This window comes from Equus caballus, chromosome 10 (genome assembly GCF_041296265.1).
Source record: "Equus caballus isolate H_3958 breed thoroughbred chromosome 10, TB-T2T, whole genome shotgun sequence".
Lineage (NCBI taxonomy): Eukaryota > Metazoa > Chordata > Mammalia > Perissodactyla > Equidae > Equus > Equus caballus.
This window is the reverse complement of record NC_091693.1, coordinates 76,748,136-76,820,224: the sequence shown is the minus strand read 5'-3', so window position 1 is coordinate 76,820,224 and position 72,089 is coordinate 76,748,136. Positions and strand designations below refer to the sequence as shown.

At 38.5% G+C, this 72,089-nt stretch overlaps 2 long non-coding RNA genes across 4 annotated transcripts; both read right to left on the bottom strand.

Annotated features, from left to right (window-relative positions):
- Positions 1-17,989: 17,989 nt before the first annotated feature.
- Positions 17,990-54,172, bottom strand: LOC106782327 (uncharacterized). Of its 3 annotated transcripts, XR_011422159.1 has the most exons (7): positions 53,837-54,172; positions 47,905-48,108; positions 42,871-43,007; positions 42,170-42,276; positions 32,806-32,855; positions 20,375-21,213; positions 17,990-19,838 (listed from the first exon to the last, which is right to left on the bottom strand). It is a non-coding gene; the product is annotated as an uncharacterized lncRNA (long non-coding RNA). The 3 variants fall into 3 exon arrangements; XR_011422160.1 differs by lacking the exon at positions 47,905-48,108 and having other exon boundaries at positions 53,837-54,164; XR_011422161.1 differs by lacking the exons at positions 17,990-19,838; positions 20,375-21,213; positions 32,806-32,855 and having other exon boundaries at positions 41,304-42,276; positions 42,871-43,002; positions 53,837-54,161.
- A 14,560-nt stretch (positions 54,173-68,732) lies between these two features.
- LOC138915831 (uncharacterized) lies at positions 68,733-69,266 on the bottom strand. Its single transcript, XR_011422163.1, has 2 exons — positions 69,128-69,266; positions 68,733-68,933 (listed from the first exon to the last, which is right to left on the bottom strand). It is a non-coding gene; the product is annotated as an uncharacterized lncRNA (long non-coding RNA).
- Between the last annotated feature and the right edge of the window lie 2,823 nt (positions 69,267-72,089).

The window sequence follows — 72,089 nt, the reverse complement described above, 5'->3', positions numbered from 1 at the left end:
TTAAATTATAGCCTTTTCTCCCTAGAAGATACATTTCTACTCACAAAAATGCTCAACTATCTTTATTATCGACTATCTTTATTATCAACACTGGTTACCCATAGGGCATTTAAGGTGCTAGGATTTTGACCATAGACCCTGCTCTCCTGTGTTAAGCAAGTAAGTGGGGAAGTAGCCATATATGTTCTAACTTGCTGCAGCCTTACCAATCCCCTTTCTTCCCACAGATTTTGTTAAAGGTTCTTTGTACAAAGGTTCCCTTCTCCAGTCTGCTGTTGCCTCAGGGTGCTTCAGCATTCACTCTATTTGGCAGAATGTTAATCAGCCCTTTTGGACACGGTACCTGCTCTCCTTCTACTCCCACAGACTTGAAAGTTTCAGAGTTCTAGCTTCCTGAGACTGATGAGCCTAAGACATGAATTCTGATTCCCTTTGTCCTGCACCTGCATTCATGGGCCAGCCTCTTACTTTCCTGCATCTGGCTTCAACTCTATGACTCCAGTACTGAGATGGACCCTTGCATTTGTGAGGATAAAAGACTAAACTTAAGACTCAATAAAAAAGAACAGTTGATGACATAACAAGACCCTGCATGATTTGACCTCCTAAATGGTCTCACTGCCTTCACTCTCATGCATTCAAGCACATACAGATTATGTCAGAACCCTGCTAAAAAAACTTCGGTAATTCCCTATTACCTGTAGAATTTGAAGTCTAGCTTCCTTACTTGACCTTAACTCACATTCCTTCCTCATTATTTCCTTTTATATGCTTTGTTTTGTTGATCCACACCCCCCTTGCCTACCCGTTCTCATTTTTTTTCCATGTGTTCCCACTCTCCAACCTCTGCATGTCTAAATCCTTTCTAACAGACCTGAAGTTCCACTTCACCCACGTGTCTTCTTTTAATTCCTCCCATCAAGAAATTAATTTCTTCATTGTCTGTGCTGTCGTAACATTTTACCGTGTCACTTTACCCCTTGCTTCTTTGGGTTGTAGACAGCTGCATCCTTGTCTTGTCTCCCCTTCTCGCCTGAACACTCCTTCACATGTAAAGAAGGAGCACATCTGATTCATCAGTTGTTTCAAAACAACCAGCAGTGTCAGGAACCTTGGTTGGCACTCACTCAATAAATATTTGTGCAATGCATGACTGTCTTCAACCACCAGAAATCAATCTCTCTGAGAATCTACAAAACCAAATTACTACTGACTTCTTTTGTCTACTGCTGCTTAAGTGGAGAGTGCCAAACAGTCCTAGAATAAACGAATTACGTTCCAAAAGATGAAGAAGCACAAAGCAGAGAGAATAAGAGGGAGGTGATCACACCATGTGCTGATTGTTTTGCCCAGAAGACTTCCAGGCCTTTAATTAAACAGTTTAACCATGGGAGGCAAAAGTTGGAATGTGTTCCTAATTAATGCTTTAAACTCATTATGCTTCCAGGCCAGGAAATATAATAAGTGCATAAGAATTTGGAAATTGTTTCCGCAGAGGTCGTGGCAGGTTTTTTTGATAAATCTCAGTCACTGTGCTTCAGAGAAGCCTGCGCTATTAGCAGAATTAATAACATGGACCAAAATGGGGCAGGACTTAAAGACGAGAGTTTGATTTACATGTGTTTAGATGAAAAACATCACCACACTCCAATCTTTTGTTACCCCACTCTGTCTTAAAATCTCATAAAAATAGTGCATGATGTAGTTGCAATATATTTAGTGATTAGATTCTGAAGATATTTATAGGGGAAGGATTGTATATGTCAAAATTAACCTTGAAAGTCCTTTCAATTGTACATGAAGTAGACGAAACATGTTTGGGTATCATTCCATCTCTAAAGAAGTTCATTACTGTAAATCATTTTTTCCTAGAGGAAGAACAGATTACTGTTTCTTTGAGCATCAGAGGAAGTAATTTGTTTATAGCTAAGGGGCTTGTTCTGTGAAAACCACTTTTCTTCTTTTTTTCCCTTAATTTACAAAGTTCAATTTATAAATTTAAATGTACATAGATTGGAATATGACTGTAGGTCTCCAACTTACTCCAAATTCACTTGTTCTTGGGAATTTTAGTATCTTTCCACAAAAATTCAGTTGAACTCCATTATTATAACTGTAAGCAATCTAAGGATTAATACAAATTATTTTCTCTGGTTAAATTACTAATTCTATAATATTTTCTTAAAAGTGATTTTAAATTTAAAATTTGAATTAAAAGAAAATCTTTAATTTTACTGATTTTTCTCCAATTAAGTTATTTAAATGCATTAGACTATTTTTATCCTTTTTGTCCTTTCTCCTTACTTCATCTTTGAAAATTCAGATGGGTAGAGTATTTGAAATTTGGCCACAAATTCCAGAAATCTTATTTTCTTGATTCTACTTTATAATGTTCAAGAGGATTTTGATAAAGCAGAAAATATTAGGCAATTAAAATCTGCCAGTATTATATCTTATTATGAGTCTTCACAAGGGTAGTGTACCACTTTTAATTCAATGCTGCGATTTCTTCTGTTGATTAGTTAATAAAAGGTACACTAAGAAATATTTTCTATTTTTATGGGCCTACTCATCACATTTCATATGGAAACCTTGCTCCCTACACCAAATGGAACATTTTCAGAGCAATACAATTCAATAAGTACTATTTTTGAGTAGATATTATATAGAAGACAATAATTTGAGTTCCGCAGGGGACAGAGATAATCAATATGTTATTCTTGAGCTTAAGTTTTTACAGTTTTTAAGACAGTTTGGTAGCCTTGTATCAATGATCAGTGATCCTCACCTTCCTGTATTCCCACCTTTGTATTTGTCACTTCCCACATTTGGGACTGGCCAATAGAATACTATGGAAATGATGATGTGTAGCTTTCTCAGCCAGATCAAAAAGCCATCTCAGCTTCTGTTTTGGCCTGTTGGATCATTTGCTCTGGAGGAAGCCAGCTGCCTGTCAAGAACTATGCATGATCTTAGATTTTACCCTACCTGCAAGGTAGCAAGTTACCCTGCCACAGCTTCATGGATGGTAGTAGAAGACATGAGACTCCTGGATCATGCTCAAAAAACAGTTTATTACTCAAAACAATAGAAGTAGCCAGAGTATCAGCACTGTGCAAGTTCTTTAAGCCCCAATTCCCATAAGCCAGTGCAAAGTGGGCCAAATGATGCCTATCCATGCAGTGGGTTGTGTTAAAGGAGATGAACCCCAAGTTTAGGAAACCCAATTTTTTATAACGAGCAATAAATCTGCCTGATCTTTGCCTTAAGGAGACATTACCTTCACAATACAGAAGAAGAAAAATAAACTGCCCTCTGTTCTGGAGGGAGACTATCTCTATCTACCATGGCTGTGTGCTGTACAAACACCCTTGAAAGGATGACTCAGAGCATGAATTTTCTGTTCCTCCGCTCACAAGATGTGAGAGACCATGGAGAATTGTCTCCCAATATTGGAAAGCCACGAGACACTCAGGCAGCCCTATCAAGAGATCCACGTGGTGATGAACTGAGGCCTCTCCCAGCAACCAGCACCACTCCACCAGCCCAGCGACTGAACCACCTGGAAAGAGGATCCTCCCATCCCAGGGGAATCTTCAGATGACTGCTTTCCCAGCTGAAAGATAGAAAATGGAATTTTATGAAAGACCTCAAGCCAGAGCTATCCAGAAAGTTGTTCCCAAATTCCCGATCCACAGAAATTATGAAGGAGAATAATATTGTTGTTGTAATCCATTAAGTTTTGAGGTAATTTGTTACACAGTAACACACAACCAGTACAAATTTTTGTGCTTGGCCGTGGTGTGTTATCACAACAAATATCTGAAAATATAGCAGTGACTTTGGGATGAGGTAGTAGGAAGAATCCGGAGGCACCCAAGAAAGTGTTAGATGAAAAATAAGAGGCCTTGAAGAACTTTCAGCGAAGACTGCCCACCTTTGAAGAGGCTGTTGGGAGCACTAAAGAAAAGTGAGGGAATCTCGTGGGTTACTGGAAGACAGAGATCTTTGCTATGTAGTGGCAGAAGGTTAACAACACAGTTGTCCATAGTAACATGGAAAGTGGAAAATGTACCTAAGGAACTGGGTGATCTAGCTAAGATTTCCAGGTTGAAGGTTCCATCTGGCTTTCTTCTTGCTGCTTAGAGTAGGCAATTTTTTTCCTCATGAGATAGAAAGCCTTTTTGATGATCCTTGAAGGATATATAACATGTTATACTACAGGTTACATAAATTTTATAAATAATTCACCATTTGTGCATCTCACATTTTCAGAGGGTAGATCATTGTTTTCTATTTTAGCATTATGAACAAATGTCTTCTAAGAAAAATTAAACTAGTTATAGAGAAAGGGAATGTAAGAACTTTTGATTTAGCTGACTTTTATTAAGAGACTTTAAAAGTGAACTTAAAAGAAAAATGTAATCAGAAGTAACAGTTTCCTGGGGAGTTAAATTACCCTACGCTATAGCTCTGGAAGTCAATCATTGTGAGACAGAGTAAGAGGGGCAAGTTTCCAGGAAGATAAGCGTTGAGGCATAGCTGCATATTCACCAGAATGCAAGAGAAACATGAGGTATCAAAATGGAACAATCTTCTTAGAGGAACAGTGCTAGAAACTTATTTTCACAGGCAAGTACTTCTCCAGCTTCAGTAATTATTCTTTCTTACTTTGCAAAATTCTAAACAACAAAACCCTTGGTTAGAAAGATTCAATAAGGTCTCAAGATGCCAACTTTCATTTGGCAGCAATGCTAAGCTGGTCTGTGAAAGCTGAACACTTTGGACTGATTCAAATGATGACTAATTTGGAGGCCCATGCAAAACAGTTTCTGAACCCTTTCTGAATCACCTGCTGCTACAGTCAATAATTACCAACCTTTCAAAGTCTGCTGAACATGCTCTGCTTTAAATCCTGTAATTTTATTTTGAACAAATAAAGTCAAACAAAGCAGTCATAAAGTAAATCTTGTTTAGAACATAAAAATTACACTTGGAATATTTGATATAATGAACACTTCTAAAATTTTCCTTCTTCACTTATGATTCAAACACTTAAAAATACTCCAACTTAGTTTGTATGCACACACACACACAGAGAAACGAAATCGAAAAAAGAGGTCACTGAAAAAGCCATCACAGCAATTCTCTTTCTTATTTTGGTTTTGTAGGAATATTTGTCTTCAGAAAGATATTGTCAACTTCTAGCAGAGACTCATCAAAATGATAAAATCCCTGGGGAAAATAATTTCATTTCTTTCTAAGGAATTGAGCTTCTGGTTCTGTTCAAAAGAGAGTAGAATATTCCTTTCACTCTATGCTTATTTAAAGTGAGCTGTCAGGTGTTTCTAGGCTCAGAGAAGACACCGCCACTATTTCCTAAGGAAACTTGTTTAGACATTCTACTGTGGTCTCCTCAGCTCCAACAAAGGTACTTCTCTCTTTGAATTCTAGATGTCAGAGACACTGATATGAAATGGAGACAAGTGTATCACCCCAGAAACTATGTGAAATGTGTTGTGATGGAATGTGCATAGGCCTGGGGGTCGGGAAAACTGAGTCTTGACCAGGCTTTGCTCATAACTTACTGTGTAGTGACTTGGTGTCATTGAACTTAAGCTTGCTCATTCATAAAGTAATATAGTTATCTTGAGTTCGAAGGGACTCAAGTTCAAAGGGTTCGAAGTTCCCTTACAACTCAACTCGTCTGTGATTCTGAAAGTTCCTGCCTTTCACATGGCTATAGCCCAATATCAAATTATGAAGTCTGGCTTTACTGAGCAGTATCGTTTGTAGGCAATTTTTTTCCTCATGATATATTTTCCCTTGAAGTTAATGTCCAATTATTTTGAAAGTTAAACACTGTTTGAAATGCACCATCAGTCATTATAATTTAATGACATTGTCTGAGAGCAGTTAAAACCTCATGACCTTGATATTGTTGTAAAGGTCTTGGTTGTGAGTTATTTTACATATGCGATGAGTTGTTTGACATCCTTGTCACTAAAATATAAACTTGTACAACTTTACGTGAAGCTATTCTTCAGGATAGTTGATCTCTGTCACTGAACATATGTTCTTTCACCAGATACCTGCTTTAATGGATTCAATCACAAGGCATGATAACAGCTGGCATGACAAAGGGTATCTGTTTTGTATTCAGAAGATTATTTCTTTAAATAAAAATGTAAACTATATTTTGTGTCAGATGGTTTTCTGCTCCAAAGACAGCAAGGAGCAAGACAGCCATGAGGCTGGCTTCTGGCCTTTTCTTAAGACCAAACACATTTAGTCACTGGGTAACTTCACAACGCAGTGATGCAAATGAACACTTCTAGATTCCCTGGGTTAAGTGAGGTTTTAGTTTCAAACATTTCAAGCACATGCAGCATTTTGGGGTGGGGGGGGTCAAAACTACTGCACATGAAGAAAACTATTTTTATATTGAAGAAAGTTTTATGTGTGTGTGTTTCCATCAAAAGACATGCTTTCTTTTGAAAATTTCAGATTAGCCGTCTTCTCCAACTCCACAGATCCTTTTGTTGGTTGTCTTGCTTTTTAAATAACTTTTTAAAAATGTTTCTCCAAAAGAAAACAAAAGTGAGCAAGTTTTCTGAAGTGGAACATTTCAACAGTTTTATACTACTATTTTTATAGTCTTCTCCTTTTTTATCCTTAACTTACAGAAAAATCATACTTTAAAAAGCCCCACCAAGTAAACAAAATTGCCTAAGAAATCTAAGACATTTGAACAGGAGCCAGACATGTAGGTAAAATTCGTCTTAAACCATTTGATTCACACGTGTTCTTTCTCTGACAGGACAAGACAAGCCAAACAGCATCGAACAGCATTCCTCCATTTTTCCTTTTGTTGTTTGCCAGTTAATTTTTATTCACTGGAAATGCCAATTTTCCACATGCTAGTCAATGTGGTGTGCTTGTTTGAAAAGAAGCAAAGAAAAAGGACTTTCTGAAGATGCCGAGGACTTAACTCATTCCTTTCTTCCATTCCCTCCTCCTCCCTGACAAGTCCGCTTTCTTCGGGGCTTAGTGAGAAACAAAAGCAGACTCATTCAACTTCAAAAACTTGAAGCCCCGCCAGGTGGACTATTTCAGCGAGGCTCATCCCCGCTCAGTCCTGCTGCATAGGTGGGCCTGCTTAAGCAGTTTGTGTTGGCTACTTTGTTTATTATGACTTTATAGTCACACCCTCAGTGCCAAAGTGCAGCTCAGCAGAGTGTGTGTGTGGGTGGGGGTATGTGTGTGCTTTGTTTCAGAAGTAGAGCTAAAGAAAGTATGTAGTTTCAGAAATGGGGGAAACTCATTATTTCAGAATACATTTGCTCTTCAATGAACGCTTACTAACATTTGATCTTTACCACATACACCCAAGAGTCAGCAGCTTTACCCTCCCTTGTTTTTTTCCTAATTAGGTAAACTGGGGAAAAGAAAGCGCTCAGTCACTTGCTTCAGTACAGGTTAGAAAGTCAGGATAAAAAACAGGAGAGCGAAACAAAACTTTCATCTTGAATTCTTTCGCCTGCATCACCAGACAAGTCTCTGCCTGAGGGAACATGGCAAAGAAATGCAAATACTGCAATCCAAAAATTCTTCCAGGAGGTGCAGCATCTCTCTAGAGTGACTTAACCCACCGGGAAGGATTGCTTTACTCAGACTTGGCACGGAGTAGGAGCAGTTATCAGAATGCATTAAACAAACACTACTCAGTGCATTTGCTAACGAAAGGAGCCTAAATAAAACTGGAGTCCAAACCTTCTTGTAGGTTGGAGATGATTAGTAGCAGATGAAATCCACACATATTGGGATAAAACATGTTCTACAGATTTTTAGTGCTGTTACGTTAATAGCAACAACTTAATGCTTAGTTTTTACCATCACACACTCTGTAGCATTTTAGAACTGGAATAGGTCTTCAAAATCAGCTGGTTCAACTCCCTCATTTTACAGATGAAGAAACTGAGACCCAGCAAGGGGTTGGCCATTGGCTTAGTGGTTAAGTTTTAGGGCTCTACTTCAGCAGACCAGGGGTTCACAGGTTCAGATCCTGGGTGCAGACCCACACACCGCTTATCAAGCCATGTTGAGGCAGCATCCCACATACAAAATAGAGGAAGATTGGACAGATGTTAGCTCAGGGCCAATCTTCCTCACACACACACAGAAAAAAAAATCACATGGCTAGTTAACAGCAAGAGTGGATTTTAACATGTTTCTCTTGACCGTCAATTCAACTCACTAAACTTTGGGGCCTACCTTTGATATGAAAAGAACTTTTCTTACAGATGCAACAGATGAGAAGATACATAAGTCACAATCCCTACCTTTAAAGACAGAATAATGAAGGAATAACACAAGTATAAAGCTAACTGTAACACGGAAGCAAATGAAGATGTAAACCTCTATGGGTTCAAAGGATGGAAAAGAGAAATTTTCCACAATTTCTTGCTGCTCTACACAGTAATGATTTTTTTTTCACAGATATAATAGAACAGTGACCTGAAAAGAACCCCAGAAAATCCACTGAATTCATCGGGTGGTTATCCAAATTAAGGGTGGCAAACTTATGCCTTAGGATATGTAGCTAGCTTTTCAGAGTATAAAATACACTCTTTGAAGCAAGAGGGTAAAATTGATGTTACAATGAAATAGTATTCCATCTTTTTTTTCTTTTTTTGAGGAAGATTAGCCCTGATCTAACTACTGCCAGTCCTCCTCTTTTTTGCTGAAGAAACCTGGCCCTGAGCTAACATCCGTGCCCATCTTCCTCTACTTTATCTGTGGGACGCCTACCACAGCACGGTGTGCCAAGCGCTGCGGTGTCCGCACCTGGGATCCGAACTGGCGAACCCCGGGCCGCCGAGAAACAGAATGTGAGAACTTAACCGCTGCGCCACCGGGCCAGCCCCAAGTACTCCATCTTAAAGTAATATGTATTTCCTTAAAAATCCCAAATTAGATCAATATAAAGAAATATTACTACTTTCAAAACAAGTAATAAGTTTTTTTCTCTTAGCCATAAAAAATTCTACATGATATAACTCTGTTGATTCTGCACTCCATTATTTACTATACTGGTCGGCTTTGGACAAAACCTCACGACTTATGACCTTAAAAAATATCTTACATTCTAGAACATAACAAAATCCATTAGATTCTTATAGGGTCATTTTGTAAAGAATTAAGGCCAGTTTATATCTACCTATTTTTGTTACTTGTGTAAATTTAGAATTCTCTACAAATTTCATAAACAAATTCCAAACTCTATAATTCAAGTCATCAACAGAAATGGCTAATGGAAACCATCTTTATAGGAGAGTATCCTTTCCTATGAAGAACATCATCAATGGATCCCACATAACTTACTTCTGGATAGCTCATCTTTAGACAAGATACTTGGTTTAATCATTTACCCAAATAAAAGGATCATAGTTAAGAGCACTTTTCCTAACTTGGTTTTAAAAGCATGTCTTACTTACCAATTATAAATTGAATATTCATTGAAGATCTAGCACTCCAAGCACTAGAAAGTATATAGAATAATTGAGAAGGAAAACACTAATGTTACCCTTGAGAAATTTATCATCTAATGGAGAAGATAATACAACCGATGTATAATTAATATGAGTTGTGTACAAGAGTTGACCCAAACATTGTTAGAAAGTAGACAATACCCTGGAAGAAGTTGATCAGGGTTCACCAGATACATTAAGGACCGTTGAAAGCCAAAGAAACCAGTTTCAAGGGGAAGGAAAAATCTACTCGTATTAACACAAATGTGAAATGAACTTTAATAAGCATCAATAGAAACATTCACAAAATTAATTAGTTGGTAGAGGTATATACTACACAATATTGTACATTAAATAATGCTCATCAGTGGCTTCATCTTTTTGTGTTTAATATTCTTTTTTGGGAAGTGTCATGGCATTGTGAACAACTCGGACTCCTAACAAAAAATGACTTCTCACAAAAGGGGCTTAAAACGCACCTGCCACCACTGAGGTGAGAGAAGCAGACCACCCAAGAGAGAATGCAGCCACCAAAGGGAATGTGTCAAAAGGGCACAGGCGATATTGTGCAAAGCACATTAGAGGGAAGAAGTTTCTTCAAGGAATCAAATGACAAAGATGCCATCCTCAAAGATTGTATGTTGAAGAAAAATCTACAAAGAAGTAGGAATTCAGTAATAAATGCCAGAGGCAGAATTTGGACATCTCAGTATGGACTGGTCAATAAATAATATACAGAGCACATTCACAGAATCCATGCTAGACTCTGTGACACTATTTTTGGCCATACTGATACTGGTTAATTAAAACTTTTCATTAAATTCTTAGAAAAGGGGAACAGATATTGAAATTATGGTGCTCACCACATAGTTAATGTAACTAACATAATGAAATTCCAGTTGGCTCATAACGTGTCACATTTTTCTCCAAGACTTAGTATCATTTGACCATGGTGGCCTACTCAGGTGGAAAAAAGTAAAGCATCTCTTTAAGATAGCATTAGTTAAGGTTTTTAGAAAAATGTACCGTTAAAAAGAGGCTAGTTCCATTACTTGTGAAATGATTAAGTTTTGAGAATTTGACACATGTGCCTCATGGGAAATTTTCCCACTCCCAGGGTTGAACCCTGGTTGGTGTAAGGGTGGGCATGTGACCTAAAAAGTTGCAGTCTGGGTGAATCTCAGAACTCTTGCTTCAAATGCTGGGGTAGAAGCCCCTTCTCTCCCTCTGGACCTTGTGGTGTATACACAGGAGTCCAAGGACAGTGACATTTATTTTGCCTCCATGGGGCATTTTCATAGCTTGAAATTGGACCCAACACACAGAGGAAGCAAACTTCAGAAAATCACTGGGAGGTCCTGGATTGAGCTAACCCCTAAGCCAACCCTATGCAGACTTACAGTTACAAGCCAGTACATTTCCTTATTTCTAAGCCATTTGCCATGTTCTGACGTTCTGATCCTTATAACCAACAGCATTCTAAATGATATAGCACTATAACTTTCTGTATGAAGTGTCAACTTTGTAGCCTTATTCCTGGCTTTATGATCTGGTTCTTGCCTACTTCTCATGCTTTAAAACTAGTCACCTTCCCATATTCACCCTTTTCTCCAGTAAAAAATACCATTGGTGGTTTTCTGAACACATGATGCTATTTCAAATCTTTGTAGGTGTTTGTCCCTCTCTTAGGAATGTTCTTGCCCATTTTCTTGGTCTATCTAATTCCATTTGTTCTAAAACTTTTCTCCTTTGTCACGTCCCTAGGAAGATTTTCTGGACCATCTCCCATCTGACTTAGATGCCTCTCCTATGTGTGTCCACGACTTACTGTTACTTATCTCACATTGTCTCACATTATTCTTCCCGACTGGACTAGACATTCCCCAAAACGATGATTCACGTATTATTTTTTCTTTTAATTACCGGTAACTAAACTAACATTTGTTGATGTTCAAGTGTTGGCTGAATTAATGAATGTGTCTGATAATGAAAGAAAAACAACAAACCTAATTCCGCCTTAGGACAATGTTTGGCTTCATTTTTGTTTGGTTTGGTTTAGATTTTTAGGTAAGAGCCAGCAAACCTAATGGATTTTAATTACTTAGAATGTGTTTCTACTCTTTGGGAAGTTTTTTAACCCATTAGTAGATAGGTAACCAGATAGGAAACCTAATGGCAGATGAGTTACCTTCTCTGACTATTCACCATTAGTCCCCAGAGAGAAATAAGCAAGTGAAATTGAATGGATCAGTAAAAGTCTACCATCACTACTTGAAAATTCTCAAAGCACATGATTTACATGATGATGTCATGTTTGTTTAGACCGAGTATACAGACGTAAAATGGGAAGAGGAGGGGTTAGAAAGATAATTATGGTAACTAGTTCTGTATTAGTGGTATGGTAAACGGTTGTGTTTTAGTAGACCTTTTTAAGGCTCCTAGAAGAGATCATTTTCACTAAATGCTTCCAAAGCATTACTCTAGATCCCAGACTTTCCATGACTTGGACATTTAGCATCCTTCATGGAAAATGTCAGTATCATTTCAGAAATGATTGGAGCTTAAAACCTTTGTTCTCTTAGATGTCTTTTTCAGAAAAGATACACACTAGAGGAAAATTCTCAGTGAACTTAATTTTTTTTTTTTTTTACAATGAAGCTTGCCAAATTTGCCTCTGCATACTCTAAAGTTGATTTTGGCATGTTTGTTATCAGTCATCTAAGTGTCAGTCAGGGTTCTTCCTCGCAGGAAACAGATGGCCCATTCATATCAAAGTAGCTTAAGGAAGGTTTATTTATGAAGGGGCAAACGACCAAGGTGTGAATGGAGTTTAGGAAACAACTGAATTATGCAGGGACCCAGGATAAACCACAATAGACCTCTTATTGCCCTCTACCACATATCCAGAGAGATGAGAAGGGGACTCACCAGGAAAGAGATGGGAACAGAAGGCCATCTGCGGAGGAGCAGGGGCTTCCCATGGAGGGCACAGCCAGTCCTAGGTAATTTCACCAAAAGGGAAGCAAGGGAGTAAATTCCATGACATCACTCTCTTCCCTACTTCCTACCTTCTGCTAGGCTTCCCCTTGACTTGAAATCAGAGGATATCGAGGGCTTTTTGTTGTAGAAAAAGAAGAGTCAGCCTATTTTGCCTTCAGCACCTAATATTTTCTTTGTCCTGATGGAAAGCCTGTGTCTGCAATCAGAGAGAACACAGTCTTGTCAGCCATCATATCATCATGGGGTAACATCAATTCAGTTATATTCCTTCCTGAAGTCTAAAATGTTAGCTATGACTGCTATTTTTCAAATAAGAAACTAATGGTAGAAAGGGAAGAAAAAAATAGTGGGGTACCATAAGACACAACTTCTAAATTCTCCCTCTGTAGCCAATCACTAGCATAAATTGAGTATCATAACTGCCTACTTCCACCATCCAATTCTGTATTCCCTTAGCCTCTGCAAGCACTTCTGCTGGATTAGGACTTTTTTAACTGGGGAGGTTACTTGAAACTTTTTTCCTCTTTTTTTGAATAGTCCTTGTACCTTCAGTCCAGGTTATGCTGTGTTCTAACTCTCATTATGGGCCCACTATTGGATAAGAGTCAATATTTGCTTGTAAAGCAAGGGAATTTGGAAATCTAGAGTTCTTAATTTCATCTATATCAATATGTCCCACCAATGAGCCAGGGTTCCATTGTTTCCTGATAGTTGCCTTTCTCTTAGCATGAGGGATCTGGAAGGCCCCGTTTATAATTAGTGCTGTGACTCTGCAACCCTTACAATCATAATGCGAGCTTGGTTGTCAGCTATATCTTTCAGGTGACTATAGGAGAGAGGGGCTCCTTCAGAGTTACTTAGGAGACCTTGTGATTCTGTGCACATTTGTAATTACATGTTCATAGTTTTAATTCTCTTTTTCCCTGTCTGTATTCTCTAGGAGTGTAAGAAGGTAAGTAAATCTAAAATCTTTTTTTTTTTTTTTTTTTAGGAAGAGTAGCCCTGAGCTAACTACTGCCAATCCTCCTCTTATTGCTGAGGAAGACTGGCCCTGAGCTAACATCTGTGCCCATCTTCCTCCACCTTATACGTGGGACGCCTACCACAGCATGGCTTTTGCCAAGCGGTGGCATGTCCGCACCCAGGGTCCGAACTGGCAAACCCTGGGCCGCCGAGAAGCAGAATATGCGCACTTAACCGCTGCTCCGCTGGGCTGGCCCTGAATCTAAAATCTTAACTGTTGGAGCAGCTAAGTGCCACAGCCACTTGATCTCTGCTAGCTCATCATCCCATGCAACCATAGTGATAACCTGAATATTGATGATGCTATAGTATGCCAATGATTACAGCTATCTGATTCCTCACACCCCCAGCAAAAAGGTCATCCCTGCACTCCTCATGTATACGATGTACCAATCCCAGAATCTCTTTTCAGTGAGTCTGTCTCCTGGGGCCACCACTGGTATCAACTAATGCATCAGCCAAGATCCCCACAGAAGAGAGATCATTAGATGAGTATGTATTTACAAAGTGACATATTATAAAAGTTTGAGTGGAGTGGAAGTGCATTACCATAGATAGGGCAGGAATAGGGGCCAGCAACAATGAGGCGTTATCACTCTTAATCCCAAAGGGCAGAGGAAAGGAGGAAACTAGCAGAACTTGGAAGAAATAAAGTCCCCAACTCATTCAGAAGCCAGAGAACATCAGGGTCCTGTTGATGTAGTTGACACAGGCCCATTATTAAAGCAGAGAGTAGATGAAAAACGAGGGAGTGGCTCTGGAAGGTCACATAGCGGTATGTGACACGTGGTATTTCTTTGCTTCCTCTCTGCCAAATCACCTTCCTATCCTTCTAAACTATGCAATCTCACCTTTTCCTTGCACTATCTGATTTACTTAATCTATTGTCTCCAGTTTCCCATTTATGTGCACATTCCCGTAACAGTGTATTAAAATCTATCCTTATTCTCGTGTTTCCTAAAATGTGCTCTGATATTTACATGTATATTCTAATACTCTTACACAAGTACACACAAAGATACACATTCACTTATTTCTCCCATTTGGATATAACCAGTGACTATGTCTCGCATATCATTTGGATCACATCATAGATGTGCACAATTGATATTGTACAAGTATTAATGGCTTCTTGAGTTTAAAAGGTGAGAATTGATAACTGTACTTGGAATTAAGTATAGGTCTAAGGATTACATCTTTTCCTCCCCCTTACTCCCCTCAGCACAAGCATTCTTTCTTTGACTTAAAACATTGAGTTTTCAATTTACTTCATCATCTGGGAGAAGTGCTGTCTTTGAAAATACAATTTATGAAAATATAGCTTTCAAAAAGTGGAAAGAGATATTTTTAGTTTTATGAGGAGTCCATGCATTTTGTTTTGTTTCAGTGATAAATTCTGATTTTCTCAATAGGAATTAGAGTTGTTTATAAAAATCCCTTTTAATTATCTCAAATTTTCTTTTGAAAAAGAGCAGCCTTATCTAAATAATTCTCCAAAGAGAGATCATAACAGACCACAAACAAGTTAGTTGAAAAGCCAGGGATATATATTTACCATTTTAATGTCTAGTTCCAGATAATTTCAACTCTAAACATTTTAAGTGTTACAGTAATAAACTAGAAGGCAAACACCATGAAACATCATTTTGAAAAGATCATTTTATATCTGTAAAATGTTACTGATGTACAGACATAGGGAATAAATTCCCAGTAATGGCATTCTAAGTCCATTCTCATTTATAACAACTTAAAACTCAGATGATAATGATATTATCATGGTTTCCAGACTCATAAATCACCATTGGGCATTTCCATCATTGTTTAATGTTTGTTTTCCAAAGATCTCAAGTTGATCCATAGATAGACCATTATTATTTAGGATATAGAGTATCTATATCATTTTACAATGTGAAAAACAAAATAAAAACACATTCTTGAATTCGAGACAATTTACCTCAAATCATATCCCATGTCTATGAAAAAGAAAGAAATAGAAACTTAGAAATTGTGGTTCTGATTCTCTACTGTGGCCATTTAGGCTCCTATAGTTCTATTTCATGCTTCAGTGGGATAACTTTACTGCTTCTACTCAGCCCTCTTTACCGGTTCAGTGGTTACGGCAGACTTGCCTTTTGTGTACTAGTTAGGTTTTGTGGAGCATGGTTCAAATAATGGCGGTTCCAAATCTACATACGTTTGTAGGATAACAGGCTTCTGCCACTCTCCAGAAGCCAAGATAAAAATCAAGGAATATGTGAAAACTTAAGTTCACTCCTCCTTCCAGTTTTGAGAGACTGAGGGCAGATGAGTAGATTGACTTTATTTTCCCTGATTAAAAAAAGAAAAGGAAAGCAAAACCTTACTGTTAGCATGTCAGTACCTAAATAATCAATGTGGGACCCAACTCAAGAACCAAATATTTTTCTTTCTTGCCAAAAATATGATTGACATGAGCCTCAGTAGACACAAAGATAGTTTTCAAGCTCTCTACATAAAGCTTGGCTTAAGATAATTTTAAATAGTAAGAACATTTCTGATGTTAAAACAGTATTAAATATGAGTCAGAATTTGTTAGTGACAAAGGGCATTTTAGTGATGGATCTGGGTAGGAAATGATCACTTAAAATGTAATCCTGTGTTTCTTGGAGAAGGAGAACAGATTAGTGGTTACCAGATGGGAAGGGGTTAGGGGCAGGGGTAGGGTGAGGGTTAAAAGGGCACATATGTGCGGTGTCTGATAAAAACTAGACTATTGGGGGTGAGCACAATGCAGTCTATACAGAAACTGGTATATAATAATGTACACCTGAACTTACACAGTGTTATAGGCCAACGTGACCTGGGTAAAATAATTAAATAAAAAATATAATCATGTGTTTCTAATTGTAATGTAGTAATACACTGGATGCTGAAAGGCAATGTGACCAACTAAAGGAGATTGAGAAATAAAGGGATGGAAAAAGAATTAATAACAGACAGGACAGTTTGGAACTTTTTTGAGGACTTTTAGGAGAAAACATTTCTTAATCTGCTTTTGTACTCTTAACATGGAAGAACAGTGATAGAAATTCAGTGAAGGAAAAATGTGGCCGAGACGGTTTCAGAAGTGATAAAGAGTCAGGATACGAGAGGATGGCATTGCCCGCCACGCTGGCCAAAAGGTAGGTCCAGAAAAGAGGCCTCACATTCCTAAGGTCCTCCGTGGACTCCCAGGCTCACGCTTTTCCCAGTGCACCATGCACGTCCAGGAAGGGTTGCCTAAGAAAACATTGAGTAAAAGGCCAATTTGGATTAGAAATTGGTTTGTCTGAATCTGGAGTTCACAGTTTTTACCACATCATTCTCCTGCTCAAGAATCCTTCTGTGGCCTTCCTTTCAAATGTGCTGTGTTAACAAAGTACATCATTCTCTTGGCATTCCACTTAGACTTGCTGGGTCTTGCCAGTTCCATCTCCCACTGCTTCCCTGCAGGAAGGTTCTGCTGTATCCAAATCAGTCCATCGCTCAGGCTTTGCACGCTCCTACCTCTACACGTGATGGCTTGGGCTCTTCCTCCATCTGGAACTCCCCCTTCTGCCCTCTGTTTATTTCAATCCTACCCCAAATCCAACGCTGCTGTCAAAAACGCACCTCTTTGTAGCTGTTCTCTGAAGAACAGTTCTTGTTTCCCTAGTTCTTGTTTCCCTCTCTGAACACCCACAGTACACTCTCTTAAGACCACTTATTTGATCTTTATCAGATTCTCCTTAGTGTGGTCTGCCGTCTTTTCTGGAAAGCCTTGACAATGTTACAAAACCTCAGCTCACACCACAGAGCCTCCATTGTGAGGGATTAAATAAATAAGCTCTCACACGACATTATGCGTACCATACGCACTGTACTGCTGATAGGGGCTTTTCACGTATTTTATCTTCTATCTCACGGCAAAGTTTAAATAAACAAGCTCTCATCCTCTCAGACTACAGTTTGCAGATGACTTTCACATATAATATGTTATTTCACAACACCCTTGGAGGAAGGCCTGACACATGATGATCATCTTACAGTTGAGGAAGCTGAACCCGGGACTCATGAGTGATTGCCTGAGCTTGCACTGACTAAAGGGCAGCACTGGGCTTAAGACCCGTCTTTTCTCATTTGCTAAAGCTTATTGGGCTTGATAGTTTTTTTCTCTACCTGATTATTTCAATTTTGTAGTTCTAAACATTGTGATTTAGAGTTTGGATAAATCGTTAAAATGGTAGAGAAAACAATGACTTGATACTAAGAAATCACAGCGATACAAAGCTAATCAATATAATAAAGGTATGTGATTAGTGCTTTAAATGACTTGGCAATTGATGTAAAATAGGAAGGAGCACTCTTAATATTGAATTAAATCATGAATACTGAGCAAGTATGGCATAAAGAACAAGGAGTCGAAAGTCTAGGAACAATGGTTTTTAACTACGTATATTTGAAGTTTTTTCCTGAATTTTAAATCATTTATTACAAGATAAAAAGGAACATTGTGCAAAATTCATTGAAAAATAGAAAAGAATATATTTACAAGTTGTGGATTCTATCGACCAATAACCTGTTCTAGTGTTGAATTGCTAACTTTTCTTGAATGGAAACCACGATTCAGGCAGAGGCCTGAGTACTTTTCCTCCATCATTCATTCACTGTCTTTCACAACAGCACTCAGAGGTGTTATTACCCCAACTTTTCAGAGGAGCTGAGATAAAGAACAGGTGTTGACACAGGTGAGATCTTCAATATATGCTGCTTAACTCCTAAACCCTGGCTAAGCTGTGTATAATCACCCTTGTGATCAAGAAAATCTGAATCCAACCTTTCTAGTGCATTTTAAGCTAAAGTAAATATGTTTACGCTGCCTTGTGTTTCTTAATAACTGTCCATTTGTTTAAAAAATTTATTAAAACCTCTTGTGCTCTTGCTAGAACTGCATAAAACTTCAACGAGTTAACGTTTCCTGAGAGAACTTAAATGTCACGTCTGGGACAAAATTGTCTACAGGACGAGCTCCTCTGAGCTTTGCAGTGTCTGCACATTCGTCTGCCGCCACATATGTAAGAAATAAATCCATGTGGCTCGCCTAGGATTGCCAAATGTCCCCGATTGTAAAAGGTGACATTGGCTTTAGGAGGACGTCTAGGTCTCAGTGGTCTCCAGCCTTGTGGAGTTTAACCATAAATACATAGATTAACAATTTTCAGGGAACGTAACCCGATTTTTTCCCCCTTAAAAAGGTGGTTATTACCCCTGTGGGTGATCCATTTTCAGGTACGCTTGTGTTTGTGAGCTCCCTTTCAGTATTGACAACAAATCCTAAGAGCTAACAATGGCTGTTGGAATTAGAGAGATCTGGTGCGAATCTCAGTCTTTCCTTTACTGTGTGGTATGGGGTACCAAACTTCTGTGAACTTTAGTTTCTTCATCTGTAAAATATACTACTTAATTCACAGGATTTGGGTGAGGATAAAATATAGTAATAAGTAGAAAATCTAGGGATCATGGCTAACACATGGTCCATAAATATTAACAAATAACTGCCAAGAAAACTGAGTACATATATAGAAAATGGATTTTTCTAGACAGATGAATACATCAATATAGTCATAGGAGAATATAAAATCATGAGTTCTTTCTTTTTCCTTTTTTATTCTACTTTTGTGTATCTTCCAGAATTTTCATTAAAAAATAAGATAGGATTTTGCTACAGTCAGTGGCTAAGGAAAGACACCATGTTACTGGCAGTAGCAAGAGATCTCAGCACACAGAAGTTGACATTGGTATCCATCTCACTTCCATCCACTTGGAAGAAATCAGACAGGGTCACTTAAGATTTTATGTTGAACTCATTTTAGCAATCAATTTTGTTTTCTCCAATTACTTTTGGGAACATATTTCCAATGGTCCAACTACTGACAATCTCTTTAGACTCATGTTTCAGGTGTAAAGATGTTGAGTATTTTAGTGAAAAAGAGTAGCTAAGTATAAAGGACACGAGAGGTTAAGTTGGCGCGCTGAAAACACTGAATTTGGAAAAGATGCTTCTAGCACAGTCCAAGGAAATTCTGAGGCTGTGATATTAAACAGGCTGTCCAAGCCCTTTGGCAAGCAGTGGTCTGGAATGAAGAAGATTATTTCACCTGGCAACACCCACGTGCAGGAGTCGTCAGTCTAGCTGGCCACACTTGCTTTCCTTGGAATTGATAATCTTCTTTTGGAGGAATCTGGCTCTTCAGCAGGAAATCCACTCACGACACCTGCCGTAGCACTCTGTGAATATACCAGCAATTCCTGGCATGAGTTTCACCGTAATACGATTAAAATAACCCTTACGTAGATGGGTCTTTTCTGAATGGAGGTACCTAGTAATGAACTGGAAAAAATGAACACAAGTACAGTTCCCAGCCAGGTGAGCCGTCTCAGGAAAATAATTATGAAATGGGACACTCTGAACCGTATTTAGGCATTCCCTTTTGCAACCAACCCAGTGCAATTTATCAAACATAAGTGGGTGCTTAAAATTTTTTTCAGTGGTGGAGTCATTGATTCTGGTATAACCCAGGCATATGTGAGTTATGCTCATGTGAGTCATTTCTTCCCCCTGAATCCTAAAGAGATGACAACTGAAGTTATAGATGTTTAAAACTAAGACTCAAAGAGATAAGAGGCTTAGCAACTGTGCTAAGCTTGCAGTGAATCCGCAAAAAAAGTGCATGCTAGATTGCTCTAAATTGAATGATAAAACATGAGTCATCTGTTTTTTACATTTTTCCCCTTGCCCCTTAAATTCTAAATCTACCACTTACAAACTTTGTGACCCAGCAGACAGCTTGGAGCTGAAGTTTTGAGATTGATGCTTTCAATGGCAATTCCTGTTAGCAACAGATGCAACTCCAGGCAGCTCTCCTTCTACTGCTGCTCACACTTCGCTCTGCTGTCTGTGATTTTTATGGTTTCCAGTGATTTCTCTCCTGGTAGCAGCTCCTGTGACAGTCATCTCTCACTAGAGCTTTCTGTATGTCTGGTGTCCTCTAAAGTCCTCAGTGTGGCCCAGGGTCCCTCTGAGCCTGGAACGCTCAGTGCGATCATTTCTATGGGATAGTTTATAACACTTTTTATGTTCTCTTGTCATTCATTGAACACCTACAATGTCGTGAGCACTACAGATACAGTAGTGGATATTCCAGATGGATCTCTGTGACAGGAAGCATACAGAGGGGTAAGGAGAGGCACTTCCCCTTGAAGTTCTCTAAGCAACCATATTCAGCACTCCTCCTAGTAGCATCGGGAATTTGATCCGTGCATCATGTTTTCTTCAGAGCTTTTCAAGCAGATTACGTGGCCCTGGACTCCACTTTTCCTTAGCGTGGGCTCCCATGACTACTGATGAGGCCAGAGTCTCAGGCCTCATGATGGCTTATGCAAAGTCACTCATTCTGTGCTAGGTAGCCCCAAACTCAGGTCACCAGAGGAAGTGCTGATACTTCTTCATGTGCCTCAGGATATGTGATGCATACAGGAAAGAAATGCTGAAGTAGCTTTGCTTTTCCTTTGGTTTCCAAAAACGGTTATGCAAAATGAACTGATGGCCTTTAAAAAATGGTGAGCACTTAACCTATGTTTCAATCTTCTCCTTGAGTCTTACCTAATGGAACCAAAAATAAATTGTGAAAGAGGTAATGTATTAATTTTTTTCTCTATTGCTTGGAAATTAACATTTTGAGTAGACAAAGGCGAACAAAGTGGAGAGGGAATGTTATCCAGCTCCGATTGGTTTACTTCAACTTCAATGGTTTACTGTAGATTCTATCGGTTAACCTGGACTTTTTGGGTCAAAGTAGTGCTATTGCCAGTTGTCTCCATATAAACAAAATTAACACACTATAATTGTGTTGTCAAGCCCTTGTCTTCCTCTAAACCTTTTATAATTTATAAAAGTAATTTGCATATTCAGGAGCAAGCATATAAATTCAAATATAATGTATTTCATAAGAGTTCTTTATAGAGTACCAAAATAATTTCCTTCATACTACGTTGTACATCACTACTTATAACGCTAGTTTTATTTGTTTGCAATATATAACTCTGTTGTTTTACATACATTTCTTATTTTACAGAGGTGATAGATAGATGATAGACAATTTAGATAGATAGATAGACAGATAGATAGAAAGAAAGAAAGAACTATTGGCACACATATCAGGCTACATTCTGCAGAACATTTTTATGTATCACTTTCTAGAGTTATAATTCCAAGAAAAACATCCAGACTAAGTATGGGAGCCTACATTATGCTAACATAAAAAAGCAATAAAATAAAACTTTCCAAAGCTGAAAGCTTTGGAACTCTGAATGCGGTCAACTAAAAATGATTTCCTGTTTCCAAAAAGTTTTTTTTCAGCTAGAAAATCCTCTCTCTGGAAGTATCAGATGTCCTCATAGTTATTTGATATTACTGCCCAGAAGAATCTGGAGAGAAAAAAAGAAGAAAGAAAGTGGGAAAGGCCAACAGAGCACAGGAAACCCCTCGTGGAATTTCAAAGGCAGTGACATGTGGAATAAGTTAACTATGCCAAGATATTTTATGTAGAAAGCCTAAAGAACTGAGTAAAGAAAAGAAGCATTCATATGAAGAACCATATAGACATTTTACACGTAGCTTCATGTTATGCAAATTAAACTGAAAAAAGAGAAGAGAAAAGAATTAAATCTTCTTACAAGGGATGATTAGGAAATATTTAGCACAAATAAACGGATGAATAATTAAAATGACAGGGAACTATGGAGTAGCCACTCAAACATGTTCCTAAAATGCCACAGCTGTTACTGCTGCTGCTTTTCTTGATTTTTTTTATACCAAAGGTAGTTGTATTAGGGTTTGCCAGAGAAAAAGAAACAAAAGCAGGAGATTTATTATGAGGAACTGGTTCACACGACTACGGAAGAGAGAAGTCGCACAATCTACTATTTGCAAGCTAGAGACGCAGGAAAGCCAGTGATGGAATTCAGTCCAAGTCTAAAGACCTGAGACCCAGAGGAGTCAATGGAGTAAATCCCAGTCAGAGGGCAAGAGAAGATGAGATGAGATGTCCTAGCTCAATGAGTGATGCAGAAAAAAATAAAAGAGAGTGAATTCCTCCTTCTTCCACCTTTGGTTCTATTCAAGCCCTCAATGGACTGGATGATGTCCACACACACTGGGGAAGGCCATCTATTTTACTGACTCCCCTGATTCAAATGCTAATCTGACCCAGACACACTCAGAAATAATGTTTAATGTGGGCCCCTCATGGTCAGTCAAGTTGACAGATAACCTTAACCACCATAGTAGTTAATGTTGTTAATATTTACCATGTTTTGTGCCAAAAAACAGCAGATAGTTTTAGGGAATGAAATCTTTTATGACATTGCCAATGTGTGTTATCTCTTGTCATGTCATTCTTCACTGCTGTTATAAAGGAGGATGAGAGGAAACTCCCCAGGCAAATATCTACAGAATCATGACAACCTCATAGCCCATAGCAGAGGAAAGGAAAATGTGCTACCTTATTTTTGGCCAGCAATGGACATTTTGATTAGCACATTTGCAATCTTGCTGAAAATGAAAGATATATTAGAATTCTTTTTCTTTTCAAACTAATAATTAATTATAAGAAAGAGTGGCTAGTGATTTGGAAAGAAAAAATAGTAAATATAGGTAAATTTTAAATAGATACATTATTATTTTCTGGATGCCTTATATTCCAGCTAAGAAGAAAACATGAGTTGAGACGTTGCCTAAGCAAGAAGAGTTAGCCAAAACTAGCACATATGTCAATGCAAAGCACTTTGTAGGGTATGTGGCACATTGTAGTTGCTCAATATGGCTTTTCGGGTTTTAGTAGACTCGGTTTCAACTCTGTCTAAAGACTATTCAACACAGTTTGGTATAGTTTGAAAGGTGCTAGGAGAGTGGATCTTAAAAGTTCTCATCACAAAGAAAAAAAATTGTAACTATGTGTGGTAATGGATAGCAAACAAAATTATTGTGCTAATCATTTTGCAATACATACACATATCAAATCATTATGTTGTCCACGTAAGACTCATACAGTGTTATATGTCAATTACATCTCAATAAAACTGGAAAAAAATAAAATCTTTGTGGAATGGGAAAAAAAGACTATTCAATGCTTTACTAAGAGTTTACACATAATTCATATATTTACTTACTATTTTTGAACATATTTGCTTTCCTTAAGAATTTTATTTTGGAAAAGAAATGTGAAAAAGAATAATGAGGGTACCCTTACTGTAGTATACCTTAAAATATACTCTAAAATTTTAATATTTTAAAAATTCAGTAACTAGTACTAAAATAGAGATAAATTAATGTAACATTCCAGAAGATCTAGAAACAACCAAGTATATATAAGAGTCTAATATATGACAGAGGTACCATTTCAAATGATTAAGAAAAGAAAATTTGTTTAGTCAATAAGCTAGCCAACCACTTGAGAAAAGAATTACATCCCTACCTTACGCCATGCAGCAAAATAAATGAAAAATGTACTAAAATTTAAACGTAAAAAGTTAAAGCCCTGAAATACTAGAAGAAACATAATGGTTGAATAATTTTGAGGTGAGAGATAGTACTTTAAATCATAAGTAATATATTTAAAAAATTAACTGTACTTTCCAAAACAAACACAAATTTAGTGAGAAGAGTAGCATTGTCTTATGTTCTTGCAAATCTCTTTAATATCTGGCTTAATAGAAAACGTCTGAATTCTCATATCTGCTTCTGCATTCATCTGTGGTGATACGATATGTCATGTAGCTTCTGGGAAACTCCACTGTAAACTTATGAAAGAATAAAAGTGAAAAAGGCAGATATATCCTAGTATTCTGAAAATAGTTTTGGCTATTTAGGCCTCTGGAAAGGATCTCTGGGACATCAAGGGGACTCCGAATCATACTTTGAGAACCACTTTATGGGGTAATGTTACTCTTTAAGTCAATTCTATCTCTAAGTGACAATTTCATTTCTGTTGCTCTGGAAAAGATTCATCTGCATTACCTGTAGCTTCCCATAAGTTATCAGTTTCCTATCCCTGTGGAGTTGCAAAATAGCCTCAGCAATCAAAGATACACACTCTTAAAGACTTGGATCACCCCCTAAAGGGTCCAAAAGGACACCTATAATCTCTTCTGCGCATTTCTCAATCTATCCTTCCCATAACCACCTTGTATCACTAGGCTCCACCACATTAAAGACATCCATATGCAAAATTCATGATTTGGACAAATTTCTGGATGGTGATAAAATGAGAAGTAAGGAAAATTGGAACTCCTTCTGATGTAGTTAATGTAGTCACTCCTTTATACTACCACACTTAGATCCCCACAAAATTTCCTTCTTCCTAACCTCCCTCTTTTTTCAGAATCGTGTTTCCCTAAAGAAATCCTTCATCTTTCTATTTGAGTTATTTATTCGTTGGGTGGGAAATCTTACCACTTTCCGCGGCAGGCAGAAATTTCTCTTTTTGGTCTATTTTATGTCTGGAAATTTTAATGGCACTTCTGACTTTGGTCAAATGTTTATGAGGATCTCTGCTGTTCAGGAGATGGAGATGTATTCTAATTACATGATTAAAAGTAAATATAATTGTTTCAATACAGGTTCAGTATGTACTCCAGAGGAAAGCATCATGACTTCTTTTCACACTAGGTCATCGGGTAGGTAATGCTCATCAAGGTGGACACTAAGATTTCAAAACCAAATCTCAAATTCAAAATACATGCATGCACACATAAACACATGTGTGTGTGTGAAAACAAAAGGCTATTTTTTATCTTTTAGCCTTACTTTGGCCTGTTCTTTTCAGATCAATACCCTCTGCCATTAATATTCTAAGAAGCATTTGACCCTTCCATGCCCAACTGAGTCTGATATCATTATAAAAGACATCATACTAAGTACAAGTGCCTTAGCCTTAGTTTCCCTTCTTGAGAAGTTCCAATTGAATTCTTTATGATTTTTCCTTCTAAAAGTCTGTGTTTGAATGTAGCTGGGGAGAGCTCCAGTTTATATATAATATGTGCATGAGAACTTACACCAACAACATGGACACAAACAAGATTGAGCAGCTCAGATATCTGAAAATTTACCAACATTGCACTGCCTTATTTTATGATTTTTCTTATGGCGTGAAGGGCAAGTCAGTGAGTATTTTCTCCTCTCATAATCCTAGGAAGTTATTAGTCCTAAATCTGACCTTGGGACTGTAGCAGCTAGTACTTCCTTGGCAGTACAATATTCACAATACAAAACTAGAGTCATGGAAAGGTCCAAGTGTGATTCTAGAGACAGAAAATGAGCTAACTTTGACCACGAGGAGTAGACTTTAGTGAGCTATAGCATAAAATACCTTCCTTCTCTCCTTCTGCCTCTTCCTCCTCCTCCTTCTCTTCATGAATAGAGGCAGAAATGGCAGCAATCTAAGGTTTTCAGTCTACATAAGTATTGGCAAAGTCTGACTCATTGATCAAATCTGACTTTCTGCCTGTTTTTGTACAGCCCATGAGCTAAGAATGTTTTTAATGTTTTTAAATGGTTGAGATTAACTAAAAAGAATAATAATGCTTTGTGACACGTTAAAATCATATGAAATTCAAATTTCAGCATTTATAAATGAAATAATTTTGGAACACAGCCCCACTCATTTGTTTATGTGTTATACATCATTGCTTTCATGCGATATGGGCAAAGTTAAGTAGTCACAACAGAGACCATATGGGACACTCTCATCATTTCATCTCCTGCTCAGTACACTACAAATCACAGTGATGTAATTATAACTCAACAGCTTTTCCAATGTCACGCATATTGCTGCACCACAACATGATCTTTATAAATTACCAGTGCATACCTATCACGTCAACACAAGGAAAGAAGAGAAAATTAGACTTTGAAAGTTGTGCTTTTAAGGCACAGTGGATTATGGGTTATTTTATTATCAAATTAGATGATGAAGGATAGTGTTTACTATGTAGTGACAACATAGCTATGCTAAAACAATGCAACATACATCTACATTACCAGACTAAGCGTTCTACACAATACCTCCAACCCAAAGAAAAGCAACGGTCAGAAAAATTAGAAAATTTAATGTGGAATATTTCATCACAGCATAATTTCTTCACAAAAATACAAAGCTGCAACCAAAGTAAGTATCCAGATTGCTCATTTGTTAGCCAAACAAAGAAAGCTATTTACAAATGGTGAATTAATTAGATTGTATTTGATTGCGGCAGTTGAGGAAACCTATGGAGAGAAAATGAATTTGTTTAAGCCTTTTAGTTTTAGAAGGCTTACTACAGCTTTTAGCTATAAGCCTTGTAGTGGGAACATTTGTTCAAACAGTTGAGGAGATAGTGGGCAACTTCAATAGTCAAATAAAAAATGAAATAAATTATTTTTAGTGGTTTTCCTTGGTTCTTGATAAATTAACAGATGTTATCAATACTACTCAACTGTTATTCAACTGAAGAATTAAGGCCGAATTTGACATGACTGAAGAATTAATGTCAATGAACAGCCTGTGTGGGAGAATTATAGGAGAGAATAGTTTTCCAAAAAGTTGAGGAAGCGTTAATTCAGTACCTTCTGCAGTGGAAGCTGCTAAGATGAGTTACAACTAATGGTAGGAATAACCATGTGTGATGCAGAAAATGGCTTGTTGGACAAATTTACTAAGCTTGTGAAATTTTCTTAAACAAGAAGAACTGCCCTCGACCAGCATTACTGAATACTAAATAGTTTTAGAAGTTTGCTTTCGCTGCAGCCTTGATAATGTTTCTTAATGAATTAAATCCAAAATTACAAAGCAATAGAGTTTGTATGTGAAACATACTGCCGTAATGTACTTTTTGACAACTAATGTTTTCTTGAATGACAAATTTAAGCTGCTTTATACACATTATGTGCTGGCAAAAGTTTAAACAAGAGTAAAGATTTCCATCTCCATACAACTTTGCAGCAAGAGTATTTTCTGAGCTCAAACTGCGATTTTAGCAGCATTTTTCAAACCTCAGTGCAAGTAGAAAGGAAATTTCATTATTTCAAAATCCACCTAACTGCAATTGAGAAGCTTTCACCTAACATTCAAAATGATTAATCTGAAATGTAATGACACTCTAAAAGGCAAATATCTAAAGAAAGATTCAACAGAATTTTGTTAATGCATTTCAAGTTTTAAATATGATTAAAATCATATGCTGGTGGATTGATAGCAGTATTTGGCAGCACTATCTCTATGAAAAGACATTTTCAACAATGAAATACATAAACTCTCATTACAGATAGCATTAACAGATGAATATTTGCAATCAATTTCGATGATAAGAAATATTGAACTCCAATAGACTTGAGACTTTGAACCCGAATTAAGCAAAATGTTACCCCACTCCCCAAAACGAGAATTCCATTCTTCTTCTTAGTAGACCTGTAGTACAAAACATTATTTTGTGGTACTCAAAATAATCTGACTACTGTAGTACTCAATTATTGTTATTATTATATTTGTTTCATCAATTACAAAGTGTATAGAAATTTGTTTTCTGTCTTGGTATATAAGTACCTGCCTAATATCCTTGAGCTTTCCTCTTGGCCCACAAAGCTTCAATAATTATTTCTGGATGTTTACAGAAAAAATTTGCTGACCTCTGATCTAAATGAAGTTAATTTGAATTCTGGTTCCATCAGCCGTACTCAGAGGAAACTGATGGTAGGAAAAAGCTACAGGAGGCCACAGACCACAGACCGCTGGAGTTGGGATAGTCGCTGTTTTGAGGACTACCGAGATTGGCTGAAAGGGTCATATCTGAGATTTTCTTCTCCTCAAAGAAAGCAGAGGCTAGCATGAGGGCTGATCTCCAACAGTCCGAATTAGCCAGGGATTTTTGAGAGTCTTTGGCTAAAAGACCCTTAGGAAAGACTGGACCACAGTTGAGTTCTTTAAATTGCACAAACAAAGAAACAGAACATTATTTTAATTCCCAAAGTTGCTAAAACCAGACCTTGATTATGCATACATGCAAAAAATTCTGAGGGGTGCCTGCCAACATGTTAATATTGGTTCACCCTGGGTCATGGGATTGAAAGTTATTTTACTATTTTTCTTTTCTCTAATCTTTTTTTCTCTGATTTTTTAACATTATTATTTGTTATTTTACTCTTTTACTTATCTTCTTTCCCTCATGTTTCAACAGTGACTAGATTTTATATATTTTGAAATTCCATACTTTAAAAAAATTGTTTAAAGAGTATTTTCTTATTTATTAATGTTTCAAAATCGTGGGAGAAGACAAATGTTTCCTATTTATTTTCAGATTACTTATAAGAAAAAAGTTGTAGTTGGGAAGAAAAGAAGATCACTAGGCTAATTATTTTTCATTTCCTGCAAACATTTTATTTCATTTTATTTCTTCAAGAAAATAAGATTTTAAGAAGTTAAAGGAATGTCTACTTAAAGACAAGGAAATAATATTTTAGGTAATTGAATATACCCATATCATTAACCAACACAGAAAACACTATTATTGCTAAAAGAAATATGAGATTGTTTTTTCTTAAAAAATAAAGTATATTTTAAGACAGTCTAGAAAAAAGAAATTAATAGGATTCTTGTTATAACATAAAAGAACCTCTTCTGGGGCTGGCCCCGTGGCCGAGTGGTTAAGTTCGCGCACTCTGCTGCAGGCGGCCTAGTGTTTCGTTGGTTCGAATCCTGGGCGTGGACATGACACTGCTCATCAAACCACGCTGAGGCAGCGTCCCACATGCCACAACTAGAAGGACCCACAACGAAGAATATACAAGTATGTACTGGGGGGCTTTGGGGAGAAAAAGGAAAAAAAAAAATAAATAAAAAGAACCACTTCTTTCATAGAATGCAAAATTATTTTTGTGTGCGCCTTTAGAAAATGTCTTATATTTTAAAAGTCTAATCCATTTACATTATCTCAGCACGTTCGCACCTTGAGAGTTAATGAAGTTTATGATTTCATGATGTGTCAAATGCCTTTGACGTGCTAACACAATTATACGTATGTAGCTGTGAGCCTGAGACAGTATCAGGTTCTGAAAGAAATCAGTTGTCCTAGACATCTAGCGGCAGGGCTGGGGTAATCGCGCTGTCACCCCCCAGGATACTGAGACGCTATCATTTCTCCTTCTGATAACTTTCTGTTTGTTTCCATAGAGTTATATATTTACAGAGAGACTGTATATTTGCTCTCAACATATGTTTGTGTTTGTTTACTCGGTTGACATAGAGAATACAGAAATTTTGGATAACATCAGTGTTAAGAGATGACATTGACCAATGTGAATATCATTAAAGCACACTGGACGTGCCAAATAAACAGCATGTATGAAGTCACAAGTTTACTTTTTCTGCAACTAAAGTCAAACTTTTCTTGTCTTCTTATTAGCTTCCAATATTTTCAGAAAGAAAGAAAGAAGACCTAGAGAAAATCAGAACAAGGACTATTAAAATAGTTTTTCACTTCATTTCCCAACATCTTAGAAAAAAGACTTGGCCTTTGTTCAGAGCAGTGTGAAAAGATTATGTTCCGTCTGAACATAACCAGGCCAGGAAAATAACCACTTTGCACTTGTTTGCAAGCTCGTAATCAAAGAGATGATATTTACCATTCCTAAGTTCTTCAAAGATATGGAGGATAAAGAAAGACTTTTAAAATAATCTCTTTAGAAGAAATTTTTCTGTGAAGGAAGCCCAGAATCACCAGCATTTGCGTTCTGCCAGCATATCTCTGGGAGGTGCGTTAGGATTAAACCTCCTCTAATCACCAATTGTTAGCTGTCAAAGGTGGGCTTTGAACTAACGAGTTCAAACACAGAGTTTGCTCATGTATGAGAACAGAAAAAAACGCGATCAAGTCAAATCTAGTCTTTATCACTTGTCTGGCAATCAATCACAGGTCTTCCATGGGAAGCCATTTGTTTTACATACAAAGCCTTTGCTTTGATACAGTTTACACAAATACAAGATGCGCATGGAAAACAGCCTGTCTTCCTTCATTTTCTTGGTTTCCTAATTTTTAAAAAGTAGCTCACTTTTCTTAAAAATGTAACTTCTTTATCACATTTTGTGTCATTATTTTACAAATTAAATCTTTCCTTTCTGTTAAAAGATGCAATAATAAAATCACATCATAGTCACAGAAAGAAGGCTTTCCTGAGGATGAGAAATATGTACCAAATTCCATTTGCTTATTAAATATTGTGCTATGCTTCATAACATATCTAAAGACATTTAGCTTATCCAGCAATTATTTCTCAGGGTAACTTTTGGAATATAGAGATTAAATAGTCATTTGCGCTAAATAGTAAAAAGAAGGTTATAAATCTTAAGTAGGTTTAGCTTCTAATTTAAAATCGTCACTTTTAAAAGACCTTTAAGGTCAAATTTGCCATCGTGGGAGCAGTCTCCCCAGGTAGCAGGAAAGACGAGCCTGTTAAAGCAGTAAGAGCGGAGGACAGAGGAGAGTAGGCTCAGGACAGAGGAACCCCTTGCCTGGGGTACATTTTGTTCAGTGGACTCAAGGGGAAGCGGGGTACAAAGTTGATGATCTGGTCCCCTGGTAGTAGAAATTCACTTGGCAAAGTTTTTATAAAACCAGAACTGGTAAAGCCTTCCCCTTTATCTCTCCCTGCATCCAACCAGTTACTAAATCCAGGAGGTTCTATCTTAAAAATTTCTCTTGGACACATTGAACAAATCTATAATATACTAATTAATGCATGGATGAGTGAATGAACGAATGAATGAATAAAGCACAGCAGCAAAATGTCTTTTGATTCACTGCCTCTCAGATGAGATGCTGTGTCCTGATTTCTGGGAGATCTCTGTTCACACACAACAATGTGCCATTCAGCGGGTGGATCTAACAACCAGCCTGCAGTTCTAGAAAGGGAAGATAGTTTGAATGAGGCCCAATAGCAAGGCCTTCATTTAAAGAACAAGTAGGTACTCAGGCAAATTGGGACAGAAGACAATAGTGAAACTCACAAACTAGTTAGTAAACACAGCTTATCCCTGGCACACAAAACGTCACATCTTGCTGGTGACGTGACATGACTTCATGTTAAGTGTCACCCACTGGTGGGCTGAGCTTCCTGGAAAACTTCCTAATCTACCTTGATTATCTCTCTAGGTCTGCATGTGGCCAATAAGGGACAGAGTGGCAGGGGAGGGAAGGAAAAAGCAGAAGATGCAAGACAGAAGCCAATCAAATTAATCTAATTTCAGCCAGTCTTCTAGCTTTTAGAGTATCTTAGGCTAAGTTTTTTAATTATTATGCACTTATTACTATTATTACTATATTTTATAATTTCCTAAGCTTCTATGGAATTTATATTGGCATATAAGTCTTTTCCTTTTTTTTCTTTGGACACACAACTAATTTGTTGAGCATGTGACCACATGAAAACTGCCAAGTGACTATCTTTTTTTTTTTTTTGAGGAAGATTAGCCCTGAGCTAACTACTGCCAATCCTCCTCTTTTTGCTGAGGAAGACTGGCCCTGAGCTAACATCCGTGCCCATCTTCCTCTACTTTATATGTGGGACGCCTACCACAGCGTGGCGTGCCAAGCCATGCCATGTCCACACCCAGGATCCAAACCGGCAAACCCTGGGCTGCCGAGAAGCAGAACATGCAAACTTAACCGCTGTGCCACCGGGCCGGCCCCCTATCTTTTTTTTAAAGTTCTTGAGATCTTCTATTCAGCTGAAAGTGAGAAGTAGGGAATCTTTCTTCACAAAACTTTCACATGAGTTGCAAGCTCAAGGGGTTTGGATAATTCAGATATACGCCCAAACATATGGGTGCTTGGCAAATTCAAGCCCTGTTTTAGTTTTTCTCTTTAGTTTTTATGGTATCAGTTACAGAAAACTGTCCAACCTCCAGGCAGGGCCTGGATATTTCTCATATTTCTATCAGCTGGAAGTTAGAAAAAGAAACACATTCCATATGAAACACATTTTTGAAAGACAAGTATGCAGAAATATTCTCTCTAATGACATCGATTTTATACAGACAATTTCCCTAAGAAAGGTAAAGTAAGTTTTGTTGTGGGGGAGGGAATGTGGGCCACCTAGTGTGACATGCATGATAATGTTCTTTCTAGTTTACTTCATAACGCTGTGTTTTGGTAAAAAAATGTTTACCTTGATTCCGGGTTTCTCATCTTGTCTGCCTCTTCCTGGCTTGGCTTTAGCTTTTAAAATAAAATAAAAATAAATGAAGGCAGAGAACAATTTTTACAAGCAAGTGTCTATGCAAGAAATAACTGGAGTCTCATAAAGATTTATCTTTTTTTGATTTGTTGCAATTTGAGATGCAATAAAAACGTTTAAGGCAAGGTTTGCATCATTCCATTAGTCTAAATAAGTACAGTACTTTCCTACCTATCTTCATCGATGGAACTTATCCACTTTTAAATATTAGTACGCTAAGAATTTTAAAATCTTAGTGCTGCCAGCGTCTGCTAGAAGTCTCCTTATGTGTTTTTCAGAGGGACAGAGACTGCACGGAGAAAACTTGGCATCGCTTCTAATGCTACCAAATTAGATAATGTGTGACAGGATGTCTAATTTCTCAACAAATACAGTTTCAACAAATACCAGATTTGAAGATAATCCCACTGAAATCTGAAGTTCAATATTCCATATCAGATAGAAGATTGCACATAAAGTTTTGATTTCAAAAATCTGTAACGTTTTAGCTTCAAACACATTTTATAGGCTAAGACTTAAACACACTTTGGGTGCTTAAGATTAAGTTATGGAAAGCAGCATGCTGAGTTTTAATTTTTCCAAGTAAGCATATACTCAGCAAATACTAACCAAACTACCAAGAACATAGTCTGTTTCCCTGACATGTATTATGTTTTTAAATCAAAGACATTGTAGGCAAAATTATGACAATAGTATTAGAAATCAATTAACATGACAAGCTAATATTTAGTAGTTTTCTGAAAGGTCTATGTTTTTACAAACATTTTTATAAGTAGATATTTTAAAACTGAAAAAAATCTTACTTGTATCCTAAGAAGAAGTTGAACAGTCTATGAAACTTGTTAAGTCTTTCGAAACCAGAAGTTTTTTAGCTAAAAAAACCCATGACACTCGAGGCCATTCCTTCCAACTGAGCCACTGACTCAGGGGCAGAGCTTGGCATTTAAATGTCAGTGAAGACATAGCCTTCTAACTGTAATCCTTATTTTCATGATACAGTCTCATATTTTGGATACTCCCATTCTTACGAAATTCAAATCGTGTTTACTTATCAGAATCTGGGAGCTCCTTATGTACAAATAATTTGTAATTCATCTTTGTATCTCCCCAAGGATCGCCAAATGGCAGGGGCTAATCCAATGTTTATTGAGTTGAATTCATCTAAACTGGGCTTTCTTCTCTCCTAAAAATTTTACCCTGCGACTCCATCTTGTCTTCCGTGTGGTGTGTCTCTGTATTAGACCACTGCTTACTGCGTTTCGCATCACTTAACGGGAGCAAGATAGCACTAAAATTGCCTACTTGATTCTGAGCCTTAGGTGAATAAACGGCAAAATTTTGGAGAGCTCCTCAAAGGGGTGGGAAGCAGAAGGAATGCGCTGTCAGGCATTTTTCTGTCGTCTGGGGGATTTGGTGGAGGAGAAGATAACACAGTTTTAGAAGTAAAATGGGCCTGTTTTCAAACTCTTGCTATTTCCTAGGACAAATGACAACTGTTCATTGACCTTTGGTTTATCATATGCAAAATGGGAAGAACAAAGTTTACTCTTAGGGACATTAGGAAGGTAAAGTAAGATGCTATATGTAAAGCATTAAGGATAACTCCAAACACACAAATGGTAGCTATTAAAATTTGAACCAGAAAGATTATGGTGTTACAAAATGAGAAATTTCTTTTTAGGTCACATTCCTAGCTAGAAGTGACTCACTCTGTCAAAAGAATTTAAAGTGCCCCGTTTCTCCTCGCAATATGTGAAGAAAGCTGACCCCATCCAGAGAATTCAGCTAACAAAGAGAAGACTGTCGAGTGCTCCACCATCACATACAGCAGCTCCCTGCCCCTCCCAGGGTTGATGAGCTATGTCAGGGGCTGCATTTCTGAGAAACATGTTAGAAGCAAGCAGCGCCAGTTAGAATCAGTCAGTAAAGATAAAGTCCTTAGAAACCTCTCTGACAAAACACAGAGTCACACGTTGGCTTGTAAAATAAAATCCAACTATAAAACCAGGAGACCAAAAATAAAATGACATAGGATCAACAGAAATAAAAAAAATGGACAGGCACCAGCCCATTGGCATAGTGGTTAAGTTCAGATGTTCGTTTCCGGAGCCCAGGGTTCACAGGTTCCAGTCCCAGACGCAGACCTAGTACCACGTGTCAAGCCATGCTGTGGCAGCATCCCACATAAAGTAGAGGAAGATAGGCACAGATGTTAGCTCAGCAACAATCTACCTCAGTCAAAAAGAGGAAGATTGGCAACATATGTTAACTTAGGGCCACTCTTCCTCACCAAAAAAAAAGATGGACAGACAAAAATTCAGGTGTTGGATACAAAACTAAAGGAAATCTCAAAGTATAATTAAATGTGAAAGGCATCTCCCTTCTAGGAGGTGGGACTTAATCTACCCTCACTCTTTTTTCTAAATGTAGATGCTTTTAATGATTTATTTCCAAATAATAAAATCAGGAAAGGTGGGAGGTGGGGGAGTGACTTTACAGTGGAGAACGCTGGCAAAAACTGCTTCAGCCACATGATGGAGGTCCACATCAGCAGTGATAACTCACGTCAATGGCACGTGCTTGTGATATAACGTAATGAAGAAGGGCCCTTCACCTCTATGACGGTCTTCCCTAAAATGCATAACTCCAGTCTAAATAGGAGAAAGGTGGTCTAGTGGTTAAGATCTAGCACTCTCACAGTTGGCCCGGGTTCATTTCCTGGTCAGGGAACCACATACCCATTTGTCAGTTGTCACACTGTGGTGCCTGCGTGGTGCTGTGACGCTGAATGCTACACCGCCAGTATTTCAAATACCAGCAGGGTCACCCACAGTGGACAAGTTTCAGCAGAGCTTCCAGAATAAGACAGACTAGGAAGAAGGACCTGGACACCCACTTCTGAAAAAACTGGCCTTGAAAACCTTATGAATAGCAGCAGAGAATTGTCTGATACAGCACCTGATGGTGAGAGGATGGTGCAAAAAGACTGGACAGATTTCCCCTCTGCTGTACCCAGGATCACTAGGACTCAGAATTAGTTCAACTGGCACTAACAACAAAATCATAAGGAAGGCATCAGACATACCCCACTTGAGGGACACTCTACATAATATGTGATCAGTGTTCCTTAAAACTGTCAAGATCACAAAAAACAAAGAAAGATGGGGAAACTGTCATAGACCAGAGAAGATTACAGGAGCACAACAACTAAATATAATCTCTTACGTTGGGTGAGATCTTGGAAGAGAAAAAAAATTAGAGAAAAAACTTGTGAAATCTGGGTAAACTCTAAGATTAAGTTAGTAGTAACATGCCACTGTTGATTTCGTAGTGTGACAAATGTGTCGTGGTAATGTAAAATGTTAATAATAGAAGAAACTGGGTTAGGGGTATCATCTTTATAATGTTTCTATAAATCTAAAACTATCAAATCAAGAGATTATTTCAAGTAACTCTGAGTTTTGGATTTTTTGGGGAATATTTGCCCTGAGCTAACATCTGTCGCCAATCTTCACTTTTTTCTTCTCCCAAACGCCCCCCAGTACATAGTTATGTATCCTAGTTGTAGGGCTTTCTGGTTGTGCTATGTGGGACGCCACCTCAGCATGGCTTGATGAGCAGTGCTAGGTCCATGCCCAGGATCCGAACCGATGAACCCCAGGCCACCAAAGTGGAGTGCACGAACTTAACCACTCAGCCATGGGGCGAGTCCCAAGAGATTACTTTTAAGAAAGGGAAAAGCATTTATCAATAAAGAGTTTTTTCGCATGTTGAAAAATACACAATCCACAATGAAATTATAACAATAACAACAAACATGAGTATATAGCATCAAATTATAAGAAGCCAAAACTTAGAAATATAAGTGGTAGAAGACTTTTAAATCCTTCCTCAGACTTTGATCGCAACCGCAAAAAATTAAAAACTAAGATAATTGCAATAAAATATTTAATACAGTTGAATTAGGGTGTCATATCTGTATTAAAGCTTGCACGAGGATTAATCATATATGAGGCCATAAAGAAAACTATATATTCCCCAAAGTTGAGAGTGAATAGACAAAAGTAGCTGGCTACAATAAAATTAAACCACACACACAAAAATGAATGACAAACTACCAAAATCAAAAAAGAATCCAGTTTTAAAATATTCTCTGACGAAAATATGGATAAAAATAAATATCAAGATAGTAACACAGTTTATTTTGAAAATTAAAATAATAGAAACCTTGTATATCAAAACTCATAGGATATGTCTAGGGAAGCACTTACATAAGAATTCTATTTTAAATATATACTTTAAAAAATACATAGTGTTTTTAATATTGAAAAGAGACTGAAAGAATGTAAATGCACCCACTACACATTCAACTCCAAAAAGTCAGGGGAAAAATACAAAATAAACCCTAGGAAAGAAAATTTTAGATATTAAACCAGAAATACAGCATTTGAAAATCAGAAGACAGTAATATTAATAAGCAAACTCAAGATGTGAATCCTTAAAGAAAAATTGTAAACTTTTGTGAGTATAATCCAAAAGTAGGGTGAACATACAAAATCAGAAATGGGAAGAGGGATAAACAATGAATTTGGAGTGATTACCATGAGGATCTTTGGAGATGTGAATATCTCAATAACATGAAAGATTTTTTACACAATATAGGTTATTTAAATTCACTTAAACAGACATGGTATAACTTGAAAAATCTATAAATGTGACTGAACAGATCAGTAGGTTTCCTATATGTGACTCAACCTTTCCTTCTGGGCTATAACTAAGTCTAAGGTTGTAGGACTAAGTGTCTGACATGAAGGTGAGTGGGGCAGGTCCTTCTGTGGTCTTGGACTAAAGAGGATCTGGACCCCAAATAGCTGGTATAGGTGGGCTCTGAAGTATCAAGTCCTTGAGAACAAAAACTGGATCCAAATAAAAGGGTATGCAACATATAAAAGGCAAAATAGAGCTGAGGATTTGCTTGGCCAAGCCTAGAAAGATGGTCAAGGAGAGACCAAGCCATGGGTAGAGTGAGAGCTATTAATAGCTCAAGTCAGTTAGAGGTCAATATCAGTTAGAAGACATTATTACACATGGTTTTAATTAGAGAAAGAATCTCAAAGTAGTAGACAAGAAGTATATCTTTCTGCAAATGATGTTTCAAGGCATAATTAAATATTTAGAAAAACTATGGGTTGTATCTTCATCTTGCAAACACCACAATACTTCCAAATGGGTTAAATATGTGTATATGGGTTTGAACACATGTATGCATATACAACAATTAGGAGAGCTTTAAGTGAATAACTGACATGATCATAAGCACCAGAGTGATCAAGGAAATTAACAAAGCAAAGATCTATATGCTCACTGTATGCATTTTTGACTTCATTCATATATTCAGTAAGTATTTATGAGTCCTAACTGAATTCCAAGCACTAGAAATACAAAGATTAGCAAAAACAGATAGAACCCTTGCCTTCACAGAGTTTACAATTTTGTGTGTGTATAGGAAAGCTAGGGGGAGGAGAAGTATCAAATATAAATTAAAGGATCATAGAATAAATGTAAGATTAAAAATATGATAGGCTATTTCAAGGGAGGTACATGGTGCTATGATAGCCTAAGATTTGTTCTAAATTGTGCGCTCAGGAAAGGCCTCCTTGGAGAAGCGATGATTGAGCTGCTATCTGAAGGATGAGGAGGAAAGATGTTGGTGAACTGGGAGTTGTTCATAAGAGTGTCCTCAGCCCTTGACCCTTGCTGTCAGTGTGGCCAACAGTTTTTTTTTTTTTTTAAATTTTTTGTTTGTTTGTTTTCAAAGGATTTATTGTTCATATTTACACCTATTGCAAATAGCGAGGAGGCAGCAAGGGCAGAGCCTCAGGCCTCATCCCTCATCTCTGTCCGGAGTTTGAGGACCATGGGATGTCTGATCTTAGTGTCCTCTGGGAGAGACCTGAGATGCAAAAGTTATTCTTCTCACCCATTTTCTCAGGGTCCTGGATCACCACTGTCCCAAGGATTCTGGTCTCAAGGGCTGCCTTCTCAGCTCAAGGCACAAACACTGTGGTTGGGGTGGACAGCCAAGGCAGGAGTCACTCCTGGCAGGCACCAGCTGACCCCGTCCATCTTCCCACCCCTGGTCCTTCTCTCCTTCTTTCTCTACTTGTCCCACACTGGGCAGATCCTGGCTTGGTGGACATTTATGCCCTAGATGTACGCCCGTAACTCCTGGACCACAGCCAGCCGTCCTTGGAGGCTGGAGTCTAAGCACCATCAGTGCCCTGTCCCTAGTCTTTCTATGAAGAATATATAGCCTTTTTGGTGAAGGAAAGGAAAGGAGGTCCATGGTACATTTGAGGAACTAAGAATATTGAAAATATTGAAGCAATCATCCAACATTTGAAAGATAGAAAAAAATAATTAATCCATTAATCAAAGATATTTTTACAGATGTAATCATGGAAGCTAGGTAGAAAAGGTGAGGGGGTATTTGGAATGCAGAGATCAAGGGTCAGAGAATGGAACCAGATAAGGCTGGAGAGGTAGGTGATGATCATGCAAGATGTCATAATTCAAGTTAAAAATATTTATTTTACCTTAAGAATAAAAGGGAAACATTAGACTTATGCAGAAGTCGTGGTGAGGAATGGGAGGCGGGAAATATAAGCAGGTTTTTATACTGAAAAGGATGATCTGGCTTCAATGTGCAAAGTGGGACATCAGCTAGAAGAACACCATAATAATCTAGGCAAGAATGTCTTGTAGTTTGAATGAAGGTTGCTGCAGTGAAGATGGAGAGAAGTTGATGGAAGCAAGAGAAACGTAGAAGGTATAATTGACAAGACTTTTTGATGGATTGGAAAATTGAAATCATCTGTTTGGTTTTAGACATGTTAAGTGTGAAGAGTATTTAATTTACTATTGCTGTGTAACAAATGAGCCTAAAATTTAAGTGACATAAAAAAATTTATATTTTCTTTTGCTCATAGATTTTGTGGGTCAGTAATTCAGACAGGGCACAGCAAACATGTCTTGCTATTGTTCTGCAATGTCTGGGGCCTCTGCTGGGAAGACTTTGAAGCTGGAGTTGCCTCTGCAGTTGAAGGCTGGAATCTTCTGGAGGTGTTTTCACTCAGTATGTCTCATGGTTATGCTGTCAGTTGGGAGCTCAGCTGGGGCTATTGGGTAGACAACTTACATATTGGTTTTGTCAATTGGCTAAGCTTCCTCACAACATGGTAGCCTCAGTGCAGTCAGACTTCTTACAAGATGACACAGAGCTCCAAAATGAATCTTCTAACGAACAAGGTGGAATCTTTATCACCTTTCTGCCACCTTCTTGGTTATGAGCAAATCACGAGTTCATCCCAATTCAAGGAGAAGAAATATAGTTCCACCTCATAATGGGAAGTGTCAAATAATGTATGGCCCCAAATTATTTACATTCTTCCCACATGGAAAATATATTCACCTCCTTCCAAGACCCTTGATAAGTCTTTTCTCATTGTGGCATCAGGCTTAGTCTCAAAGCCTAAATTCTCTAAATTAGATCTAGATGCAGATGAGGCTTCTCAAGTGTGCTTCCTTGGGTACAACCCCTCACATAGTTCCTCTGTATTGAAGATCTATGAAGTAAAGACACAAATTATATACCCCCTGTAATAGAATTCTCCAGAGAAACAGAACCAAAAGGATGTGCATACATCTTATGTATACGTATGTACATGTTCTGGAGTTCCAAAGACCTCTCTTAATTCTGTACCATCTTCATCTCTTTTAGTTCAAATTGATGCAAGGTCTTTGAAAACTTCATGGACTTCCTTCTTACCAATTTACTTTCCATTCTGTTAGATAAAAGCTGTACCAACATATATCTTCAACATATCTTCTTGGGCTCCCTGGGCTGGAGATGTAAGTTTGTGAGTTATCAATATAGTAAAGATAGTAATTGAAGCCACGTATGGGGATGAAACTGCTTACAGTGGAAGCATAAATGGAGATTAGAAGAGTGCTTATGACCAAACCTATGCTACCCCCCCCCCCAAAATTAATAAAATTAAAAGGTAAAGACAAAATGGGTCATTTGTATTTACAATAAAAATGATAGGACAAGATCTGATAGCCTCAATACATAAAATGTTGTTATGAATAAAATTGAAACAACATATCAGAAGTGGTCAAAAGAATAGATAGATAGATAGAAAGATAGACAGATAGATAGAGATAGGTAGATAGATCTCTCCAGACAATGAAATACAAATGTTTGGTAACATGTATCAATGATCTGCAAATACATTTTTTAAAAACCAAACTGAAAAAGACTCTTTTGAAGTTTTAACTCGAAGCCAGAAAGAGTGCAGTTAGATTGGCACTCCAATGTACTATGGGAGGGCTGTGTTTTGATATTAGAGGGCAATGTTCAAGGCATATATAGAGTAAGCACTTAGAAAGTTTATTTACTTAGTAATTCGATTCCTAGAAAATAAATTTAGAGAAGTAGTTAAATATTTATATGCATGGATGTTCATTGAAGCATCATTTTTTTTTTTTTTTTTATGATCTTGGTTTTTTTTTTTTTTTTTGAGGAAGATTAGCCCTGAGCTAACTACTGCCAGTCCTCCTCTTTTTTGCTGAGGAAGCCTGGCCCTGAGCTAACATCTGTGCCCATCTTCCTCTACTTTATATGTGGGATGCCTACCACAGCATGGCGTGCCAAGTGGTGCCATGTCCGTACCCAGGATCCAAACCAGCGAACCCCAGGCCAGCGAGAAGCGGAACGTGTGAACTTAACGGCTGCACCACCGGGCCGGCCCCAGCATCATTTTTTTTTAAAGATTTTATTTTTCCTTTTTCTCCCCAAAGCCCCCTGGTACATAGCTGTGTAATTTTAGTTGTGGGTCCTTCCAGCTGAGGCATGCAGGATGCCGCCCCAGCATGGCCCAATGAGCGGTGCCATATCTGTGCCCAGGATCCAAACCAGCGAAACCCTGGGCCACCAAAGCGGAGTGCACAAACTTAACCACTCAGCCACAGGGCCAGCCCCTGCAGCATCATTTTTGTTCAAGAATGATAGTTGAAGCATCATTTTTAATAAAGGAACATGAGAAATGGTCAACATTTCCAACAATAGAGGAATGGTTAAGTAAATTATGAGACCTATATAGGATTCAGAATTAAAAAGCTAACAATAATGATGCTTTAATGAAATAGAAACGACCACAATGTGATGCTAACTGAGGAAAACAAGACATAAAACCACACAAAGTACAATTCCAATTTAGTTTAAGATACATACATATTAAAACTCAGAAGGAAATGTTAACATCATTTATCTCTGAGTGATGCAATTATGGATGATTTTCATTTTCTTCTTTATTCTCTCTGGTTTTCTTTTTCATTTTCCTACAATAAGCATGAATTAGGTTAATAAACAGAAAACAATAAAAATAACAAAAATGAGCTTAAAAGATGTGGTACTTAAAGGCTTTTCTTTGAGCAATTGCATAAGCAAAGACTAAGTTCTTAGTAGTAAAGGCCCCAAGGAAAAAGTGGCGATCCCAGCACAGATGGCAGGATAAAAATGCAATATGGGGAGCACAGAGGAAGATTCAGACTGAACCAAAACAGAGACAATTCCCTTAGGAGGGTGGTTTTCTAAAAATTTGGCACAGAAACCACTTACCCCTACTAGATCTTGCCCAGAAGCATTAAAAGAAAAACAAACAGAGTTTCTCTGGCTGAAGACAGAGACAGGGCCTGGAGCTCTGCTGCCTGCCGCCCTTGGTCTGCGCTCTCTGACTTCTCCTGCCCCAGGGGTCCCTGCAGCAGGCCCTGCGAAAGCGTGAGGTCTAAGAAACACAGTTGGAAAATCAAGAAAATCCTCTTATGTTAAGGTTTATCATCAACCACTCCCTAACAAAGATAAGCTGGAAATGACCAGAATTCACTGAATAATCTTCATTGACTACATACCAATTACAATGTAAGAAAACTTACGCACTTCTCACGACAGTCAGGGTTGGTTCATGAATTCTCCACAAATTCATTGGTCCTCTCTGTGAGAAACTTCATTAACAATATCATTCTAAGCATTAACATCTGCAGGCACCCAGCCTGGGAGGATGATAGCTGATCTTCCGAGTTATCCGAGTAAGAAAAACAGAAAAAAACAAATGTGAGTGCTTCTGAAAAGAGCTATGGTGCTGAGATGCTGCATCAGTTTGGCTTGCTCAGTTTGGCCATGTTTAACCCTAAAGGCAAAGAATCCTCCCGTGTGCCTGGGCCACACTGCAGCCTAGACAGGGACACGTAATGATAGATGCAAGGAGAATAGCGTGAGCCCTTCTACACTGTATCAAAACTGAGCTAAACCTGCAACTGCAGTTGTGGTAAGCTGGGCCTGGACACAACCAAAGCATTAGACAGGTCTTACTTATTACATCTCCTTAAAACTCTTCAGAGATTTCAGCAGATTGCCATTTCTCGCTAGGGTGCCAGTGGCTGCAGTGAAAATGAATGGGGACATCTCTTTGGACCATAAGGGAAACTATAGCACAAAAGCACATTCTAGAAATCAACTTCCCAATGTGCCAGCCGTGTATGGCTTTAAGCTCTTAAAACATGGTTAGCCTGAACTGAGACGTATTATAAGTGTAAAGTGCACACCAGATTTCAGAGACTTAGAACAGAAAAAGAATGTAAAATATCTCATTAATAACTTTTCATGTTGATTATACGTTGAAAAGACATACTTTTGGTATTTTAACTTAAATAAAATATATTACTAAAATTATTTCCACCTGGTTCTCTTATCGTTTGTTTAATGTGGCTACTAGAAAATTTAAAATTACTTATTTGGCTCATATTTATGGCTGGCATTAAATTTCCACTGGACAGTAGTGTTATAGAACAAACAGAATTGAGATGGAAGTTGTTAGTCCCTCTGGTCTTACTTGGGATTGTTTGTGGGGAGAGGAAAGGATTCCTTGTTCCACAGATGAAGAGAGAGAAAACAGCCCTGTCCTTTTGAGTCCTTGATATATCAATTGGGGTTTGAATTTCTTTGTGGAAGCAGGAAATACCAGTTACATTCCATAATAAATGAGGGAGATGTGGACTAATCCCAAAATGCACCCAGAATGAGCCTTCTGTTGTCTCCAACATGAAAAGAAGGAAATTATCTAAACTGATTGTTAAATAGGAATGTGGTTATTGACCATCAAAATGAGCTTAAGAATGTTCTATATAATGAGAGCTGGTCTTAACTTTTATTCAGGGATATGTCCTTTTATATCTAGGTCTAAAACTTTATGCAGAGTACTTTGCTCTGAAATTGAACATTAATCTTCTGAAGCCCATAAAATCTAACATAACATTAAGTTATATATTTCTCCAAGAGCATCTTCATTCATCATTTAAATATATTATGAGAGTCTCAGTAACATAATAGTAGATTCTAAGATGGAGTTTACATTACTCAGTCCCACACTTTCAAGGGCGCTAGTATTTTCATCTATTTATTCAACAGGTATTTATTGAGCACTTCCTATGTGCCAGGAATTCTGCCAGGCACTAGGGATGCAATGGGAATGAAAAATGGAATAAGATCACGGACTTCTCAGAAATTGCAGTCAGTGTGGGAGGTGGACATTTATCAAATAATCACAGGTAAGAATTCTGAGGAGCAAAAAGCAGGGAGAATTCAAAGTTAAAGTGGAAGGATGAGCTGTAGACAGAAAGAGGTACAACTCTTCTGAATATAACAGGAGGAGTGATGCCCTGAATCCAAATAGCTACTAAACAAGCCAATGTGTTTGGTATAAAGTGTGTGAGAGGAGAGCAAATGTTGCTGGGATGCTTAATATATCCCAGCCACATTATGTAGACATGATCATGACTCATTATCTAGACATGGCCAATTACTCAAAGCAAGACTTAATTTTAGACAGCGGCCAGGTTTTAGGAATAAACTCCTCCACTAGCACTGAATTTTGGGTTGGTGGAGGGCAGGCCCACCCAATAATAACAGGAGGAGATACTTGGCAGTATAGACACAAGCTTGTTGCCACCATCTAGGAAATCTACGATGTACAAAGACTGGGCTTCTATACTGGCAGAGATCCTTCAGCAGTTCTAAATATCAACACTGTATACCATTGCAAAAAACTGAAACATAGTTTAAGACAGGTCTGATGACGGAGCATGCAGAATGTGGGGGAATGGGGCATAGAAGGGGAGAGGGATGATTAGACCTAAGATAAAAACCCAGCCATAGAAGCTTTGCTATCAGGAATATTCAGGAACAACTTTGACTTGGAGAACATTGTAGAAGTCCAATGGCCAGTATCAGCCACAATCTGGGTTAGATTAGTAAGTGTGATCAATGCTGGAGCACATGACCAAGGTCAGTCTATCAAGGAACACTGCTTAGTACCAAGTTCCCCAGTTTGGAAGAGAAAGTAGGGATAGACAATCACTAGATTTTTCTGCTTTCAGTCAATATTGCCCTCAACTTTGATACATTTTAAGAAACACTGCTTTACATTCAAATATCTCCTTAATGGATACATTTTGTATGTGCTGTTGGGTGAGGGGCTGTGCTAAGAATACATACTTCAGAGGAGACCCCTCTGAGTGATTTGGAGACGCACCCATCTCTAGGAAGGTACAACTGCTCCGGGAACTGAGGGAAAGAATGATTAGTGATCCTTCCACCATAAAAACCAGGGAAGGCAACAACAGACAAGAATACAAGCCAGGATCATGAGCAAGTTTGTGAGAAGGAGACAGAACTTTCAATAGACTTTGAAAGAGCATCACAATTTGGAAAGTTGGATGTAACAAGAATGGTCAATGCCATATGCAACAAAGGTAGGGTCATTTAAATTCATATAAAATTTGTAATATCTATGAATTTTTATAGTATAAAATATATAATTCAGCTTTTACTTATAATATATAAATCAAGACTATAAAAAATTTCTTTTATTCTCTAAATATGTATTGTCTAAACTTGGTATATCTTGCTTACCAAGTGTTCAAATTTATAGTAAAAATCATTGATCAAGATATTCTAATGATTCTAAAATCATTAGTGTATTTTTTGGTTGACAATGTGATAACTAGCTTAAATGATGCTCCTTTCTTAGCAGAGATTTTACATATAAAATTCTCCCCAAAAAATCTCCATTGAAGTACAGGTCGTAAGGCAACTAAGGATACTATGAGGCACCAGATAGTGGAGATTCAGCCTGCCGCCCCTTCTCAATTTCAACTCTCCCTATCTCTTTCCACCTATCATCCAATAGCAAAAGGCACTGGCTCTTTGTCGTGAGCCTCTTGACAGGAGCATGGAAGTTAAATAGAGAGGCAAAGAGGATGGGTGGGGGGACGGAGTATTCAGCATATTTCTAGCTTCTGTAAACTTGATGCTTTAACGTCTGCCCTAGATGCATATGCCAAAAGCACACCTTGCGCCAGGCACACCTTGTTCCAGACAATGTGATGATATGGTTGAGTCACCTTACCTTGACCTGATCACTCCCTTCCCCCTCAGGAAGAATCCTCCTCCCAGGGGCACATTTTTCAAATACAAGCAATCCAGTTCAGAGTCTACACCCACAACAACCTCCCTTATCAGGCTCTCACACTCTGCCACTATGTACCTGCCCTAAGCACCGCAGACCAGATGTGAGAATAGGCATAGCCCCTATGCTGCATAGACTGAAATTATTCCAATTTAGCCAATCCCAAACCTGCTTACCCCGCCTCACCTGTTCCTTCCCCTGGAAACCATGATAAAGACTCTTGCCTACAGTTCTCTTCTCTCCCTCTGTCTCCTGACTGACCCCATGCTTCCCTGTGGCCTCTCATGGTGACACGTACTCCGTCTCTTGTGATCTGTGCATATAATAAACTATATTTTCAATGGCTGTTGTCTCCTGATCTGTTGGCCTTACCATACCTAAATAATAATAAAGTCTATTAAAACAAAGGGGAGGCAGGAATAGGGGACAGGGAGGGTGGTTATTGGCCGGTTCTAGTTACCTGAGTTAAGAATCTGCATATTTTGTCTGCTTTGTTCCACCCAAGAAGGGCAGAATGGTTGCTTCCCTTCAAAGTCCGGTTAGGAAACAACTGGTGCTGATGTGCAGACAACTAGTTGAAGAACAGTTAATAAGCAGGACAGATGCAGGAGGGGAAAGAAGAGAAAAACAGAAACAAATGGCAATTACTGCTAGGCTCAGCAAGTACCCGTGCTTGGAAGAGCTGCAGGAGCAGACGGGGCGGGGGCAGGATATCCTGATGTTTCTCCATTGGGAGAACTGGCCACAGGCAGTGGGGAGTGGTCAGAGAGGAAGCCCTCACTGTCACATCTTGCATTACACATTCTTTGACCTTTAAATAAGATCCCAGGAAGATCCCCTTCTCAGAAACTTCCTCACACTGTGCAGGGATGGTCAGTACCTCCCATGGGAAATTTTTACAATAAAGCAAAGTTTCCAATGGTACCTGAGTGATCACTACCACAACCTGAAAGTGAAGCCCCGCTTGTGCTGCCTGCGCCCCAGGCTTCTCCCAAACTCCTCATCCATTACCAAGTTTCTCCTCAGTGCGGGTGCATGGGTTTCCCTTCTTCCTGCCGAGGACATTTGAACCCAAAAGAAATTCCTAAACACCTAAAATGTATAACAGGATCTGTTCAGCAGGGCTCCCAGTTCTGTGCTCTAGTGCCCAAACTGAAAAAAATCTTGGAATCACAGTGGTGGAATTCATTAATTAATTTTAGTGCTTATCACACTTTCTATTAGACCATATCCCAACCAGTAGAAAAATATTTCAATACATAATAAGTGGTGTGGTTGCATTAATCTTTGCCCCTTCAATATAAGCCCTGGTTTCTCCTATTTAAGAGAAACAGACTCAGTACTCCAAAGTAGAGCAATCTTCCAGAAACACAACCAAAGAGGTTTAAATAAAGGATTCATACATACACATATAGACACACAAGCAAATTGTATATATACATACCACACACACTAAACTGACACTATTTTAGATGTGTCCAGTATTTCTGAACGTAGAAGTCTCTTTATTTTCAGAGCTTAGCAGTCCACTGGTGGAGGTTCTCCATGCCAGCAGGAATACTCTCCCTCGCAGCATGAAAGGCTCTTTGTTGCTGTGTTCTTGTGCTAGTTTTCCATTCAATATGTTGCAAAATACTATGGTTATTCTCTATTACAAATAAAAGAAAAGCAAACTGTGCTTCAGAAAATTGGTAGAATTGGTAGAAAGGGAGAAGAGAAGTTTTAGTAATCAGCACACTACAGTATTATGGATTCCTTTATTTATAGAGAATTCAAGGTCATGTCTTCCAAAATAAAGATGGTCTCTGTGAATGTTCGTAATGTACTTTGAGATCTCCTACCTACAATTAAGTGCAGTCCCACAATTCCTTGGGGACCTGGAAAAGGCTCCAGAGTGCATGAGTACTGGGGCCTCCAGCAGGGTAGGAGACATCAGTTCCCACTTCCCAGCACACTTTATTTGGTAGCAGTGCCATGATGCGACTTTGGGGAACCTCTCCACTCTTGCTCTCAGCCCATGCAGTTTAGGCGGGGCTAACCTTGCACCCTAGCTCTAGAAGTGGGGTCCTGACTCCAAGCCAAATGAGTAACACGCAATCTCAGGACAATAACTGGAACTTTTGTAAAGGAGACTCTTCCTCTAAGGATACCAAGCTGCTAAAACAGAAATCTGAATCTTCAGGTGAACACTCTTGCCATAACTTTGGAAAATCTTCAAAATAAAGCCAGCATATAGGGGGAAAAAGCATAGTCAACGATGGTGAAGTAGACATGGAGATGTGCCACCCAGGTTTCTTTTCAAGGAAGGACTGACTGCCCAGCTACAGAGAGTCTGGGCAGCAGATGGCCTCCAGCTGTCAGCTTCTTCAGATTCTGCTTCATCTATGGAGAGCTGCCTCACCTGAGCTCATGCCCTTGCTGGCTCAGCCTACAGTAGTCACTGAGCAAGGTCAACTATAAAACCTGGCCATTTTGGCTTATCTTGGGAAAGACCTCAGGGTCAACACTTAATACAGAACCGTCCAAGGGGTAGGCCAAGGTTTTGCAGGGCCTGCATCATGGTTCTGCTTCTCCCTCTGCCTTTCCCTTCACAAGTGTTAATCCCTAATAAACAGCTTGCGTGCTGCGCTCCATCTCAGCACCTGCTTCTGGAGAAGTTTGTGATAGGTGAAAAAAAAGCAGATAACAGGTAAATTATTTGAGAAATCAGCTATGGCTGAAATAAATTCTTTCTCTGGACTTCCAGGAGATTGAACCAATAAAGTCTTTGGCAACTGAAAGTTTCTTGACAAAAATAGGCTCTATACACTGAAGCACACAATGGGAAATTATGATATATATTTGGTTACACTTGGAGGTGTCCTGTTTTTGAAATTCTGCTCTCCTCAAACTATTCTGATAATCCATCTTAATCTTCTTAGGTTTACGAGAAATGAGAGCTTGCCACCCAAAATACTGAAGACTACATAAATCATTAATGGAAGAAGGACTTGAGTCTAGAAATTTCTTATTCCAAAGCCTATTGTGATCAGCAAGGAAAAGATTTATTTAAGAAAGGGGAGTGAGTTTGTGTTAAGGTAAGGAAACCAATATACCCAGCCATAGGGAGCCAGGAAAGACAGAGATGGAGGAAATGAGGTGATGAGCTAGCAATCACCTGTAATTTATATTTACTTCTACCCATAGCTTTTGTCTACGTCCTTCCACTCTGTCCTATAGGGCCCCATTCTATTAAGTGCAGACTTTACAGCTCCCCAAAACATTTTCTCACCTCTTACTCTGTTAAAAATCTGTTTGCATAATGATAGCACATTCTATCCTCTGCCATTTCCAATATAGTCCTCACCTCAGTACCACTCTTAGACCCTGGCAGGAGGAACCCCTACTCTGAGCACTAACCATTAGAGGACCCCATTGGGCTCTCTTTCAGCTACCCTTCTCCCAAGGGGATGGGGTATCTATAGGGTCAAGCAATATGTTTGTGTTTTCCCTTCCAGAGCACACTCCAAGTTCCAGGGACCACAGCATTTCATGTTCCCGGCATAGGCCACTTCCTCTGGCCATACTCCAAAAGTGCTAACCATGCAGCTGATGTGTTCAACTTTAGGCTCAAGGGGATGGCTAGGCAGTAGTTGTTTGTGTAAAGTGAGAGCAGAGATTCCAAAAGTGGGCTGAGATTGGGAAGAAAAAAGGAACATGCCGTGTACCAGAAGCCAGCATGGAATTCCAAGGAAATACAGAATTCTAAACAGGAAAGGGCCAAGAGGTAAATGATGAATTTTTTTACTATTCCCATTATTCTTTGTTGCTTCTTTTAAATCATTGAATGCCCTGCTCTTTACATCTTTAATTATTTAATGTCTCAGAATTATAGAAAGTTAGCCTTGTAAATTCTCCTGAAAAAAAATCATAGGTCTAAGGGACCCTTATTCTATATAAATCCATGACATTAATTTGAGTGTACCCTTGCTACTAACTAGAACTGTTCATTGCTTTCCTGTCTCCTAAGCAAACTCAACAGAGTGACTCCTGAGTACCACCTACCTCACTGAGCATCTATTATGCTAGACGTTAAGAATTCAAATGATTAGGATCTGTTTTCTGCTCTTGAGGAGTTTATAATCTAGTGTTTGTGGTATGTTTTTGTAGTGTAGTGTTTGTATATGTGTGAGAGAGCCTGAAAAACCATGATTATAATGATACGTAACTATAAATGCCTGATGACTAATTAACCACGATTTATAACAACAGCCATTGGGAAAGATAGGTGGGAAGGGCTGGCAGGGGGATGAATGGGTCTCAGATGGTTTCAGAGCACAGGTAGCAGTGTTTAAAACAACATGCTGTGTTTGGGGAACACCAAGTAGCTCTATATTGCTAGATCTTCAACTTTAAGGAGTTGAGAAAGGCATGATAAAAACTAGCCAAAAAAGGCAAATCAAGTCATGAAGGACCTTGGACGCTCTTGTAAAATAAGGCATTAAGATTAAGGATTGAGAAAAGAAATTCAAGAGTTTTATACAAGAAAGGGATATGATGATATTTAAATTTTAGGAAGATTGTTTGGGGACAGAAGTGGATTCAGGGCAAGACTGATTCAGGGTAGGGTGACGGATAATTGTTGTCAAATTGGCACACTTTGAGACCGAAAAAGGAGCACTATGATCATCCCACTCAGAAAATAGGCATAAACTGGGACTGTCCCTGCAAAACTACAATGTGTGCTAGCCATAATTTGAAGGGATCTAAGGCCACAGGAATGACTTACAATGTTTCTAAAACGATCTAAGTTGGAGACAAAAAAGCCTGAAGGAACGCAATAGCCGTGGGAATAAAAAGGAGGGATGAATTCAAGAGATAGTTAGGAGATAAAACCAGCAATCTTTGATTTATTGATTGTGAAGGATTAAGAAGAGGAGAAGACTTCTGTTTTCAGCTCTGACATGTTTAAAATTTTGAATCTGTTCTTACAACCAAAAAACTGAACAAACTGAAAATCAATGACTTTTCTTGAACCCATCAGAGGATTGAAGTAACAAGGCAAACTGCCCCCCCACCCCCTGCAAGTCTGGTAAAACAGGAGAATCCAGAAAGTCACAGCTAAGATACGTTTACCTGGGGAGGAAGCCCCTGGAACCAAAAACTAATAGGAACACTTGAATGGTAGTTTTGGTGAATTACTGGAGACTGAGGGTGGCTAGCATGAGAGTGAAAAACTTTAGGGGCACAGTCTTGGGGACATCACCCACATCTTTCATGGGTTCTACTTCCAGAAATCCCACCAGTTTCTTTTTGTAAAAAGTCAAGAAAGTCCCCTTGTGGCTCTGGCAGGGGGTGGAGAAAGGCATCGGTTTGAAATAGGTGCAGAGCTCCAAAGTGTTCTCCATAACAAAGGCCTACTTCCAAAGGAAAAGACTTTACTAGAACCTTATCCAAACTGCGGAAAGGCCATTTTCCCTAACTCCTATTCCGTCTAACCTTCCTGTCTCATATAAGAAGATGAAAAAGGTGAAGAAGCACTTATGAAGATCACATCCCAGGGAGTCAGGCCCACTAAACGACTGAGAATTATTCGTAAGATTATAGAATGCTTTCCCTCCCCACATATTGCCACCACACAAACAAGGCTCCCATGTAATAGCAGTGGATTACAGGATAAAGAGCTGAAAGACACAGACTCTATCTAAGGAGAAGTTCTTAGGGAAGCCCAAAGTCAACAAGAGAGACAAAGTCAAGAACCCTAGAAGAGTTTGAAGTCCCTGGCATCTATGGTTACAGCAAACATTAAACGTGGCCCAAACTAACTCCTAGCAGATAAAATCTCATACTAAAAGACTGTTTACTTCAATTCTTGTTATCCAATGCATTATAGCTTCCCCCCCAAAAATTACAAGACGTGCTAAAATGCAAGGAAAAATAGTTTAAAGAGACAAGGATGCATCTGACCCAGATGCAGATATGTCATAGACTTTGGAATTATCAGAGAGGGAATTTAAAATAACTCTGGTTAACATGTTAAAAAGCTTTCATGGAAAAAGCAGGCAGCATGCAAAAACAGCTTGGCAACATAAGCAGAAAGATGGAAACTCTAAGAAAAAAAATTGAAAGAAAATTCTAAAAATCATAAACACTATAATAGAAATAAAGAATGTCTTTGATGGACCCATCAATATACCAGGATGTAGTTGAGAAAAGAATCAGTGAGCTGGAATCAGTCCCATGGCGTAGTGGTTGGGTTTGGTGTGCTCCGCTTCAGTGGGCCGGGTTCACGAGTTTGGATCCTGGGTACGGACCTACACCACTCATCAGTCATGATGTGGTGGCTTATAAAGTGGAGGAGGATTGGCAACAGATGTTAGCTCAGGGCTAATCGTCCTCAGCAAAAAAGAAAAAAAAAGAAAGAATCAATGAACTTAAAGATAAGTCAATAGAAACATCCCGAATTGAAATGCAAAGAGAAAAGGAAAGAAAAAAAATACAAGACAGCAATGAAGAACAGTATGGCAATTTCAAAAAAAATGCAATGTATATGTAATTTGAACACTAGAGAAGAGACCAAAAGAAATATTTGAAGAAATAATAGAGAATTTTCCAAAATTAATGACAGACACCAAAGCGGAGATCCAAGAAGCTCAGAAAACACCAAGCAGGATGAATACAAAAAAGTTATACTCAGGCATATCATGTTCAACTGCAGAAAACCAAAAACAAAGAGAAAAGTCTCGAAAGAAGATGGAGAGTGAAGGATTAAGCCTCTGCCAGCACTCAAGCCAAGACCCCTCCACTGTAGACCTAGATTCTTACACCAGTGTTTAGATACCACCTGGAATTCATTTTCTCCCTTCCCTTCTATTTTCCAGCTTGAGTACTATTTCATACCATTTTTAAAATAATATTACTCCTAGATTCAACTTTTTTCCAACATCACTGATAGTTTACTCTCTTGGGTATTTAAAACATTTTAAAATAATAACATAATGTGGTTTCATTGCAGAATGCTAAGAAAGTTGAAAACAGTATAAGGAAAATAAAATCATCCATAATCTCAGACCAAATTTGACTGCTGTTAAAAAATCATGTAGTTGTCCAGTGTTTTTCAAATCATGTAGCTTCCCAGTATTTTTCTCTAGCTAAACAATCATACTGCTCCTGCATCTGAGCCTGTACACTTACTGTTTTATATGCTTATAATTCCTTCTCCCATTTATGTGCTTTCAGGAACAGTAGCTGAGCACAGCAATATGAACCAAAAAGAGCTCTAACATTAGCACACAATGCTGGGTATCTCTATGGCCTGCTATGCGTATATATCAGCAAGAATACTCAGCAACAGTACACAAGCACTGCCCAGCAAGCTGCGCAGGCTGAGTCCTTACCTTATGTGCCAGGGAGAAGCAATGGCAGGAGGGGGCTAATCCGGCACAGTTCTCTCTTGGCTTGGTGTTGGAATCAGGACAAATCCTCATATTCACTTCCTTTGGAATAAGTGAGTTCCTAGGATTCTTGGATAATCCTATTTTTCAGAGGGAGAGGGTTTAAAGAGAGATACTCTTGTTGCCGTTGTTGTTTCTAAAAAGAAGTGTAGGGGACTAAGCGATTGACTGAGGGAGGGAGTGGAGAGGAAACTATTATAACCAAATCTCTATCCCGAACTCTGAAACACGTCGTGCTAGTACTTAGTCTATGCCTGCCCATCACTCTGTTGAAGCTCCAGTGGAGCAGGAACTCTCTCATCTCTGTGGGATCCATTCCCAAAAGTCAAATGACTACTCCCCCCAAATTTAAGCCAAGTGCATTATTGTCTTGTTCTACCTTTAAAAGCAAAAAGAATTAGTTACTAATTCCCAATGCAAGCACCAGCTTGTAAATTACTGAAAATTGAGCAATTTTCTCTTTTTCTTCAAATGCTTATTCATTCATTCATCTGGACTAAATTTTTTGTGACTTTTGGAATTACAAAAGAAAATACATAGCCCTTCATTAAACACACTCATCAAAGAGCATTTCAATTAAGAACAAAGCCAGTATTATGGCAAACAAGTCACGATACATAATGCAGCCCAATTAACTCCAATAGAAGCCATTATAAAAGATCTCTTTCATGACATTGGTTGATAAATGTTTGAAGGCATTTACCTGCCTTGCAAATGGACAATTTTCTAGTCAAAGGCTACAAAAAAAAAAAAAAAAAAAATTAAATATCCTGTAACTGTCAGCATAGGAGAAAAAAGCCACAGGATGTTAGAACTCAATGGAGCCTATTGTTTTTGATTGAATTTTCACAACTGTATTGCCTTTTTTGTAAGCTGTCACAGTATAACTTCTCTCACCCCTGAGGCTATCACAGTAAAAAGGAGACTTCTTTCTCGTGAAAAAGTTTCACATAGCTATGCTTTTTATGGTGTATCTAGTTATACATTGAAAAAAATCATGCTCTTAATTAACTACCATTCTGTACAAGAAAAGCAACTACTGTGATTACTCAGGGAACAGAAAAGCCTCTCCGTGTTCCTTGTAAATAGCAACACTGCATAAGATAAAACGAAGAAAGCATCTATTTTATTGTGAAGTAAGCATGGAAAGAGCTTGCCTGATGGGACGGTGCAAACTCCTGTTGGGCTGAGAGTTACTTAAGCTGGAAGTGCCACCGCAAGGGAGGGAATGGAAAGTAGGCAGTCCTTTTAGGAGACTGCAGGGCAATGTCGTGAGTTTCACAGCTTGCGTTCAAATCCTTGGCTGGGACAAAGGCAGGGCCAGATCTACACTCTTAAGTGGATGCAAAATGAATTAAAAAAAAATGTCTGGTATTTAAGAACCAACCCTAAACCAGGCTTCAAGATTGCCCTTTTTGGTTTTCAGGGGTAGAGGAATCCACAAATATTTGAGAAAATATGTATATTTCTATTGGGAGCAAAATGCGGCTGGATCCGTCTTTGCTTATCCAGTCTCCAGTCTCCAATCTCTGCAACTGGAAAGGAAAAAAGCGCATAAAGAAAGAGAAAGAGATCACCATGAGGCAACTTTTCCCTCTCTCTCTTTTTTTTTTTTTAAATTTGGGTTGTAATAGAGGTCACACTGGGCTTGGACCTTGAAAGTAGAACAGCAGAAAAAGTCTCTGTGGAAAGAAACAGTGATAGATGTGCTCCTGATTTTGTTTACACTGTCGCTCACAAACAACCTCTTGTTCTAAGTTCTGCCCAAGTCAATCTCTTCCTCTGAGACTTTCTCAGACATCCTCAGCCCACAGTGATGTTCTAAATTCATAGCCTTTGCAGGTGATAATGCTCATTTGGCACTAAATACTTACAGCCTTGAATTATCATTTGAGTGGGTTGAATTTGAAGTGACTTAAACTGTCTAGTGAAGAATTTTAGCAGAAAAATGAAAGCATGAATGTGTTACTCAAAGAAAAGTCCAGTCTAGAGACATAAAGGTGGTAATCTTCAGAAAATAGGTGGCTTGAAACCAGAAGAATCAATGGGAGTACATAAAGTAAAGCAAAAAAAGATGAGGGGTTGAAAAGAATTCTGAAGAAAATCATTACCTAAGAAGAATACAGTAGGGGCTGGGCCGGTAGCACAGCGGTTATATTTCCACGTTCTGCTTCAGCAGCCCCGTTTGCCAGTTCGGATCCCGGGGGCGGACATATGCACCACTTATCAAGCCATGCTATGGCAGGTGTCCCACATATAAAGTAGAGGAAGATGGGCACAGATGTTAGCTCAGGGCCAGTCTTCCTCAGCAAAAAGAGGAGGATTGGCAGCAGATGTTAGCTCAGGGATAATCTTCCTCCAAAAAAAAAAAAAAAGAAGAATATAGTAGAAAAATTAGTGAAAGAGAATTTCAAGATGTCAGAAAGGCACAAAGAACATTACTTTCTGTGTATTTTTAGTTTTCCCAAGAGAAAAGCATTATGTTATTGGTGATTTCAGTATTCTCCAGAACACCTATCAGAATTCTTTGCATATAGTATGCCCTAAATATTTATTTAGAGCACAAGACATGAGGAAGAAATTCATATAAATATTGCTGTTATTTTCCTTTTGATTATTATTTTCTTAGCAATAACCCCAGTGCCACTCCTGTTTCTGCATATTGATCTGGTCTTCTCTGAGAAGACAGGGATGGCCGCAGTGGGCCTGTTAGTAGCAGACTCTCACCTCTAGGGGGAACTCTAAGAGAGGAGTACTGAATAAAGGTCATGTCTAAGACCTTAATAGGTCATGGAGGTGGACTGAGTTTTTGGTGAATTAGGAAGGAATTAGAAGGAATTAGCCTCCACAGGTCTGAATCTTTAATTCATTTGAAATCACATCTTTTTAAAAATTTCACATGACAAGAAGCAGATCCAGGCTTGACTCTTACTTAGAAAAATTATTCTAACTTGGACAAACTAAACCAAAGACCAGGGTAGAATTCATGGGTTAAAAATAATGGCCGGAGTCAGCAAAACAGACACATAGATCAATGGAACAGAACTGAGAGCCCAGAAATGAAACCACACATCTATGGACAGCTAATCTTTCACGAAGTTGCCAAGAACATACACTGGAGAAAGGAAAATTTCTTCAATAAATGATGTTGGGAAAACGGGACAGCTATGTGCAAAGGAATGAAAGGAGACAATTATCTTATACTACACACAAAAATTAACTCAAAATGGGTTAAAGACTTGAATGTAAGACCTGAAACCATAAAAATCCTTGAAGAAAACACAGGCAGTGTGCTCTTTGACATGTCTTAGCAGCATTTTTTGAATACTATGTCTCCTCAAGCAAAAGAAACAAAAGAAAAAGTGAACAAATGGGACTACATCAGACTAAAAAGCTTCTGCACAGCAAAGGAAACCATGAACAAAATGAAAAGACAATCCAACAACTGGGAGAAAATATTTGTAAATCATATATCCAACAAGTGATTAATTTCCAAAATATATAAAGAACTCATACAACTCAACATCAAAAAGAAGAACAATGCAATTCAAAAATGGGCAGAGGATATGAACAGACATTTTTCCAAAGAAGATATACAGATGGCCAACAGGCACAGGAAAAGATGTTCAATACCGCTAGTTGTTAGAGAAATGCAAATCAAAACTACCATGAGATATCTCCTCACACCCATCAGAATGGTTATTATTAAAAAGACAAGAAATAAGAAGTGGTGGAGAGGATGTGGAGAAAAGAGAATCCTCCTACCCTGCTGGTGAGAATGTAAACTGGTGCAGCCACTATAGAGATTTCTCAAAAAATTAAAAATAGAAATACCATATGATCCAGCTATTTCACTGCTGGGTATTTATCCAAAGAACATGAAATCACTAATTCAAAAAGATATATTCACCGCTATGTTCATTGCAGCATTATTCACAATAGCCAAGACTTGGAAGCAACCCAAGTGCCCATGAACAGATGAATGGATAAAGAAGATGCGGTGTGTATATACAAGGGAATACTACTGAGCCACAAAAAACGATGAAATCATGTCATTTGTGACAACATGGATGGACCTCAAGAGTGTTATGCTAAGCAAAATAAGTCAGACAGAGAAAGACCAATACCATATGATTTCTCTAATATATGGAAGATAAACAAACAAACACATAGATTGGTGGTTACCAGAGGAGAAGGGAGTTGGGGGCGAAAATGGGGTATAGGGGCACATATGTATGGTAACAGATAAAAACTAGATTATTGATGGTGAACCTGAGGCAGTCTCTACAGAAGCTGAAGTATAATAACGTACACCTGAAATTTACACAATATTACCAACCAAAATGACTTCAATAAAAAAATTATTAAAAAATAATGGCCGAAGGGCTACATATAGGCACTGACATGTTAAGCTCAAGGTGTGTAACTCTGTGCGTATCTGTTTATGTAGATGTGCGTGTGTGTGAGTATGTATGTGTGTGTGTTTTCAAGAATTAGAACAACTTTGAAATATGCACAAATTTACCACTCCCTCACAGTCTCTGCCTCACCATTTGGCCCACTTCACAGATTTTTGATATCTTTTTAGTTGCTATAGGCATTTGAGTTTGGAAATGTTGTTTAAATTTGTAAAAGTATATTTTTACAGTTTCCATTCTCAGAGCCCTCATGGTTAAAATTTAAGTGTTCAATATGTCATAAATTCCTGCATTTCTCTTCAGGAAAAAAACAATTTCAATTCCTTCCTCTGAAGATATGCTTTGCTCCATGTAGGGGAGCTTAGCAGATTAGACAGATGATCCTGTGCACAGGCCACGGAATTCACCAGAGTCTGTCCTAACTCTCTTGCTTTTGGGTTCACTGTGTCCACTTATTGTGTCCATCTTAGCCGAGTTGAAATCATGGGAACATCCCTCTTAAAGGGAACAAGGATGAATCGTTCTTATGGATTGTGAGTGATTTTATTATCGTCACCAAAAAATTCAACAGAAAAGACAAGTAAGATCTGAAAACCAAGTATCCAGCACTGCGAGTTAGTCTAACCTTGTTTTTCTCACACTCGAAAAGAAAATAAAGGGGCCTGAAGCAAAAGCCCTTCTCTGTAGTTCTGTGATCACAGCCAAGCCAGCAGATTTCACTTTGCAGAACAAATGAGCATTCCAAGCAGGAGGGATTAAACAACCTCCAAAAGCAGGCACGCTGCCATTGGGCTGGATTTCTCAGTGTCAAAAGCCCTTCTTCTGTCCTAAAAGGACAAACATTTCAGGTCTCATCATGGGTAACTGGGAAAATAGGGTAGAAAGGGGTCTTCCAAATGGTAAACCACCTATTTGTGTGAAACCTCAGTAGACAAAACTGCTGTTGAATTCATCCATCCAATCAAGAAAACATCAATTAAGTGTCTACCATGTAGCAGGCTCTGCACCTGTTTGGAGGTATAAGACAAGGTCCTGCCCTAAAAAAGCTCACAGCCTACCACTGCTGGCAAGTGAAAATGAATTTTCTGTTTCCACCGTGGTCCATAGGAATATTTGAAGCCAGTTACTTGAGAGTATTGTGAACGCATCAGTCATAATCTCTATAGTAAGAACAAGTACCTACTATTAGTTCCCAGGTATGAGGCATTCCAGACATATTTTTAAATGGCGATTTTCAGGGTCCCATGGCAAAGATATTAAATGGATTTGATCAAAAGTCAAAAGGAGCCCTTTCACATGCTCTCACTGAGAGACTTGGCATTAAGACTGTACCTAATTGAAAGACTTTGCTGGCTGAAGTGTGTTGGCTTCAAGCCCAATCACAGGACCCCTTGGAACAATGAGTAAGGCCATTAGTTTGCATGCCTAATCCCAAGTGACCTTGTATGAGTCTCCCTCTTTCTTGGGATTTGCGGGTCTCATGGTCTGGTAGCATGGGAGAGTGACACGTTAATCCTGCTCCTTTTTCTCTCTCATCCTTACAGATTGCTACAGGCCACTGACTACCCCAGACACGAAGACTGAGTCATTTTCTTTAACAACTTGACTGTGAAGCTTACTTCAGAGTTTAACATTATATGTGCTATTAACTTTGAACATCAACCTCTGACTATAATTTTTTCTTTTGGCCATGGCAATAACTCCCCTCCTTTTTTAAAGACAGCTTTATAAAACATACCCAAACTGTAGCTGGTTTCAGTATTATCAATTAATTTTACATTTTTTCCTTAATTATTATTCCTTCTTTTTAGAGTCTTATTATATATCGGATTTGTGCTTTTAGTATCTACAGAGTGACTAACCAAATGCAGTAATTAGCTGTCTTAAACACACCTGGAGTATTAATCCCTCAGATTCCCTCTATATTTTTGTCTTTAAAAGAGCAAAAGTAAAACAAAACAAAAAAAGTAATATTTTTCTTTTCCTTTAGGTAAAAATAAAACCTGGTCAAATGTAAATTATCTAAACTCCTTTCCTCCATTATCATGGACTGACTTGGACAATTCCCTCTTGCCAAATTGTTTGTTCCTGGTTGTATGGAAGATATTTCCAGAAAATAAATTAGAAGAAGCAAGGGAAACAGTTCTCCAAATAAAATAAATGCCTCGGCTGTATAAGATCATTAGCGGATGGCTCATGGTCAATTTGAAGTTTCAAAGTGATGGAAGCAGACTTTAAAATAGGGCTTCCCAAGGGTTTTCTTGGTGAGAAAGTCCTCTCTCCCTGAAGCCTGACTGGGGTTGGAGACGTTTGACTGTCGGGCACTCTTCCTCCTGAGGAATGATTCCCAGTGAGCTGAGTGAGACCATTCAAGAGTGACCAATGGCACAGAGATTCACCACCGTTAACTTTAAGATCTTACCGCGAACTGTCGTGAATTAGACCGTTTAAAAATTGTAATGAAGAGGCTCCAATTTAGGATTAAGTGGGAAGCATGGGTTTGTTAAAGAAGAAAACAAAGTGAAAACTGTTTTGAGATTTTTTTAAGCCGAATTAACATTACTAGTTTCAATAAACAACTATATGTCTTTTTTAAAAAGTGTATCTAAAATATTGTTTAACCTGAAACAAAAGCAGTAATGGCAAATATTTTCTTGCAACAAATAGCTACAGTTTTGCCTGTGATGCTCAAAAGCCATTGTTTGTGCAAGAGCTATAGACTTTCTTCACCCACACACCCAGCGCCCCTCTCCCCCACAAATCACAGCCCAGCTTGTTCACCCACTCTCTGCCCCACCTTCCCTCACTGGCAGCGGGGTAAACATGGACCAAATACAGGTCATGAAGCTATGTTCATCATTTGAATAACTAGATTCTAAAGCCTAGTTCTGTAGCCAAGTTTCTATGGCCTATATGAATCAATCTTTTGCTGTTTGTGATCAAAATTAAGTTTTGCTCTTTTTTTAGTGCTAAATTTTAAAACACATACAACTTGATAGGAAAAAATTGCACTAAAATTAATCAAGAAAATTGAGCTTCCTTATTGAAAGATACATCAACAAACTCATTACATGCTTACTGAAGGTCAAAATCAGAAAAGCTAAATAATAGTACAAAAGTTTATCCTTGTGGGATCTCAGATATAATTAGGAGGAACTGAGTAAGAAAAGACTGTTATAGAAGCGGAATATTTGCTGATGGTTGTTGCATATTAAATCATCAGATCTTACAGATATGGTGAAAACTAGGACATTGTTCAAATAACCAAATGATTTAATGTGTAAAAAAAATTTGCTGCTTTTAGTGTAATGTTTTGCATTTTTTTCTTTTTCTTTTCCACTTGTAACAATCTGTAAACTACCCTTCCAAGAGTGAAAACATTCCACCAGAAAATAATAATAGTAATAATGAGACTCAGGTGCAGTATTTATTTACGAATAGAGAATCTAATTATAAGAAATTCCTCTGGGCTGGCCCCGTGGCCGAGTGGTTAAGTTTGCGCACTCCGTTTCCGCGGCCCAGGGTTTCGCCGGTTTGGATCCTGGGCGCGGACATGGCACTGTTCATTAGGCCACATTGAGGCGACATCCCACATGCCCCAACTAGAAGGACCCACAACTAAAATATACAACTGTGTACTTGGGATATTTGGGGAGAAAAAGCAGGGGAAAAAAAAAAAGATTGGCAACAGTTGTTAGCTCAGGTGCCAATCTTTAAAAGCAAAAAAAAGAAAAAGAAATTCCTCTATAAAGATTGTGTCTTGAGTTTTTCCCAAGAAGTCTAACATGGCTTCAGTCACAGATGTGTACTCCCTATGGAGAAAAACCAGGCAACCTGTTTCTGAGCGCCTCTTATCGGTTCTGACACATCGTTGCTCCTGTTTCTTCAGAAGTAGCAGAGGATGTAAACGAACAGCGCCCCACCTCACTATAATTAGTGTCTTTATCGCAGAAAGGTGCCAGGGTTCCGCATTGTGCTCTGAGCTCACAGCCTATTTACTGAGGGAGAGAGAGGTACTGTCATCAGGTCCTGCTTAGTGATCGCTGCCACCCTGTACTATTTTGGAGATTTTGACTCACTCATAAGTCAAGGTGACAAAAATGGAAACCACTACTTTGGATTTTGAGTTCCGACAAATGAGAAATGCCATTAAATATATAAGAAATTATAAGAACCTCTGAAATGGTAAATTTTTTCCACGGAGGTGACAAAAAGTAAACCAGAAAAAACAGAAAAGTCACTCAGCCTTTGGCAAAGTCTAAATACATAAACTTTTTGATAACCTATCTGGAGGAGCTGTATTTTGTTTTCTTGTACCATAGTAACACAACTACCAGTTCTGGATTTCCCATTTCCATGTCAGGATTATTACTGTCACTCTTCACCATAAAGTTTCTTCCTATCTTTTACTCTCATCGATATTTTCAACTTCTCTGATTCATTTTAGTCTCACCCACAGGTTGTGAAATACAGTGTCCCTAAATCCTTCAAACTTGAACTTCTGGACACATGCTGTCTTACCCCAGTGATAACTTTTCCCCTCCTTCCTCTCTGTAGATGTTAGACTTGTGCTGTCCACAACAGTAGCCACTATCTGCGTGTGACTATGGAGCCCTAGAAATGTGACTACTCTATATTGAAATGTGCTGTATTCCATTGGAGTCCAAGCAATTATTATGAAAAAGGAATGTAAAATATCTTAATTATTTTAATATCAGTTACACATTGAAATGAAAATGTTGGCTTAAATGGGTTATCTTAGTAAAATTACTGTTACCTGTTTCTTTTCATTTTCTAATATGGCTGCTAGAAAGTTTAAAATAATCTACTTAGCTCCCATTACGTCTCTGTAGGGCAGCATGGGAATAGAATATGAATCTCTGGACACTGCACCTCTGTGATTTCAAATATTCCTTCCTTCTTCTGAATCCTTTGGATACAGCTCCCTTTTCATGTGAATTTCTCATCTACACAATCCACCATTTCACATGTCCACACTATAAGCTCTGAGAGCCTCCTTAAGCTTATATTCTTGTATTCAATAAGTATGTATGGAATGACTATTTGGTGCCAGGTATTCTATCAAGAACTATAGGCAAATTTGGGGCTGGAATATGTTCTGGGAACTGCAGGTACATTTGTGAGTCTAGGGTTGAAGGTGCAAGGAGGAACATGATGAGAGACAAGGCACGAAAGGCAGAGGAGCCCCATCATGAAATGACTTGTGTGCCATAGGATGGAGTCCAACTTGCGTACAGAGGGCAACGGGTGGTCAGTGTGGACCTTTGAATAATGGAGCGACAATAATCAGATTTACTTTTCTAAAACAATTAGGTTATAGCAGGATAAGAAAAGAATTAAACAGCTGTCATACAATTAAAAAATATTTCAAGGCTTGCACTGAAGCAGTGGCAATGAGGACAGTTGAATTCAGATTTGAGAGTCACACAGGATGTAGAATCTGCAGAACATGGTAACTACTTAGGTATGTAGAACAAGGGAATGAGACAGATCAAGGATGAGAACTCGCCCCAAAATTCTAGTTTGGTAGGTAACAGTGCCATTTACCAAAACTCAGAATGTGGAGATTGTAGAAACTGATAAATTTCAAGTCTGATCCATTGAATCCGGGCTTCCTAGAAAATACCCAAGTGAAGTTACGTGGTGGCAAAGGACGGAGGGGGATGGTTCACAGGATTAAAGTCTGGGTTAGAGATATAAGTGGTATCAAAACATGGAAGTTGAAGAAAATTGCCGTGAGTTAGAACGGAGATTAATAACACGAACTCTGGAAAACATTTTCTGTGAAAAACTGAAAATAAAGTACTTAAGATTCTACCTCTAAATACAAAAATACAATATTTAAGGGTCTACATTCAAATATATTTACATAAGGAAAAGTCCATATGCTGAAATGTTAAGTGATTACTTTTGAGATATGGTTATGAATGATTTTTCCTTTATTTTTTGGGCTTGGTATCATTTTCTACATTGTTTATAATGGACATGTATTACCTATGATGGTTTCCAAGTGTTTTGTTTTAATGACAAAAGAAATGATTAGTATATTCAAGTGAGGCATCTTCAAACAATACAGAAATGCATACAGCAAAAAGAAAATATTTTCCTTCAATCACCTCCAATGCCACATCCATCACAGAATCAGTGTTACAAGTTAAACTTGTGTTCTTCATGAACTTTTCCAGTGCATTTACAAATACATGAGAGAAAGATGGCTAGAGAAACATTTTTTCTTTATTTGTTGTGTTTTATTTTAGGTTTTGCTTGGTCGTAAATAGACTCCAACCCCTCTCCTCTCCTTTATCTATGTTCTCTAAATGATTGTTCCTTGTCTACTGGTTTTAAATGTCTCTGTAAGGCTGGTGACACCTGATTTTATATGCCCAAGCCATGACCTTCATCCAGAGCTCCACACGCACTCATACTACTTGTCCATTTGATATCAACACTCAGCTATGAACTAAACACCTTGAACTAAATATGTCCAAAGCAGAATCTTTGATGCCTGCCCTTTCCTGTGGCCACAACCCCAAATGGTTCTTCCTGATCCCAGTAAAGTGTATTTGCTTTCATTCATCCAGGCTAGGGCCAACAATCAAGAAATTGTCCTCGATTTCTCAACTTTACATACAATACATCAGCAGAAACTGTTGGCTCCACTTCAAAATATATTCTATGTCTATCCACATTTTTCCATCTCCACTGCCATTGTCCTAGTCCAAACTATCAGGTTCACTTGTCTAGATTGCCTCATAGTCTACTTCTCTTCCAGTTATGTCCCCTTACAACTCATTTTCCTTGCAAAGAAGTGACTTGTAAAAATGTATGTCAGATCACCTTACTCCTTGATTTAAAACATCCCGTGGTTTCTCATTCCTTTTAGAATAAAACCCAGACTCCCTATCATACCCTATAAATCTTTCCATGACATGTGTCTTGATCTCCATCATTCTGGCCACTTTGGCTTTCCCTCCATTCCTAAAACAACAGCAATTCATTCTGGCCTCGGGACCTTTGCATTGCTGTTCCATCTGAAAAGCTCTTCCTCCAAATATAAGTAAGCCTGACCCTTTCTTAACTTCAAGTTTAAACCCCAATGTTGCCTTCTCAAGGAGTTCTTCCCTGGTCCTGTTGTTCTCTTATTAAACATGACTTTATACATGTAAAGTATAAATACTTTAAATTAAGCCACGTATGTAATCAATTTAGAACAATGCTGGGATAGTTACTATACAGTCATTATACCTGACTTTACCCACTTGGGGTTTTGTTACAAATCATTACTACCAGAAAACGTTCATTTGTTTACCCGAGGCCCAGAGCCAGATATTTACCTACACTATAATTTATAAAGGCAAAAAAGAAAAATAGTCTCTTTTCTTAGTCTATTAACTAATCTAGTCTTCCCCATGAGCCTGTCCCTGATTCCACCAACTAGCAGCAAGGAAAAATGAAAAAGAAATTATTTGAATTATATTCCACTTTAAAACATATTCGATCCAATTGGTTAGATATCACTTTAGATTCGGTTTGGTATAATTATGCCATCTTTTACATGTATCTCCTCAACTCCTTGATTTCCCTGAGTAGAAGGGAGAGAGATTTCTCTCACCCCAAAACAATATGGAAAGGGGAATCTCTGGCTTCATGCTCGTTCTTGGGTAACTCAATCATTTTTAATAAATATTATAATCTCAGCATGGTTCTAAGCGGCTTATAAGCATTGCTTAACTTAATCCTTGCAACGGTGTTATAAGGTAAATACTTTTATTACCGTAGTTTCACAATTAGAGAAACTGAGGCAAAGGAAGGCAATGTTATTTGTGCAAAATTACTACACTGTGAATAGCAGAGCCAGGAGTTGTACCCAGGCAGTCTGCTCCATAACTCGTGCCTTTAGCCACCATCCTATGCTGCTTTGTTAGCATCCTGGCTGGATCAGTGAGCTGTGGTTAGCTCAGTCCCATCCTTGTGCTTTCTGCTGGAGTCTACTGCTAACATCTATACCTAATGAGCTTGTGGTTGAGTCTGCTTGGCTTGGCCAGCGACTAGGCTGCCAACTCAGCATTTACGTTACATAGGACCTGGGAGAGCCTCAGGAAAAAAAGGAAAATTCTGCTTCAGCCCGTCTATGCCACTCCACCCACTTACCCAGTGCGGGCCATTCCACATTTTTGTGTGGCCACTCTGTTCATTGGGCTCTTCCTAGAGACCTAATGGGGAGTGGGGCCAAAGCCCTCATGCCCTCCTCCCTTAAAAGCCCGTGGCTGATTATCTCAGTCCCCTATTACTGTCTCATCGTTTCTTGCTCTTTTTCTGCCCATAAGCTATTGGGCCATGGCGATAGGCTGGCTGCCTACTTCGTAACACAGACTGTCACGACCTCGTGTCTTGTTTCTTTCTGAAGTGGTATTTGTCAGCACCCTTTTTCCATGGGCCACACCAACAGACTCACTGATCAAACATGGTTTATGGGGGAGAGGGATAAAAACACTTTGGTTTAATACTTGTCAAATATTATCCATACCTCTCTTGTACCCATCCCTCTCTTTTTGTTCTCTTCTAGTAGAACATAGGTTAATGACAGCAGAGGCCTTGCCTGCTCTTGTCTGTAGACCAGCTTGCTGACTTCTAAATCTCAGCTATTTCCTTCCTTAAAACATATGGTGTATTTGTCATGGATATGACCCAATAAGGGCCTGTGCAATGCTTAGAAGAATAAAATACACTGTAAAACCTTTCATCCATCAAATGTCTGTCATACTGCCAGGCCAGGTGGAGTAGTAATTGTGCTTGCATGTATCAGCAAAGAACAGGGCTAATAGATGAAACTACTTCAAGTAATTAACTTAGTCATAGCTTTTTATTTTATTTTTTTTGACAGAAAGTGAGTAGAAAGACTGAAGTCATGAACAGCAGGAAAGAATGAGGCACGTAGAAAAGGCCACCATAGCATCACGCTGTCTGTTCAAATACTGAAAAGACAAAGTCAGCATGACTACACACACACACAGCCAATTACCAGAAAACAACTGTAGTTGCTGGATGAGTAAAGTGAATGAGTGAGTAAACTTGGTATATACACTTATGTAAAAGAAGCCAATTCAATGTATACTGTACAGTTATAACTTGCCCATTGTGTTAATTTCCTGCGGCTGCTGCAAGATATTACCACAACCTTGGTGACTTAAACCAACAGAAATTTATTCTCTCACAGTTCTAGAGGTCAGAAGTTCAAAATCAAAGGTGGGGCAGGATCATGCTCCTTCCAGAGGCTCTGGGGAAAATCCATTCCTTGAGTCTTCCAGCTTCTAGTGACGTCCAGCATGCCTTGACATTCTTTGGCTTATGGCTACAACCCTTCAATCTCTGCTTCTGTCTTCACATCATCTTCTCTGTGTGTCAAATCTCCGCCTCCTCTCTCTTAGAAGGATACATGTGATGGCATTTAGAGCCCACCCAGATCATCTAAAATAACCTCCCAGGCCAGGAAAGGAGAGTGCATGGATAAGGAAAAGAGAAATATCCGATTTTCTGGCGATATATCCACCAGGCTCAAATGTAATGGCCCTTAGAATTTTCTAGATTTCCATGGCTAAGGAAATTCCAGCCTTCATTATTCCAGCTCCCTCATAAATGTGCTTACTACTACCCTTTCCCTATATCTCTCAAATTACCTACACATTTCATCATTTTTATGTTCCCTTAAAGTTAATCTCTTGGTAATTTTGACCGTCATAAATTTTACCAAAATATGCAGTGATATGAGTACCTACTATCTCAATGCAAATGAGGCATAACAAATACATATCCAAAGAGAGGAGAGTGGGAACTGAAAATTCATTTTCATCTGTCCTCTAATTCTGCCTCACATCAATCCACATCCCACCTCACCCCCCTCTCCAAGTAAAATGAAGATGGGTGAAGAGAAAAATAACTCTGCATGTATGACTTTGATGTTGCAGATTCCAGGGGAAGTTTGGAACTACTTTTGAAAAACTGAAAAACACATAAGCTCTCCAAATGACCACATGGTTTAATAATAAAGCTGAATTAATTATATTAGATTCTTTTTGTAAAATGTATCTTCATTTAATTTACATTAGTTATCATATAAGTTTGGTGCTCGGATAGAAAGAGACACCAATTGAGTCTTGGGTTGCATGGTAGCTCCATGAGCATCAAAAACAAAGGCGCCTTCTATTTCATTGCTCTAATGTTCACAACATGTGGCTTCCATCTTGTATTCAATTGATGGCCCAACCCCCTCCTTCCCATAACTGGAAAAGGCAAAGGGAGTAAGGAGAGGACATCCCGTTAAGGGAAAATTCTGGAAACACACACTATTTCTGCTCTAAAAGCCAGAATTGAATCACATAACCACAACCAGACTCAAGAGAAGCTAGAAAATGTACTCTTTATTTTGGATGACCTTGTAAGAGGTAAAATTCGATTCCCACAGATGAAGAGAACACGTATTGGGGATCAATTAACCATCTCTCCCACAGTCCACCCTTTTGTCTAACCAAATATCAGTGGCACATTTCTTACACATGGAGCACATTCAAGCCCTCTCCAAGACTCATTCAGCATCTGGCAACCTATAAAATAAAAGACAAGTTATATGTCCTCCCCACACACACCGACGTACCAAATTTATAATGGTGGAATATGACTAGGATGACTGTCATAAAGTCTCTAATTTAAAACAAGGAAAAAAGGGAAAGACTAAACAGTCATCTGTCCATAGAGATTATCAAGAGTCTCTTGGGTAAGAACTGCAAAGATTCCCTACCTTAGAGTAAGTTCCTTGTATAGTCAGTCTGATTGCCTCTGATTCTTCTCTCTGTAAGGAGCTCATGGCTTTGTCTTCTGTGTCTGTGGCACCTCTGAAGTATATTTGAGGGCTGCCGAGCTTTTGCAGTATGATTTCTTCTGGTACAGAATGATCTGATTTACAGCTTGAACAATAAGTCTTTGTAAACTTAGCTCGTAGATGCCTTGACAACGCAATGTCATCAAAAACTCAATACGTTGCCAATGTTTTTGCTCCTACTCAATTCCATTTGGGAGTAACCAAGCCAAAGTTTTGGACATAATTTTAAAACCTGAAATTACTGTTTTTTAATTTACTAGTTTCTGTGTTCTACTCTCCCATCCCACCTTCTCAGTATAATGGATACTTCCTAGAAGCTGTTTGAAACATTTGCCTTGGATGAGAAACAAACGCCCTTAATCTGACCTTTGCCACCTGGCTGGCTTCCAATATTTAGCAGATACTGTGAGGCCCCAAATCACCAGCAAAAATAATACCCATCCAGGAGGGGGCTGGCCCCATGGCTGAGTGGTTAAGTTCGCGGGCTCCGCTGCAGGCGGCCCAGTGTTTCGTCGGTTCGAATCCTGGGCTCGGACATGGCACTGCTCATTGAACCACGCTGAGGTGGCGTCCCACATGCCACAACTAGAAGGACCCACAACTAAGAATATACAACTATGTACCGGGGGGCTTTGGGGAGAAAAAGGAAAAAATAAAAAATCTTAAAAAAAAGAAATAATACCCATCCAGGAGGGTGGAGATCTTGAGGGGTAGTCAGGAAGGCATTGTAAAGAAGGGATGCTTTGAAAGGTGAGCAAAAGTTAGATGAAGATATGAGAGAAGGATGATTCGGTTAGAGGAAACAGCAGAAATAAGGGCATGAAGGCAAGAGAAATGTGGTGGTTGAACAAACTGAGACTGGAAATAGGAGTGAAAATGTAGCAGAGTCCAGATGATGGAAAGTTTATATACAAGTCAAATAGGTCTATTTTATGGTTTGAATAGCGTGGTAGAAAATTGATTTTTGATAGTCCATTCTGATAACAGTATGAAGGATAGATTTAGAGAACAAAAATTTTGAGACAGGGAGACTGGCTAGAAGATTATTATAGTAATCCAGGTAAGAGATGATGAGAGAGTAAAAACAACATCGAGAAATATTTACATCGAGAACTATTTAAAGTCTGTAGGAGTTGGTGGTGGTTTGGTTGTAATAGCGTGGATGAGAGAGAGAAGGCATAGCCAAGGAAATCACACGAGGAGCAGAGAAAGGAGACAGCTTCATTTGGGAGATATTGAGATGAAAGATCCTGTATGAATTCCAGGTGTAAATATCCAGAAGAGGTAACTATAAGATACTTTCTCTCGGGAGAAGACTATACCGGAGAAATCGATTAGAGGACTCTTTAGCGAAAAGCTTTTAAGATTAAAGTCTTAAAATTGATGTCTCTCAGATAAAGTTTACATTGTAAGAAGAAAATCTGAGGCTCATCAAAATTTTAGAGGAAGGCGGAGGAAAAGAAGCCTCTGCTGAAACCAAGAAGGAAAGTCAGAGAAGTAAATGAGAAACAACGGAGTGGTGTAAGAGAATTGCTCCAAGTGGCGGGAACGAGGCCAGATTACAGTAGCTTGAAGAGGGAATGGGGAAGTGATGAGAAGAGTAAGCGAATATTGCTCTGATATTTGCAGCGGAAGGAAAGAAGAAAGACAGGGCAATAACTAGAGGAGGAAATAGGGTCAAGATTGGGCTTTTTTAAGGTTAGGAGAGATTTGTTGACAATATAGGCCAACGGCAAAGGTGAAGAGAAGGGGATTGAAGGTGTTGGGGGTGATAACCAATGGAGTAAGGTCCCATTCCAAAAAGAGAGAAAATCATAAGCATAGTGGAGAGATTGACCTTGAACATGAGGTCACCATGACCTTGATCACATCTACTGGTGGGTGGGCATGCAAGTCAATGTATCAGAATTAGGAAAAAGTAAGTTGAGGGATTTTTACACCATGGACTCAGTTTTGCAGCTGAGTGTAAAGAAGTTGTGAGTGGGCAAGGTTTGGGATCTGCTGCTATCTTTGCCTTCTCTGCACTTACACAAGATTTAGATCAAGCCCAAAGAAATGGGGGTTAAATGTCTGGCAAGAAGGCAGGACACAAGTGAGGAAGCAAGGTAACAACTTAGAAGTTGAGCCAAGCAGGCCCTGCTGTGGGGTTAGGTTGCTGTCATTTCCTTCTCTTCTAGGAGGTGCAAACTGGAGAAAGCACAGTCTGAGGCTGCCTCCTTACCCTCCCTTGGCATCGGCCATTACTTCCTGCTCTTGCAGAGTGGAGGTCCCTGAGTTCCCATTCAGTCCATATCAGTCCAAAATGTTCAGGAGGGGCAATCTGGACATAGTTATTTTTGAAAATTGGACTTTAAAAACCAACAGGATTTGACCAAATTTGTGCTAATTTTTAAATAACACTTCTTTTATAGTTGATCAAACATCTAGCACATTTGAACCGACATTCCAAATAACCATTCCATGGTTGTAATGTTTAAACCATTTTCTCATACTAAGTTTTTCTGAGCTTAGTCAAATATAAGCCAGTAGTAGTATGGTTTGAAAACCATAAAAAAAGGGAAAAGAGAGAGAGTGAGAAAAAGAGAGAGACAGAGATAGAGAAAAAAGGAATGTTATGAAAATTAAAATTAACACATGAGCTGAACTTGCAGAATCCAAACTATTTCACCTGAGAAAGAAAGACTCTCTGAGTAGCTGTCCGTGATTGCGTGTGTGGGCAGCAGTTTCAGAGTTTAAACCAAGGCTTTTTGGAACCCATCCCTAAATTTTCTCTTCTTCCTCCTTCTTCTTTTAAAACTACTTTACCATCTGATTCTTTTGAGGTCTATAACAAGAGGGGGAACACATCAAAGGGTTTTAGGAGATTCCGGCACACAGATAG